This window comes from Oncorhynchus clarkii, chromosome 11 (assembly GCF_045791955.1).
Source record: "Oncorhynchus clarkii lewisi isolate Uvic-CL-2024 chromosome 11, UVic_Ocla_1.0, whole genome shotgun sequence".
Taxonomy (NCBI): Eukaryota; Metazoa; Chordata; class Actinopteri; order Salmoniformes; family Salmonidae; genus Oncorhynchus; species Oncorhynchus clarkii.
The window spans coordinates 9,352,586-9,413,761 of NC_092157.1; the positions used below are offsets into that span (position 1 = coordinate 9,352,586).

The 61,176-nt window shown below is 44.0% G+C and overlaps 1 protein-coding gene and 1 pseudogene across 2 annotated transcripts; both read right to left on the bottom strand.

The window, feature by feature from the left end:
- Window positions 1-16,148: 16,148 nt before the first annotated feature.
- Window positions 16,149-25,669, bottom strand: LOC139420524 (biogenesis of lysosome-related organelles complex 1 subunit 5-like; annotated as a pseudogene).
- A 10,725-nt stretch (window positions 25,670-36,394) lies between these two features.
- LOC139420176 (eukaryotic translation elongation factor 1 epsilon-1-like) lies at window positions 36,395-43,552 on the bottom strand. 2 transcript variants are annotated; one of them, XM_071169958.1, is made up of 4 exons: window positions 43,457-43,552; window positions 42,350-42,547; window positions 39,391-39,486; window positions 36,395-38,442 (listed from the first exon to the last, which is right to left on the bottom strand). In XM_071169958.1, exons 1-4 carry the CDS (start codon window positions 43,541-43,543, stop codon window positions 38,299-38,301), a joined length of 525 nt encoding a protein of 174 aa, XP_071026059.1. In that variant the 5' UTR covers window positions 43,544-43,552; the 3' UTR covers window positions 36,395-38,298. The 2 variants fall into 2 exon arrangements, with proteins under 2 accessions (XP_071026059.1, XP_071026060.1); XM_071169959.1 differs by having other exon boundaries at window positions 42,350-42,593; window positions 43,457-43,490.
- Window positions 43,553-61,176: the final 17,624 nt, after the last annotated feature.

Consider the following 61,176-nt stretch of genomic DNA (forward strand, 5'->3'; position numbering starts at 1 on the left):
AAGACATGAAGGTCAGTCAATACAGAATATTTCGAGAACTTTGAAAGTTTCTTCAAGTGCAGTTACAAAAACCATCAAGCGCTTTGATGAAACTGTCTCTCATGGGGACCGCCACAGGAATGGAAGACCCAGAGTTACCTCTGCTGCAGAGAATACATTCATTAGAGTTAACTGCACCTCAGATTGCAGCCCAAATAAATGCTTCACAGAGTTCAAGTAACAGACACATCTCAACATCAACTGTTCAGAGGAGACTGTGTGAATCAGGCCTTCATGGTCAAATTGCTGCAAAGAAACCACTACTAAAGGACACCAATAAGAAGAAGAGACTTGCTTGGGCCAAGAAACAAGAGCAATGGACATTAGACCGGTGGAAATCTGTTCTTTGGTCAGATGAGTCCAAATTTGAGATTTTTGGTTACAACCTCTGTGTCTTAGTGAGACGCAGAGTAGGTGAATGGATGATCTCCGCATGTGTGATGGTGTGGGGGTGCTTTGCTGGCGACACTGTCTGTGATTTATTTAGAATTGAAGGCACACTTAACCAGCATGGCTGGTTTGGGGCGACAGCGTAGCCTAGTAGTTAGAGTGTTGGACTAGTAACCAAAAGGTTGCAAGATTAAATCCTTGAGGTGACAAGGTACAAATCTGTTGTTCTGGCCCTGAACAAGGCAGTTAACCCACTGTTCCTAGGCCGTCATTGAAAATAAGAATTTGTTCTTAACTGACTTGCCTAGTTAAATAAAGGTAAAATAAAAAATGGCTACCACAACTTTCTGCAGCGACACGCCATCCCATCTGGTTTATGCTTAGTGGGACTATCATATGTTTTTAAACAGGACAATGACCCAAAACACACCTCTCGGTTGTATAAGGGCTACTTGACCACAGAGAGTGATGGAGTGCTGCATCAGATGACCTGGTCTCCACAATCCCCCGATCTCAACCCAATTAAGATGGTTTGGGATGAGTTGGACCACAGAGTGAAGAAAAAGCAGCCAACAAGTGCTCAGCATATCTGGGAACTCCTTCAAGACTGTTGGAAAAGCATTCCTCATGAAACTGGTTGAGAGAATGCCAAGAGTGTGCAAAGCTGTCATCAAGGCAAAGGGTGGCTACTTTGAAGAATCTAAAATATATTTTTTATTTGTTTAACACTTTTTTTGGTTACTACATGATTCCATATGTGTTACTTCATAGTTTTGATGTCTTCACTATTATTCTACAAAGAAAGTAGAGAGTGTCAAGACCCGGTTACGAACTCGGGTCTCCGGTGTGAGAAATAGTTACTTAGCAAACTGAGCCACTAATGGTCGGCAGAACCCAGAAGATGAGGCAGACACAGCAGTACTTGAGACGGTGTTTTAATAAAGTAAAAAGGAAATTTCTTCAGGCAAAAATATAAATCCACAACGTCAAAAGTAATTCCAAGAGAAAAAGGTAATCCTCCAAGTCAAAAGGTAAATCCACAAGGTGGTAGGAAAAACAGCAGGAAAAATCCTAATTTTAATCAAATCAAAAATAAATAAACGAGAACAAAAACAGAGTACCACAAGAGAGTACAACTGGAGCAACAAATGTTAACAGCATCGCTGGGGCTGGGTGCTAACATTCAAACACAGAACAAAGAACTGAGGAAAAGGGTGAAGGAGTCCTTGAAGGCGGAGGTGAGAAGATGGATGAACTCTAAGATGCGACCTACGCCCGGGTGACAGGTGAGGTGAGAGGAGTGCCCCCACAGAAGGACCTGGGTCCTCGCTGCCTTGGGAACAAACAACCGATTGGCAGGACCTCCTTTCGGACCCGGTTCGATAGCTTGAGCTCGTCTCACGGTATCCTCAACTTGCCACGAGATCGGGGCCACGATCTTAGCGGCAGGAAGGACAGGGATGTCAGTATCTTCTCGAATGGCAGGAGCGTAGACTCGGGATAAGGCGTCCGGTTTGAGATTCTTCGACCCGGGCCGATAGGTGAGGATAAACTGGAATCGATTGAAGAAAAGAGACCATCGAGCTTGTCTGGAGTTCAACCGCTTCGCCTGATGGATATACTCCAGATTTTTGTGGTCCGTAAGCACTTGAAACGGTTGAGAAGCCCCCTCGAGCCAGTGTCTCCATTCCTTCAACGCCATCTTAACCGCTAGGAGTTCACGAGTAAATGTAATTGCTACAAAACACTTCAGTATCAAAAGTATAAGTAAAAGTATAAATCATTTCAAATTCCTTATATTAAGCAAACCCAAAACAATTTATGGATTGCCTTGGACACGCTCCAACACTCAGACATAATTTACAAACAAAGCATGTGTTTAGTAAGTCCGCCAGATCAGAGGTAGTAGGTACCAGTTATGTTTTCTTGATACGTCTGTGAATTAGACCATTTTCCTGTCCTGCTAAGCATAAAACATTTGCAGTTTTGTCACACTAGACACTCTAATGCACTTGTCCTCTTGCTCAGTTGTGCACCGGGGCCTCCCACTCCTCTTTCTATTCTGGTTAGAGCCAGTTTGTGCTGTTCTGTGAAGGGAGTAGTAGACAGCGTTGTATGAGATCTTCAGTTTCTTGGAAATTTCTCGCATGGATAGCCTTCATTTCTCAGACAAGAATAGACTGAGGAAAGAAAGTTTTGAGCCTGTAATTGAATCCCCCAAATGCTGATGCTCCAGATACTCAACTAGTCTAAAGAAGGCCATTTTTATTTCTTCTTTAATCAGAACAACAGTTTTCAGCTGTGCTAACATAATTGCCAAGGGGTTTTCTAAGGATCAATTAGCCTTTTAAAATGATAAACTTGGATTAGCTAACACAACGTGCCATTGGAACACAGGAGTGATGGTTGCTGATAATGGGCATCGGTACGCCTATGTAGATATTCCATAAAAAAATCTGTCGTTTCCAACTACAATAATCATTTACAACATTAACAACGTCTACACTGTATTTCTGATCAATTTTATGTTATTGTAATAAACATAAATGTGCTTTTCTTTCAAAAACAAGGACATTTCTAAGTGACCCCAAACTTTTGAAATGTAGTGTGTATATGAATGTAGACATACTTGTGTCAAATATATTATTTTTTATATCTACTGCAAGATGATTTTTGTTTGGTATATTTTTGCTGTTGGTTACATTTCATTCATTCATTTAAGCTTGTCTGTCTGTGTCTACCTCAGCTAACCAGCTGATGAGGTCCCAACGGGGTCTTACAGCTCTCCCTATTTGGTTCAATAACATTTACAGTCTTTTAACGGGCTAAAGACCTACATATGTCATGTATCTATGCAACATTTTAATGTTCTGGATAGGCCTAGGTATACATGCATTCAATTATTTCAATGAAATTCTTTTCATTTGTGTATTTAAGGGGCATATTTGTCAGGTGAGAGTCTGGTGCATCGTCGTCATGCTCGCTATTTCAAGCATCAGTCCAGACGGCTGATGTATTTCACAGTATTGTTGCTGAGGCTACTGTGCTGTACTGTCTATGCCATGCTATATTTACCGATACTGTTGTGGGAGGCAACTGAAAATAATTCAGAGGAGAATTATTTATATGTGAGAACAGCAAATGAAATGAGAGGCCTTCCTTCTCCTGAGCCATTTCAATACATCTAACAATGGAATACCATTTTGAGGAAACGGACCACATTTGTTGCTCCTGTCACATTGATCATTTATAAAAAAGACTTGGGATACGTCTTCTCCTTCTCCGTATCGATGTTATATGGATATGATTCAAATCGAATTAGAGATGCATGTTGGTTTGTTAATCTGGGTCACTTGTAAGAGTAGATGGTTACAGATGATTGTGTAAAGTGGAGGACTTTCAGACAAAGGGCTGTCCATAAGATTGGTTGTTTTGCATAGTCTTCCATTGTGAGAACTCTTTGAAGTTGACTCTGTTTGTGGGAACTATAGTTTTTTTTTCTCATGATATACAGTAGAATCGTTTTTAAATAACCCTGCCAACAATATCCAAGTAGTCCCATTAAAATTGTACAAACCTAATAGCCTAATTTAGAGGACACACATTTAACCTCCAGCAGGTCTTTAAAAAAACTAATTAGTCACTTCAAATTGCCTTTCCGGGTCGACTGCAACTCGAAAAAAAACTAGAATCGTAATGCTGTGGAAAAGGGACTTTACCATTACAACTTGCTTTTCACAAAATAAAACATCTGTGACCTTTACGGATTACACTTCTGACTGAGGCGTTAGCTCATACTCGGGTAGGATGATTAATAGTCTGTTGGTCTCCCAAACTGATGGTCAGATATGAGTAAAACGTGTCTTCCTCTTCATCACCACTGGAAATGATGCCTGAGAATGAGGACATATAAATGTATTAATTAATCCAATTTATTACAGAGGCTATGTGATCCCTCCCTTGGGGACTGTAGTGCTGTGCAATGGTTACAGCGCTGTAAATCTGAGCTCCGTTCCTTAGGTATTTCGTGCGCTGCCTCCCAGGACTGACAAGTCTTTGGCTGGACAAACTATTTCCACCCTGTCACAGAAAGACTTCATTGACTCACAGTGCAATGCAGGCACCTGGGATGATTTTTTAACCTGGGCAACAGATGCACATACTCTAGCCAATAGTGCTCCAGTGCTGTTTGTGCTTTAGCCATGTCATATGATATGACAATGATAGAAAAGTGTACTTCTGTTACCGGACCAGTCTATAGATATTCTATTTTGTCATATTTTATATTTGATTTACCGTTAAGGAGCTGCCGTGTTTTACGGTTTGCCATAGACATTACAATTGATCTCTGTGCCGTATCATCATAGCTAATATCTTTTTGGTTGTTAGATTCCGATCCATTCCTAGTCAAAAACATGGGTCTTGTTTTCTTGGATGACGGTAACAAGAAAGGTACTTAAGCATTTAGACGGATCACAGCTCCAAAACACATTTGTGAACCACGGGTCTACAGTGTAAAACAAAATATCTACCACCAGAGTCCACTTTCAGCCATGCTACTGTTGGACGAGGTGTTTACATAGTGTTCTGGGTTTGGTTAAACTGGGGGTCACTGGCTGGGAGGTGACCTGTTTCAAGGGATGGACTCTGCTTTACCATTCCCAGAGTGACCATTAACATTCCTTCAGTGGACTGAGCCCATTTATGGGGCAGCAATACAACAGACTGCCCCCACAGAGATAAATTATGACACTTTCGTCTCAAGGCTGACTAGAGTTGAACTTCAATCGCCACCCTTAAAACCCAAGCATGCCTCCCATTCAGAACGGATTCATAAAATGCTTGAGTAGTGACCCAATTTGTTGAGGCGTAGAGTGCAACATCTAACAAAGTGATAGGGCTGAGTGACACCCCCCTCCCCCACACACATGACATATTTGTTTGAATTCTACAACTCATCTTGTCCATTGTCCACTTCTTGGCAGGTGGTTTCAGTATGCTTTGAAATGTTACACGCAGAAGTGTTTATTTAAGCAATAAAGCCCAAGGGGGTGTGGTATATGGCCAATATACCACGACCAAGGGCTGTTCTTATGGACTACAAGACGTGGAGTACCTGGATACAGCCCTTAGCCGTGGTATATTGGCCATATACCACAACCCTTTGAGGTGCCTTATTGCTATATAGCTGTATAATATACACCACAACGACCCAGAGCTGACACTCTTGCCACTCTATCACATTCCAAGCACATAGTTCTAGTGCCTACTGGTTACCCATTGATGACAGTGGGCAGCTTGCCAGGCCAGCTATACAGTACAGGCTGTCAAAGGAAAGGCAAATTCATGGTCTGTTTATTTTCCTAATTTCCTTCAGTTAGTGCTTGAAAGTCCAGTAGTCGACAGGTGGTTTGGTGAAAGACTGGAAGAGACTGATTGGGAGACTGAAAGAGAGACTGATTGGGAGACTGAAAAAGAGACTGATTGGGAGACTGAAATAGAGAAAGAGAGTGAGGACCAAATTAATGGCACAGTCAGATTTATGTCTAACAAAGTTGAAGAATGTAAGTCGAAGACCTACTCAGCTGTCTCTCTTTACGGAGTATGAAACACTTTTTCTAGTTATAAAATGTTATTGAGTTGAGAAGAAGCTGCTATGTTGTGATACACCATGTTCCCACCATCCACAGTTGTTAAACCTTTGCTTAGAAAGGATATCTTGATCAAAACAACCTGGTTAACCTGACCACAATACATCTCTTACTTCACAGCTGTGGATTGCATTGGAGAGTTTCACTTTCAAGTCTCGGTCTATAATGAGAACGTTTCAGATTCAAAATGCACAATGAGAAAAGCAGGCCATATTAAATCAGTAAGTGGGTTTTTGGAACATGTGAGAAATATATATATATTTTTGCATATTATTTACTTTCCGGGGCTTTCCTGGGCTAAGCTTTACAAAACACTGAAATAAGGTCCTTAAAACCCAAGCATGCCTCCCGGTCAGAACGGATTCATAAAATGCTTGAGTAGTGACCCAATTTGTTGAGGCGTAGAGTGCCACATCTAACAAAATTATAGGGCTGAGTGACACCCACCTCCCCACATCCACCATCACCACCATAACCACCACCACCACCACCAGCACCACCATCATCACCAGCACCACCATAACCATCACCATCATAACCATCACCATAACCATCACCACCACCACTACCATCACCACTACCACCATCACCACCACCCCCATAACCACCAACATAACCACCACCACCATAACCATAACCACCACCATCACCACCATAACCACTACCATAACCACCACCATCACAACCACCATAACCACCACCATAACCACCACCATCACCACCATAACCACTACCATAACCACCACCATCACCACCATAACCACTACCATCACCACTACCACCACCACTACCATCACCACTACCACCATCACCACCACCCCCATAACCACCAACATAACCACCACCACCATAACCATAACCACCACCATCACCACCATAACCACCACCATAACCACCACCATCACCACCATAACCACTACCATAACCACCACCACCATAACCATAACCACCACCATCACCACCATAACCACTACCATAACCACCACCACCACCACCATCACCACCACCATAACCACCACCATCACCACCATAACCACTACTATTACCACCACCACCACCACCACCATCACAACCACCATAACCACCACCATAACCACCACCATCACCATCGCCACCACCCCCAACAAGTCTCAAGTTGTGACATCTTTGTTTGAATTCTACATCTCATCTTGTCCGTTGTGCTCACATATCACTTCTTGGCAGGTGGTTTCAGTATGCTTTGAAATGTTACACACAGAAGTGTTAATTTAAGCAATTAGGCCCGAGGGGGTATGATATATGGCCAATATACCACGGCTAAGGGCTGTTCTTACGCACAATGCAATGCGGAGTGCCTGGATACAGCCCATTGTCAAAAATGTGGTATACCGTCTGATATACCACGGCTGTCAGCCAATCAGCATTCAGGACTAGAACCACCCAGTTTGTAATATACATTTTTGATCAGAAGAGAACTGTATGATATACACCCCAACGACCCAGAGCTGACGCTCTTGCCACCCTATCACATTCCAACCCCTCCTTACCAATGAAACTTATGCCTTTATAGCTAACAGCAGGTGAAAAATAATATACAATATTATTTTCTTTAACCTCCACACATGATAAATAACGTCGAGAGTCGAATCTCCCATCGGTGCTCTGTCGCTACCCAGGAAACCACATTTCACAATATATCCCAACAGCTTAATCTCAACATGTCATACTGGTAGTAAATGTGACTAAATTGCAGCTGACACATTTACGTATGCCTCTTCTACCGAAGGGCACATAGTTCCAGCGCCAGTTACCCATTGTTGACAGTAGGCAGCTTGCCAGGCCAGCTATACAGTACAGGATGTCATAGAAAAAGCAGATTAATGGTCTGTTTATTTTCCTAATTTCCTTCAGTTAGTGCTCGAGAGTGCAGTAGTCGACAGGTGGTTTGGTGAAAGACTGGAAGAGACTGATTGGGAGACTGAAAGAGAGACTGATTGGGAGACTGATTGGGAGACTGATTGGGAGACTGATTGGGAGACTGAAAAAGAGACTGACTGGGAGACTGAAATAGAGACTGATTGGGAGACTGAAAGAGAGACTGACTGTGAGACTGAAAGGGAGACTGATTGGGAGACTGAAAAAGAGACTGATTAGGAGACTGAAATAGAGAAAGAGAGTGAGGACCAAATTAATGGCACAGTCAGATTTCTGTCTAACAAAGTTGAAGAATATAAGTCAAAGACCTGCTCATCTGTCTTTACGGAGTATGAAACACTTTTTCTAGTTATAAAATGTTATTGAGTTGAGAAGAAGCTGCTATGTTGTGATACACCATGTTCCCACCATCCACAGTTGTTAAACCTTTGCTTAGAAAGGATATCTTGATCAAAACAACCTGGTTAACTCGACCACAATAGATCTCTTACTTCACAGCTGTGGATTGCATTGGAGAGTTTCAATGAGAACAGCAGGCCATATTAAATCAGTAACTGGGTTTTGGGAACATGTGAGCATTTTTTTAGCATATTATTTACTTTCCTGGGCTAAGCTTTACAAAACACTGAAATAAGGTCAGGATTATCTTCAGAAGGGTACAGTTGTTTCCAGGTTATGTTACAATAACATCAACAGCAGGCCTACTACACTGAAGGAATTGATTAGTTCAGGTACAACACTTTATGTGCCAGCAGCGTCACAGTTGTTTTAAATATTGAAACTCGCAGCGCAGCTTCTTGATGATTACTTGAACATAAAGCATAGCACTTAGGAAGTCTTACAACGGTACATACGTTTCCTGGGAAAATATGAAGGACATAAATGATCACACGGCGTTCAGGGACACAGGAAGCAAATCAATTGAGAGGAACGGATGTCATTCGCAGGCTAGCTTCTACACCGTTCCGTGGGGGAAAGGCCTCCCATGCCGCCGTGCCTTTCATCTAGGATGGACACACGTGGCTGATGTCGATCGCCATGGCGATGGCTATTGTATCACATTGTTTTCATGTTCTACCTCTGCTTAACAAAAAAAAAAAACAGGTCTCCTGAGGTAGATGTTGGAACTATAACCTGGGAGTAGGGTCGGGCTACTGCATCAGTGACTCCTGGTGTGAACATGGCAGTTCGCAGGTTGTGTACAGGAAAGGTGAGGCCCTTGTTGTGCAGGTGATTTTTGGGGACCTGGCCGTCACCCCACTCTCCGAGGGTGAGTAGGGGGGGAGTAGGATACGCAAAAAAACACATTTCTATTTCACACCACACACTTGTACATGTGTAAAACAGGACGAATACCCAATACTTCCTATTTGTCTTTGACTTGATAGGAACCTGCGGTTAGGGGAGCAGATCACACAATAATCTACATGCAGACAACTCAGGACAGGCACTGTTGCTATTTAGTGTTCAATTCAATGCTAGTTTTTTGTGGTGAAAACATGCTCAAGACTTAACGACCTGGCGTAGTGATTCGTCACAATATTTTTCAGCTATAACCGTGGTAACAGGGTCTGGATACCTCTGTTGGCTGAGCAGGGAAAGGAACAGAAAAGGGTATCCTGGCAGATTCTTTCTGCTTTCGCTTTCTGAAATTGTCAAGTGTCACCACGTCTGTAAGAAATATGAACACGGCTCCTTGCTGAACAAGTCGTACGTGGCGCAATCTGAGCACTGGAGATAGGACCCTCTGCCGGGGCTCCGGCCAGCGGTCCCCTCCAAACGTTAAGCTCCATCTTCCTGCTGGAAAAGCCATCAAGAGCATCGGGACCAGGGGAGAGCACACACAGACCTGTAGAAAGGTTGGTGGCCAGATCTCAGGCTCCCCTGTGGCTGGATGCTGAGATTGAGAGAGCAGAGGGGCCAAGCTGCAAAGTCTATCACCACACCGCTGTCCATAGGTGCGGCAGGAGGGAGTCGGCCATCATGGCAACCCAGTCAGATCCCCACTAACAAGGCAGACAGCGAAGGCTTCGGCTATGGGCCTGTTAGGGGAGGGAGGAGGGGGGGGAATATTCTGTTTGGTGAGATTAACATTCAACGTTCTTGTGGCCATTGAGACAGAAAAGTCAGGACAGAGCTTTAACCAGATACCCCATAGTAACAGGGTACAATGTGTCTCTTTAACCAGATACCCCATAGTAACAGGGTACAATGTGTCTCTTTAACCAGATACCCCATAGTAACAGGGCACAATGTGTCTCTTTAACCAGATACCCCATAGTAACAGGGCACAATGTGTCCCTTAAACCAGATACCCCATAGTAACAGGGTACAATGTGTCTCTTAAACCAGATACCCCATAGTAACAGGGCACAATGTGTCTCTTTAACCAGATACCCCATAGTAACAGGGCACAATGTGTCTCTTAAACCAGATACCCCATAGTAACAGGGCACAATGTGTCTCTTAAACCAGATACCCCATAGTAACAGGGCACAATGTGTCTCTTAAGGTCCACTTCTAGACAGAGGCCAAAATAACAGTAAGATACATGGAGCATGCTGGTCCTCCACCTTATTTAAAAGAGATCACTTTTATTTGAATGCATGTGGTCTGGTAATCAAAACATCACCGTCAGTGTACATATCACATAGCTGACACAAGGACTTGTACAGACATGGTCCTGTCACAGGTAATCTTTCAACAAGCCGTATTTTCTCTAAAAATCACGATGACCACTGACGTTCACCTGCCAGTCTGAGAAACGACCAAATCATTCTGTTTAGGCATATTACAAGACACTTAAGCGAGCCCTACGTCAAGGTTTGTTTTTATTTTCCTTCACTCGCTCATGGAAGACCAGCCTGACGTTGCCAACTAGAGGTGGCCAAGTCTCAAAACAGATGTTTACTGTTTTCTTTAGGATGATTTGTTCTCTGCTCATTATGGATCTCAGTCCAAGGATAACCACACTCCCCTCACCAGAGCGCTGTGTATCAGAATGGGAGCGTGGGGGCAGCAAAGGCTTTCCTCTTAGGCTAAGCCCAGGTGTGTGTATGTGCATTTATGTGTGAGTCTGTTGTGTGAGTTTGTCTCTGTGTTTGCGTTATTAGAATGTGTGTACAGTGTGTGTGTATGGCCTGTACCTGTGTAGCATGAGTTCAGGCAGCCCTGGATGGCCCTCCACTCACGGGGTCCCCACAGAAGCCATTAAACAGCGCGGCTGGTGGAATAATGTGTGTGACTTGGCCGGCCGGCGAGGCAGGAGCAGGTGCTCTGCTCAGGGCCTCTACACACTGGCTACTTTGATCTGTGGTCCAGGGTCCTCCCTCCCTCCCTCCCTTTGCTCCTGCTAGAGGACTCAGCCCTGCTGCAGGCTCCAGCCCCACACAACTGCTACTGACAGGGTTGCTAGCCCTCAACAATACAACAGGGTATATCGTATTGAGTGTAAGTTTAGATTTATAGACAGGACTTATGGAAAACAAAGTGCTGCCAGGGTTGAAATTTGACAGGTTAAAATGACATATGGTGATATAATGCTTTTTTGTTGTTGTGTTTTTAAATGTTATGCCATACAAAGTACAAAGTAGTAGGCTAACACCTTGGTATAATGGATGACAAATACAAAAACTCCTTCTACATGCCCTGAAGGTTCTTTTACCCCTGCTTTAATTGTGTCATGACCACTGGGGACTATTCCTGAAGTGACTGAAGATGACTCCACTCCAAACAACAACAGACGTTACGTATCAGTTCAGACAATGTTCGTACATGATGATCCCAGCCTGTCAGAGACAGAGACCAGAGTGTTCTGTTGAGTCCCACGGCTGCAGGTCCAGGTTCTTAACCGAATGACACGATAGCAGTGCGTCGCGCACTTAACATGGGCGGCCAGGACATGAGTAATGCTGCTTTTAGCTCCAGGCCTCTGTTCCTTCAAGGTAAAGTCATTAGGGGCTGAGAGCCAGCCCGAGATGAAGCGGCCCACTTGGACTCAGAGAGGGAGAGGATGAAAACCTAAGGCTGTCACAGGGCCCCGAAAGAGAGTTGCCTTTATTGGATAAGCCCACTCCTAGGCATTCCTCTGCCAAGACACTGGGCCCGGCCTGGGCCTCCCTGGAGCAGAGAGGATGGGAGACCGGGACCGGCCTGGGCCTCCCAGGAGCAGCGAGGATGGGAGACTGGGCCCGGCCTGGGCCTCCCAGGAGCAGCGAGAATGGGAGACTGGGCCCGGCCTAGGCCTCCCAGGAGCAGCGAGGATGGGAGACTGGGCCCGGCCTGGGCCTCCCAGGAGCAGCGAGGATGGGAGACTGGGCCCGGCCTGGGCCTCCCAGGAGCAGCGAGGATGGGAGACTGGGCCCGGCCTGGGCCTCCCAGGAGCAGCGAGGATGGGAGACCGGGACTGGCCTGGGCCTCCCAGGAGCAGCGAGAATGGGAGACCAGGCCCGGCCTGCATTTGTAAGCTTGCGTAAATACACATAAACAGCGTACACATACACACACTCATTGTGCTGTCAGTCTCCTACTCAACATGATACAAGGTGGCTAAGCAACAGCGGGAATACTCAATTTCCTGAGTGGGTAACACATCCTCTTATAAAATGCAATTGATTGATTTATTGGGTTTCAGGGCTTGTTTCTGGTTGGATATGAGATGTGCTTTAGAGATCTCATTCCGGAACCTTCTGTTTAGAGGAGAGGGCTACTCACAATGATGGAGCATCTGGACAGAGTGGTTCCAAAATAACGGTAGAAAAAAACCCACTCTAGCCGGGATCCCATGCACAATGACCTGATCTTGATCAGAATAGTATAATATAATTCACAGCTAAAATGAAAGGCCTGATGTCAAAAGGAAAATACATACATAAAAAACATTTAGAAGATTAAAAAGAAAAGGCCGACTGGGAACCCGTTCCCAGTATAATGCATAGTGTGTGCCTGGGAACCCGTTCCCAGTATAATGCATAGTGTGTGCCTGGGAACCCGTTCCCAGTATAATGCATAGTGTGTGCCTGGGAACCCGTTCCCAGTATAATGCATAGTGTGTGCCTGGGAACCCGTTCCCAGTATAATGCATAGTGTGTGCCTGGGAACCCGTTCCCAGTATAATGCATAGTGTGTGCCTGGGAACCCGTTCCCAGTATCATGCATAGTGTGTGCCTGGGAACCCGTTCCCAGTATAATGCATAGTGTGTGCCTGGGAACCCGTTCCCAGTATAATGCATAGTGTGTGCCTGGGAACCCGTTCCCAGTATAATGTATAGTGTGTGCCTGGGAACCCGTTCCCAGTATAATGCATAGTGTGTGCCTGGGAACCCGTTCCCAGTATAATGCATAGTGTGTGCCTGGGAACCCGTTCCCAGTATAATGCATAGTGTGTGCCTGGGAACCCGTTCCCAGTATAATGCATAGTGTGTGCCTGGGAACCCGTTCCCAGTATAATGCATAGTGTGTGCCTGGGAACCCGTTCCCAGTATAATGCATAGTGTGTGCCTGGGAACACGTGAGCATCCTCCTACGTTTGGAGAGGTTCATGTTGAGGAGATGAGAGCAGTACAGCACTCTTATCGATGATCCGTGTGATCCAATTTGACCTCAGAGAGGAACTAAAAGAAACTGACAGAGGGAAGATCACCATGGTGTTTGCCTGGCTTTTACCGTCCCTGCTACTTCACTCACCAGGAGAAGGCTCCTGAATCATCTTTTATATTACGTCCAGCTATTACATCTCTGTTCGTTGAATTATTTCCTTAAATCATCAATATGCCGACAACGAGCGATAAACAACTGATGAAATGGTTGGGAAAGGATTTCCCCATGATCGTTTAACGATAGATTTCATTAAATCACTTACTTTATTTCACAACATCAAAATGGGAAACGTTTTCAAGGGAGGATGTAAATTCATCCTACTGTACAACACCGAGTACTAAGTTTAGAGGTAAGTCAGGTAAAGTAATCAAGTTTATCCCTACATGCCCTAATTAATGTATTGGTGTACTAGGTTTTTTGTTCACTCAGAGAAGGCGATGTGGGATAACTGCCGAGCGATAAGAACAATGAACCAATTGCTGACACAAAAAAATACAAGTTTGGTAAAAATGAGTTATATGTGTCACGTCTGTTCCTGCTTCTCCCCTCCGGCGTACGACGTCGCCAGAGTACGAACCACCGATCCTGGGATTCATCATTAAGCACACCTGGCACTCATTATGATTCACACCTGGACTCCATTACCTTCATCATTTCCTTCACTTTATATGTCACTCTCCCAGGTTCAGTTGCCCAACGTGCGTTTTGCATCGTACAGGGATGATTTTAGAATTTTGAAAGGTACATATCTTGAAAACTTGATTGCTGACAAGCAAACAATTTTGGGACTATGTCAACAATGGACTAATGAAACAAATACCAAACGATTATTTTGAGGTGGAATTTTCCATTAAGCAGGTGGTAGATACTGTGGCCTTTTCTGTCCTTTGTTAAAAATGGTCCTTCGGTTTCAGGCCACACTTGCCTACGGGTATCATGGTCTAACAATGTTTGATGCATACTTGATTGAGAGACATTCTTGAAACTCAGAATTAGGTTAATACTTCACATTCTTCTGTATTGTGACAGGTCACTGTTATTGTGGTCATTAAAAGCTCATCCATTACCTGTTATCGAACAATAAGCAGTAGTTTAAAAACACCTGTCTGATAACAACCATAGATCTCCACTGTCCCCTGAAGACACATCCTGTTATCAACTAACTTACTGGGAGACACAGAGGAATCATTGTGGTTTTTTAATTTTTTTATTTATTTTTTTTACCTTTATTTAACTAGGCAAGTCAGTTAAGAACAAATTCTTATTTTCAATGACGGCCTAGTGGGTTAACTGCCTGTTCAGGGGCAGAACGACAGATTTGTACCTTGTCAGCTCGGGGGTTTGAACTAGCAACCTTCCGGTTACTAGTCCAACGCTCTAACCACTAGGCTACCCTGCCGCCCCGAAAGGTTCTTCCCCTTTCCGTCGTCATTCCCAACGACACAGAGAAGAGAAGTAGAAGAGAAATATCTGGGAGATTTCCGGCCATGGGAATGACCTGATAGCCTGCCATGGGAATGACCTGATAGCTTGCCATGGGAATGACCCGATAGCCTGCCATGGGAATGACCCGATAGCCTGCCATGGGAATGACCCGATAGCCTGCCATGGGAATGACCCGATAGCCTGCCATGGGAATGACCTGATAGCCTGCCATGGGAATGACCCGATAGCCAGCCATGGGAATGACCCGATAGCCTGCCATGGGAATGACCCGATAGCCTGCCAGACTAAAATATCTAGAACCTACATTGGTTAGACGTTGGGGGTGACAAAAACCTTTTAAATAGTCATTATTTATAAATAGTACATGTTATATGAAAATAAAAAAACGTCTGTAGAGGTATGTAGTTGGCAAAGGATCCAGACATTCCACAACTTGTAGACAAACAACAAGCGGCATGTTCCCAGTAGAGGCCGGCCAGTGATGACAAGCCATTCCCTGCAACCTCGCTGACCATTGTTCTGTCTGTTATTGACTGACCGGAGGAAAGTGTTTGTTTTTGCTGGCCCTTATCTGGGTTTATTGGACTTGGCAGGACTAGTAGCGCGAGGCTGTGCCCGAGCCGACCAAAAACACTACATGGTAAAATGGGTGCCCTATTAGGTATTTTCTAGGTGAAGTGTGAGTGAGAGAATTCCATTTGAGTCCCTGTCTAACTGTTTTCATATGCCACCTCGTTGTCATTTTTTAAACTAGCAGTGTCTGAGGATAACCATACTTCCCCTCAGAAAAATATACATTTCTTAATACGGATGACACTCAACTACCTTTTTTCCATTTCCCCCTTCTGACACGCTACTCTGCGTGTCTGACACACTACTCTGTCAGTCTCAGCTGATATGTTAGTCCACCACCTCAAGCTCAACCTCGACAAGAAGGAGCTGCTCTTCCTCCCTTAGGAATGCCTGCCCGCTCCAAGACGTCTCCATCACGGTTGACAACTCCATGGTATTGGAGTTGTCAAAGTTCTACTATATCTGTAGAGTACGACCCTATCTTACACAGGAAGCAGCTCAGGTCCTAATCCAGGAATTTATCATCTCTCTTCTGGACTACTGCCACTCGCTGTTGGCTGGGCTCCCCGCTTGTGCCATCAAACCCCTGCAATTTATCCAGAATACTGCAGCCCGCCTGGTGTTCAACCTTCCCATGTCACCCCACTCCTCGGCACACTCCATTGGCTTCCAGTCGAAGATCACATCCTCTTCAAGGCCACGGTACTTGTCTACAGAGAAGCAAGAGGAAGTGCCCCTCTATCTTCAGGTTATGTTTAAACCCTACACCCCAACCCAAGCACTTCATTCTGCCACCTCTGGTCTCTTGACCTTCCCACCCCTATGGGAGGGCAGCCCCCCACCCCACCACCCCCCACCCGTCTTCTAGCTCTGACTGTGCTGATAACTACTTTATTGATGGAAAATGTACTTACTATGACTATGACTATGACTAGGAGGGACAACCACATATTTTAAGATGAATGCACTAACTGTAAGTCACACTGGATAAGAGAGTCTGCTAAACGACCCAAATGTACGCCCTCAGAGCTTATTCTCGCCACTTAGTAATTCTCAGGGTGATCGTTTGCCACTGCCAAAGAATTCATATTACCATGTGCATCAGCATCCTGACAGGACCCATCCACCGGCTCTCTGTGGTGTTGTAATACTAGGTTATTAACTTGGAAGCACACCCAATTGTTCATTGCCGTTTTCATTTGGACCCCACAGTAATTGAGTGAGAGGCCTATTATATGATACAATGGAGGAGAGCGGACATACAAAAGCTACATCTCAGGAGCTGTTGTAATGAATGCACTCAACGTACAGAAGCTACATCTCAGGAGCTGTTGTAATGAATGCACTCAACGTACAGAAGCTACATCTCAGGAGCTGTTGTAATGAATGCACTCAACGTACAGAAGCTACATCTCAGGAGCTGTTGTAATGAATGTCCTCCACGTACAGAAGCTACATCTCAGGAGCTGTTGTAATGAATGCACTCAACGTACAGAAGCTACATCTCAGGAGCTGTTGTAATGAATGCACTCAACGTACAGAAGCTACATCTCAGGAGCTGTTGTAATGAATGCCCTTCACGTACAGAAGCTACATCTCAGGAGCTGTTGTAATGAATGCACTCAACGTACAGAAGCTACATCTCAGGAGCTGTTGTAATGAATGCCCTTCACGTACAGAAGCTACATCTCAGGAGCTGTTGTAATGAATGCACTCAACGTACAGAAGCTACATCTCAGGAGCTGTTGTAATGAATGCACTCAACGTACAGAAGCTACATCTCAGGAGCTGTTGTAATGAATGTCCTCCACGTACAGAAGCTACATCTCAGGAGCTGTTGTAATGAATGCACTCAACGTACAGAAGCTACATCCAAGGAGTTGTTGTAATGAATGTCCTCCACGTACAGAAGCTACATCTAAGGAGTTGTTGTAATGAATGTCCTCAACATACAGAAGCTACATCTCAGGAGCTGTTGTAATGAATGTCCTCCACGTACAAAAGCTACATCTAAGGAGCTGTTGTAATGAATGTCCTCCACGTACAGAAGCTACATCTCAGGAGATGAATGTCCACCGCCTCACATTGTTCCATCGCTGACTTTTAAAATAGTTTTCCTTTTCAGCCCCCTCGCAAGGAAGAGTGAAATCTCATTGACGAAGTTGAAGAGTGCAATGGGGGGGGGGGGGGGGGGGTACTGCCAAGGGCCCCTGTCAGGCTTTCAGAAGCAGCAGTTCAGTGAGGGTTTATTGGTTCTGAAATGTGTGAGAACGCTGGGAGATGGGACAAGTGGAGCGGGCTGCAGACTGGAACAGCTACAGCGCTCCATTATTTGTTCTCCACTTCAGACGGAGTGGAGGCGATGAAAGAAGAGACCATCTCAATGCACCTAGGTTGTATTAGGTATACTCAATAAGAAAGCACAGGCTGTGATATCAGAGGTTAGGGAATCTCTTTCCACTCCACTCTTGTGCTACCTCCAAACCCATCCTGAAACCCATCCTGAAACACACAACATGGATGTGGCCCCTCTTTTGTTTCAGAGAAATGGAGGCAGGCTGTGATCAGACATTTTCTAATCTGTGTTTACATAGTCACACCCCCCCCCCCCCAGCTCGTTGGCCGCCAGCTCGTCGACTGGGATCAACACTCTCTTTCCATAACAGGAAGAACACAATGACTTGGTAAACATCGGAGATGAATAACAAGCCCTGGTTTTTGAGGCACGCGGCGGTGGGCCGGAGGGACGATAACGCCGGGGTCATTCGGTGTCCAACCTGCTCCACACTCTACTTCCTGGAGTGGTGAGTGTATCTGGTAAAAGACGGGATGCCCACGCTCCAGAGGTACTTTGAGTAAGAACCGCCGCAGGCCAGGCTTCCCTTGAGTGGAGATCTGCTATGTACAGTACAGTGTGACATCCTCCGGACTTACGTTAGGGGTGCACCAGATTCTCACCACACCAGAGGACTTAATAGGGGGAAAAGGCTTACAGTACTTTCTCATGAATAGCTAACGCTGACTTTATTGTTGACCTTTCGGGAATATACCCAGGCAGTTTTTCTCACTAAACCGACAAATAAACCGGGCCAGAGAAAAGATTGGCGGAGCTGAGCTGCGTTTCCGGATTGTCACTCCTCGTTAAGTGGTGATGCCCTGTCTGGCTCTAGCTGGCTGGGCTGCCAGGGCTCCCCTGGCTACATCACTATACCTCCACAACATCTGCTGGCACGGTCGGGCCCTCTCTGATCTCTTTTGATGACACACCGGCCCTGCTCTGATGTCAAGTCACTCACAGAGGGTGACCCAGGGTAAGGGGACAGCAGCCGCCATCGCGGGCAGAAGGGAAAGGGGTCACCACGAACAAAAATGAAAAAGACTGCGCCTCAACCTCCACTGAAATTGGATACTGGGCCTCGGTTCGAGCCCGGCTGTCAGACATGTCAAAGGCATTGCTGAACTACGTTGTATACATTCGAGTCGAGAGAGAAAAAAAAAACCACACTTGAGTCATGCAGAGTTTAGCAACGCTTTATTTGACTTATACTGATTGATGAGGTCTGCATCCCCCCCACGCAACAATGAAGTCTTATTTAAGGCGTCCGTGCCCACATTCTGTGTTCATGAGAGCCATTTAAAATATTTGTTCTGCCACTTTCTGCCAAGATTAATCCTGTTCCCAGCAGGTCAGGAATGTGTCAGCGTGCCCATCCATCTATCAGTCTAAACAGCATGCCATTGCCCAGTGCAAATACTGTCTTTAACCAAAACACTTCATACAGCGCTACACGTATACCTCTCCATTTAACAAGGTACATAAAGAGGCCCAGGAAAACACCACTAAATAATGTCCATTTCTGACAGCTTGAGTTTGCTTCACTAAAACCATTTCTGATGTACTTATTTTGAGAGGTTGCTAGCTGTACTTGATGTCAAAGGTTCACTGTACCTTAATCTGAAGAGTTGGTGAGGCACGCCTAGTTAGGGAAACTGCTCAGTGAGTAAAGTTGGAGATGTCGACCTGTGCCGTTGACAACCCCAGCTTTGAATAGCACTTCTGACATTCACTCGCCTGAAGCTTCAAGTATCTAAATCAGTGGCAAAATCCAGTTTATTATCTTATTCAGTTGGAGGCAAACATTAGGTTTAGGCGATATACCGTTGAATTTCAAAATACCAACGTTATGACTTTCAATACTGTCCAAAAAAATTTTTGGGGGGGGGTGCTAGAAATCTAAGATGTGTCAAATTATATCCAACTCAGGGCTTCAGCTATGCATTTGGTTTGCTAACTAAGGCCGTCATTGTAAATAAGAGTTTGTTCTCAACTGACTTGCCTAGTTAAATAAAGATTAAAAAATATATATATTTATATATATATAATAAAAATAATAATAACCTGGCTAGCTAAGTGGCCAGATGTCAAGATCAAGTTTCTTGGTTACAGCAGAGACATTCAATCCCCTCCTGGACCAAGATCCCTGTTGCCAAAATTGTTTGACGGTTTGAAAATCTGCCCTACCATAGAAAACACACATCTATCAACACCTCCTAGCATAATTCCATTAAAAAAAGAAGTTTAGCAGCCAAGGAACAATCATGTAATTTATGGTTTAAAAATGACATTTTTCCAGAACTTGACATACATATTCCATGTGCTCAGGCCAGAAAATTGTGATTTTGAAGGGCTGTGAAAATGCCACGTTGTTAATCACACTTTGTCATTTGTGATCTGGAAACTGTTGACTTTTGTCCTCAGAAGTCCTCTGTTAGTGCCAACGACTAAGTACCGCATCAATCAAATTCAACAACTTAATTTCAAGCAGACAGACAGACACATCGAGGATCGAAAGTGAGAGAATTTGGCCAGATCCTTCTTCATGTCGCAGTACATGATGCTGAGGCGTCCGATGTCCTTGGTATGCTCTTCGTCCACCTCCTCCTCCCAGTCCTCCTTCTGTCTGTCTATGGTCACCTGCAACTGGGTGCTCTAAGGTGCATAACATGCAAGGATCTGGGTCAGGCCCGAAGACAAAAAAAATATCTGAACTAAACAAAAATGAAATTGGAAATGAAATTTGGAAATGAGATTTGGGTGGTACTCAGTTTCAAACAGCTATCTCCTGTTTAGTGCCAAATGATCCGCCCCTGGGCCCGGTTTCCCAAAAGCATCTTAAAACCAAGTTCATCGTTAGAACCTTTGTAGGAGCATTGGTAAATCCCCGAGTTGTTTCCCAAAACCATTAGAACTAAAGTTGCACTTGAAAACAATCTTTATTTACTAACTGCCTCAGACCACTCTTAGTGGAGAGCTAAGTGCATCGTTAGGTGCTTTTTCGCCCTTCCACATAACTTTATACATAGAAGATCTCTGCTAAACACACTCAAGATGTTTATCTGTCTCTCTGTAAACACCTATAAATTCAGAACAAAGTTGACTACAAAGTTACCAAAGTCTTCGTATGTTACAGACGAGCAAAGGATAAAACAAAATGCCTAAAATGAAAACCCAGATGACTGTAATAAAAGGCAAATACAGTAGAGACTACACATTTCAATCATATTGAAATCTATTTCTTGTTCAATCAATTGAGTTCTATTTGGCTAATTGTAGGCTACTGTTGGTCATTTTTGCCTAAATATATTTCATGATATGTAACATGTGAGCAATGAGGTGTAGGCTGGGCATAAGCATTAGGTTAATAAGCCACCTTAATATTTGCAGCCATAGCCTATAGGTGATCCTTCGTCAGTATTGTGGAATAATTCTAATGTTAAGGTAAGATTTGAATGGACCAAGCTGATCCGTGAGCAGCGTTGCCTTTCTTTCGATCCTATCAGTAATGACACCTGCTCCAATGACAGACTTAGTGAAAGTTCTCCCTGCTTAGTGTTTTGGGAAACATAAGCGACTTCTTCGGTTGTTGTACGATTCATTGTTCATACACTCGTAAGCCTAAGTTCCATCGATAATGAGAAACTGGGCCCTGGTCTGTTGTCACAATCCATGCCTGTGAATGGTTAAATCACTATTGGTAAATCAAGGGCTTTGAAGAGAGCCTGTGTCTTTACTTGGTCTGCTTATAGCTCCCTCTCCTGGATCCTCTGTGACGTGGGATTCCCATCCTCCACTGTAGAAAAACACAAGCAACAATGTTCCATTCAACTACTTTCCAGCTTTATCAGTTAAGGCACATTGAAATAATACAACAAGTCAAGTCATTTGGAAAACATTACGATAGCATTCAATCAGTCCATATTACAACTGCAATGGTTAGCAATTGAAAAATACACTGGCTAGGTCAGGAAGGGGCTTACATCGTGTGAGGGCCTCACAGAGGTGCTTATGCATGTGCTCTGAACATTTGGGCAACGACTGCTCATTGGTCTCCACCACCATTTTGTTCAGGTTGTCCAGGAAACGGCTCTCTCTGAATCCAAGTTTTTCCTGAAAATAAAATAAAAAAAACGTGCATGTTAGCAAAGATCAAATTACCAGCCTCCTCTGTGTCAGATATACTGAAAAGAAACAACTTTATTTTCTATTGTAGGAGGAGTAGGGCTAGCTGTGGTCAATTCCATTTAAACTCAAGGAATTGTGTCCCCACCTTAGACAAAATAATTTAAATGTTCCACATATGTGTCATTGACAGTCAAATTAGAATTACAATTCAATTTAGCTCCTGAATTGAGAAAAAAATGGACAACACACAAGGACACGGTGAGGCTTCCTAACAGATCTGGGACTAGGTTAGAGGCGTCCTAACAGATCTCGTACCAGGTTAGAGACTGCCTAACAGATCTGGGACCAGGTTAGAGGCTTCCTAACAGATCTGGGACCAGGTTAGAGGCTTCCTAACAGATCTGGGACCAGGTTAGAGGCTGCCTAACAGATCTGGGACCAGGTTAGAGACTACTAGTCTTGGTACCAGTCCGTTTGGCTATCATTCCAATCCTTGCCACTCCTGTCATGCTAAACATACAAATAAAATATTTGGCATTTGACACAGAGTAAATGGTGGCTCAGTTGGTAGAACATGGTGCTTGCAACGCCTGGGTTGCAAAAACATGTATGCACTCACTACTGTAAGTTGCTCTGGATAAGAGCGTCTGCTAAAATTACTCAAATGTTGTACATACATGGAGTGAAATGTTAGCTAGCTAAAAAGACTGGCACCCAAGCTAAGAGAATGGCAGTATGCGTACATTCTGCAACATATGACTCTCTCTCTCGAGTTATGTAGGTTAGCCAGCTAAGTTAAATGCGATTTATGGTAACTGCAACATAATAATGAACTCACCTGTGGCTAGCTTGTCCATAGTCACGCGTTAAAACACACATCCCGACAACACTTGAAATAACGTTACTTTGTTTAGAATTGAGTAAGCCTGCTGGCTTTAGCAACCTCTTTTCGCTATTGCCTAGCTTTAGAAGATATAAATGCTTAGTAGCTATTTACATGCAAGTTATCAAACGTAAATGTGACTATATTTTTGGTTATTCTAACAAAAACCTATACTGTAATTGTAGTCAGTTGATTTGATGTCAGCTGATGTAAATATTCACATTACTTCCGGGTACGAGGACTTGGATCAAACCAAACCTCCCAAAACGGGGAGCACACTTAAAGGCCTACCAATGCAAATTATAAGGTACCAGTAGGTACAGTTCCATAGCATCAATCATCACTTTTGTGAATGTATACTATGGGTGTAGCCTACACATTTATCAATACATTTCCATCTTCCATGGTTTAGTATTTAATCTCTCTCAATTCAATTCAAAGGGCTTTACTGGCATGGGAAACATATGGTAGCATTGCCAAAGCAAGTGAAATAGATAATAAACAAAAGTGAAATAAACAATCAAATTAACAGTAGACATTACACTCACAGAAGTTTCAAATGTCATATTATGGCTATGTACAGTGTTATAATGATGTGCAAATTCCTCTCTCTCTCTCTCTCTCTGTGTGTCTGTGTGCATGATAAGGCATTTAAACAGATGTATTGTTATTGACGAAATGCCATTTATTTCAGGGTGTAAATCTCAATGCAATGATAATGATGGAGGACAGGAGGTCTTGCATGAGTTAGGACTGCAGATGTCAGTCTTGTTCTATGGTGTGGCTTTATCAGTTAGTTCCCCACAGCCACATAAAGTCTAACAATGAGGATGAGGCTGATGAGTCACCTATGCATAGCCTATAATACAATAAATTGAAGTGTCTCATAACAGAGTGATAGTCCATTTACATCTATAGAATTCCCGCACTCCATTCAGGCTGATGACAGTGGTAATTAGAAGGATTTGGCCATCCATTTTGAGGGATTTCATCGTGTGATACCTTATTGTGTGTATCTGCCATGGATTTAGAATTGAAACATTATGCTGTGTGTACAATGTCGGCCATAGCAGGAAATAGTAGATATCTGAATATGACTTTAAAAGTGAGATTATACACTACACGCCCCATCTCCTTGTTTTTGTGCAATAGTACATTCAATCAGTAAATGAAGTATTATAATATTATGGGCCACTGTATCCCACCAAGACTACCAGGGTTTTATTTTTATTTAACCATTATTTGACCAGGTAAGTTGACAGAACACGTTCTCATTTACAGCAACGACCTGGGGAATAGTTACAGGGGAGAGGAAGGGGGATGAATGAGCCAAAGACAAGTACAAAGTACAGTACGTGTACAGACGCACCAATAGCCTAGATGATTTAGTGGGCTCATTCTTCAAAGTCATGCAGACATAATATACGGAGAAGAAGTTTGAGATGTTATGCTAATTCTGCCGAGGAGAGGAAGACTTGTTTTACTGAAGAAAAAGTCTGTTCACATAATTTGCCACTAGGTGGAAACAAGGTCCAGTTTTTATAATTGCCAGTCTGGTTAATGAGACACTGCTTAGTAAATTAATTTAGTATCTAAATCTAAATGTAAATATATCACCTCCTCTCAGTGTAGGCATATTTAGAGACGAGGACTCCTGGCAAGACCACGTTAAGAACGGGGTTGTTAGGGGGGCTAGTGTTGCATGTTCAGACTTCCAACATTTGTTCTGAAAGAAGTGGCCGCATTTACTCACAATTGTCACTTCCACATGAAAGAGAGTCTTCAGACATGCTCTAATTCCAGGCCTAGCTAAATAGTTGTTAGCCTATCCGCACCATTGATTTTGATCTGAGGCTACTAGATATTGCAGTCATGAGCAGTTCTTGTGGCAATTGATTAACTGCCATCACAGAGTGCTCCAGGGCCCCATTGGAAAAAGAGTGCGTTTAGTAAACTTTGACGTTAGTGAAAATAAGTTGGGGTGCTTTTAAATTGATTGCCTACAAACAAGGTCAGATGAACATGAAATAATGACAAGACAACACATACACACTACACAGTATGACAATGACATAATCAATATTCCCTTGATGTGCAGCTGTGCAGGCAAATAATATTGACAGATGAAATATTTTGTTAAAGACTAAAAATACCTATGCATAATAGGCTGCAATGTAATGTATTATAGATACATTGTATTACACTCGCAGAATTTGAGAGTTCAAGAGTATAACATTATTATTGTGATGGTAAAAATGTAATAACACATCAACAGCCATGAAATATATATATATATATATATATATATACATATATAAACTGCCAATGCCAATTTGCTCAATAAAGCATACACCCACATTATTAATTTACAGTTGTTGAATTATATATACCTTATTTTTCACTGGTACATTTGTAATTAAATATATTTTTTAAATTAATTATATTTTCATTGACTTTATGTAAAAGGATGAATAGGATGTGATTTTTTTTCTTAATAGTTGAGAGTGAATTAATTACACCTAAAGAAATGTGGCCTACGTATTGAGAATGAGGACCGCAAGCTGAACTGAAGCCACAAAAAACTGCACGAACGGAATGCCCCGTCATTGCACGATTCTCCTGTATATCCATTGCAGCAAAGAAGTAGACGTTAAAGTAGTTGGAGAACGAAGCCAACATCGGCATAACAACGATGACACCGTCTTTGCCCATTATTATCTGTCAGGGTTGTGTTCCCAGGTTCCAGTTAGGTTCACATGCGATAGTCCCTTGCATGAGCCATGTCATGTGTTTAGACTCATTTGTCTCACAGGTCTATTAAGTGAATACGGCAACAGTGGGTGTCTCTTCGTTGCACACCCGTTCTGAAATAGAATAGCTTTTCAAGGACAAACAACACAGTGTAGTGTTTTCATTTTTTTTTTTTTTTTAAGAATAAATAAAAAGTTTCCGAAATATTTACAGAACAAATAACATCTACATGATTTCTGAATAAAAGGTGTACATTTTTTTTCAATACTTTAACAATGTGCTTAACATGAAATGTTTTATAAGAAATTCCTACACAATTTCAAATGTGTAGTCATATTTAACTTAACTAAATTAAATGAATGAAATTAACTACAGGTGACAGGTTACAGTTAGATGAACATTTATGGTCATTTATTTCTCTTTATAAATCGGGTTTGAGCTCTGAATGCTGATGGGCTGATTACGTTGGTAAGCTGTTTATAATAGCAATAAGGCACCTCTGGGGTTTGCGGTATATGACCAATATACCACGACTAAGGGCTGTATCCAGGCACTCCGCTTTGTGTCATGCATAAGAACATCCATAAACCGTGGTATATTGGCCATATACCACACACCCTCCTGCCTTATTGCTTAAGTATTTCCCTCCATTGCATATAGCTTTGTTCTCATAGACCTCCACACACAGCATGTGAAACCACAGGCTTGCTCTTCACTTGCTCAGACTGCAGTAACTTGGCTGAGGTCCTGGAGCATTGAGTCCTTAGACAAACGGTGAGTGTTCTGTGGGAGGTCTGTGCGAGTGGTTTACAAAACATACCCATCGGGCCTGTTAGCATGGTGACGGCTTAGAAAACACAGCTTTTTTCTTCTCCCCTTCCACACAGCCCCTAACGACGGTGCTGCTCACATTACCCAATGGGTTTAATTATGTTGCATTACATTGCTCTCTCTCTCTCTCTCTCTTACTCCTCCTCTCTTTCTCTCTCTGGCTCTGGTCATGATCTCTGGGCCCTTGGAGAAGGCCAGAGGGACCATGTTGCTTGGCGTTCACAGCATGCTGAGCGCCACTGACTGTGGCTCTAAACAGGTGGGGGGCGGAGGGGGTGGATGGGGAGGATTACTCACTGCCTAGGCCCCTAGGCGGGGCCCCCCCTTCCGTACACCCACCTGCCCCCCTCTTCCCCTCTCTTCCTCAGCCAGTCAGCCAGCTCACTGCAGCTCCCTGGGCACTGAACAGGTCAGTCGTCCTGGTGCCACTCTATCCTGGAGGCTGTTCCTGAGCTGCCCACCACAACTCTGCCAGGGAGAGAGAGAGAGAGAGAGAGAGAGAAGGAGAGAGAGAGAGGCCCCAGGAAATAACTGGAGCCCCGGTAATAGTGGCACCTCACGAGGCACGGCGGAGTATGACGCTGCCCTGCTGTCACATCCTCCCAGGGCCGAGGAAGCACGGGGGCCGAGGAAGCAAGGGGCCGAGCGGTGGAAGGAAGCAGCAAGAAGCAGCAGCAAACACGTAGCTCAGCCTGAAAATCAACATATGTAGTCATCATGTGCTTTTTGGGAAGAAAAAAAAAAATATCCGCCAAGCAACCTTGTCAGCCGCATCTTGCGATATGTAAACTGCCTTTCCTTGGAGTGGAATGATTGTGTCGTTTACGATTAGCGTTCTCAGCGGGCCCCGGTTTGGTGCTGTCCCCGAGATTAACAGGCCGCTGTGCTGTCACTTCTCCCATAGGGACGTCCGCTGTAACGATAATCCAACCAAAGGATTGCCTCATCCGAATGGCGCGGTGTCCAAGTCAACTGCCGGCAACAGGCACGGAGAGGCCCAAACCTGTTGAGGCAGACCCTCCCGCACCACGATGGCAATCAAAGTGACAGCCACGGGAGAGAAAGTGGGGACATTTTCTTTGTGTGAGCGAAATAAGTCCCCCCCTCTTCCATCTGAAACCCCGCACCCCCTCTTCTCCTTCTTTACCATGTCGTCGGAGGAGCGAGGGCTGCGCGCGCTCTTGAAGGATGGGAAGTTTTTTGTGGGGCCGTGATTTTCGACGTTGGACAGAGGGGGCGCCCGGGGGGCGGTTGTATTTGGAGAGGTGCCTCGTCAGATTAGATGCATGCTGGCTGGGTTTGATGGCCAACCTGGACAGACAAGCCCTGCCAGGCACAGACTGCTCAGGCACATGATGTCAGGAGGACACAAAATTATCAACCGCGAGACCAAGGAGACAGATGACACCCAGCAGGAAGGGAGAGCCAAATCTGTAAGCATCCACAATCCAGCTGGCTAGCCCTAGGGTACCTGTCTCTCTGAAGTGGAATCTGCATCATCCCATGAGCTGTCAAATTAGCTCACAGGATTGGAAATGCTGAAAAGATTTGGTCCCTCCTAGTGAGGAGGGGTTAATATAAAATGTTATTAATTAATCGTTGCTTCCTGTCCTGAGAAGAAACAAAAACAGAAGTATGTAGAGAACAACAGAAGTATGTAAGTATGTAGAGAACAACAGAAGTATGTAAAGAACAACAGAAGTATGTAAGTATGTAGGGAACAACAGAAGTATGTAGAGAACAACATAAGTATGTAGAGAACAACATAAGTATGTAGAGAACAACAGAAGTATGTAAAGAACAACAGAAGTATGTAAAGAACAACAGAAGTATGTAAGTATGTAGGGAACAACAGAAGTATGTAGAGAACAACATAAGTATGTAAGTATGTAGAGAACAACAGAAGTATGTAAGTATGTAGAGAACAACAGAAGTATGTAAGTTTGTAGGGAACAACAGAAGTCTTCCTCCAATTTTCTTTTCAAAGTTGAATCTACATAAAGTTCTTCATACATGAGTTGTCATGCAGTCTCACACACACACACACACACACACCCTCACGCACAGGGCGATCATTCACACACACACACACACACACACACACACACACACACACACACACACACACACACACACACACACACACACACACACACACACACACACACACACACACACACACACACACACACACACACACACACACACACACAGATTGACATATACAATGCCAGGGGCAAGTTTACGATTACTGCCAGTGTTAAGCAGTCTCTTAGGAGAGACTCACTGTGTTTGTGGAAAAATACATTTCCAACACAAGCCTTTCCCCTCCCTTGTCCTCATTCTAAGGGAAAGTCAGAAAATGTTAAACATTATTTTATTGTTAAACATTATTTAATTTACATCTAAACAAAATTGTATTTATTATTCAGAAATAATATGAGACAAAGGATTTATGGTGACATTTTATTTTAATCAAATGTAGGTCTTGAAAGGAGTTAAAATAGATGAATTATAACCGTTTGCTTCTGCTGTACACAGTAGTTGCCTTTGAATGGGGGAAAATCCACATGAGATGTTACAAATTCAAGTACAGATTATTAATTGAAACATCATTTTATTTGTATTTTCAAAGATCTCAACTTTAAGAGTAAATAATATTAGAATAACAGTAATGTAAAAAAAATACAGTACACATTAGCCAGCAAAACATCTGTATCAAAGACATACACATTGCCAGCCCAATGGCCGCAACGGGTCGTCTCAGAGGGGGACAAGTGACTGCCGTCCCTATGTGTGACGTGACCCCCCTTGGATAGGCGCGTCCTGCCCGGGAGAGACGGGGGAGGGGGGCGTGAGATGGGACCTGACAGGAGTTTAGGGCTGGTGTCCGCCATGGTGGGGGACGGCGGCCTCCTTGAGGGAGATGCTGTCGTCCGTGCGTCCCAGAGTTGTTGCTCTCTTTCACTTTCGTGCCTCTTCCCTCTCTCTCCATCTGCCTCTTGAGGTCTGTGAGGTAGGAAGGAAGGACGGGAGCCCTCAGGTCAGGAGAAGCTCTGTGGTTGTCCAGGTCTTTGTTGCCTGCTACTCCATGTTGTCTTGTAGCTTACATTCAGAAACCCTTCAGCAATGACAGTGGGAGGCAAAGAGCAGCGATAGCGCCCCCTGCCTGATGCCTGTGCAGTTGTGTGTACCCCGGTAGGAGTGTATCCTTACGCCTGTGTGTGTGTGTGCAAACAACGTGTGTGTGGGTATCAATTTGAATTCGTGTGAGTGGGTGTGTGTGTATAAGGATGGACGCAGGCCAGGTTTCTCCCCGAGGGAGGAGTGGGAGCAGTAGCTCCAGTTATTAATCCTGCTGGCTGCGGGAGAGGTGTCACTGAGCGGACCAGGGGGCTACGAGCCACGAGGCATTCTGCTAACGTCTCTCCCTCTCTCATCTCCTCTCTCTCTCTCTCCTCTCTGTGTCCCTTGAGGTGATCGCCAACTGTCTTTGACTAAACTTCCGCCATCCTCACAGCTGACATATTTTATGAAAGGGAGTGAAAGGGAGATATTATGAGCGTATTATGAGCGTAATGAAGGGTTCTAGGGCAAAGACTATCATACTGTGTCACCATAAAAAGAACCAACTACCCCCAAAAAAATTGAAACGAATCCACAATTTTTAACTAGGGAGAATGCATTTGGATTCCCACATAGACCCAGGGAGTTTTTATGAGTCACGAGTCTTTGGAATTATCCACATTAATACTGCCAAGAATATCAATCCATAATATACAGCATTAACTGTGCACCATGAAATTGATCGTGGCTTTTCTGACTAGAGATTTCAATGAATAGAAGTTCTCATCAGATTGGTTTTGATTCACCCTCTACCATTACTCAGGAATTATGTCAGCATTGTTGAAACGTCCTTAAAAATACTCTTCTCCAGATGATACCGAATCCATTGAAATCTAGGTGCCTCGTACACCTGCCTTGCTGAAGATCCATATCATTGACAATGCAGTGCCGTAACTCCCCGTGAAATTACATTATGGCAAATAACACACCCCATTAGGCACAGGAATCATTCACTAGTGTGTATAGCCTGGCCATCACATAGCCTGGCCATCACATAGCCTGGCCATCAGATTGCCTGGCCATCACATTGCCTGGCCATCACATAGCCTGGCCATCACATTGCCTGGCCATCACATAGCCTGGCCATCACATAGCCTGGCCATCACATTGCCTGGCCATCACATAGCCTGGCCATCACATTTCCTGGCCATCACATAGCCTGTCCATCACATGCTTGCAAAAAAGCACCCGCTACATATCTTAGGAATGAATGGCTGCAGAGCGCAGCATGACAGTTGTGAAAGTCACAAGGGTAGTCTGCAAGGGCTGTAAAGAAGGCCGTCCCTGGGACGACCGGGGATGGTGGTGGGCGGCGGTAGAGTGGGTCCCAGAGGAGCACACTGGGCCTATTCTTATACCATCATCTCCATGGCCGTGCAACTGCAACCATCATCCATCCAGCCCATCAACAGCATCTTTGATAGCTTACCAATCCGCCGCTGCCCTCTGGGCTTCTGGCGCCCAGTTCAAAGCGTGTGGGGAAAACACGAGATAAGAAGGGGGCCTCGTTGAGCCCCCTCAACCCCCGCTTTTGTCCTGTCTCGCTCACAAATGTCGATTTCACGCAGGCTTCTACCATATATGTTTTCAAAGGAGCCCGGGATCAGCTGTGTGATTGACTGAGGAGCTACCCTCCCCCCCAGAAACACACATCCGTAGCAGTAGCTCATTGCCAGGATGCTGGATGTCTGTATTACATCATGTCATGTTTCCAAGAGGGACACATCTTCAGGACGTCGTACCTCTTGGTGTCCCCCCGTCCTGTATGTCCCCTGGGGTTGTTGTCGGGAGGTGGCAACGTGAACCAATCCCTAGTCGAGGCTCAAGGACAGTATCCTTAGATCCTAGGACTTCAAGGCCGTCTTTAGTGAGGAATGCACCATAGGCTCTCTGAATAGATGTGCCCCACTCACTCTGTAATTTGGCAGTTGCAATCATTTGTCTTTCCTTCATCCACGGCTGCTTGACACAAAGCACTCGAGACGAGTTAATACACTGAGGGGCGGCCCTACAGACACAGATTAAGCCTGTTTCTGGTCTAAGCATGCAACAGCCCCTAACACTAACTATAACCATTAACTGACCTCCTGAACCAGCCTGGTAACTACGGGACCAACTAAAAATCCACCAAAGATCACAATAACAACATTTTTTTAAAGAGAGGATGGAAAAATTGGGCCTAACCCTTCACATCGGGAACTTGAATCGCTAGACTAAGACTGCAAGAATCAAAGAGCCATCCCATGACATGAGTTTGATGTTCAGCAGAGCAGGCTCACTGAGGGGAAAGACTGAGACGTGGGGCGGGGGGGGTGGGGTGAGCAGTGCGGTTGGGTGAGTGAGTGGGTGTCCCCTCTACCAGATTGCAGCTTCATGCCCCCAGTCCAGAATCAAGCCAGTGAGCGGTGAAGCACACACACACACACACACACACACACACACACACACACACACACACACACACACACACACACACACACACACACACACACACACACACACACACACACACACACACACACACACAGCCTCTTCCCAGCCAGCCAGGAGTAAAAGGTGCACTTCTGCTTCATCATCATGTCCTGTCAAGGTTCATCCGTTAACGCCACCCCGGCTGGCTCCCCTTGTGCCCGGGCTCTGCCATTTTGCCATGCTCAGTGAGGTGGACACTGGGAACTGTCTATTGGTTTGGCTTCAATGATACAGTCAGTCCAGAGGTCAAATATGCGAAAGTACTGTCATTGTATCGTGTGGCTTTCGGTAAAAAGTGGAAATGCAAACTTGGGTTTAAAATGGAAGATAAACACATACTATTACTGTAAACTCACCTCCTCTTTCATACATACATACATACATACATGTATTTAGAATAGAGGTTAGTTAGGTAACACATACAGTTAATCATATCAAACCTTGTGTTGTTCTCCTGTACCAGGAGTGTGTTGACAAGAGAAGGAGGGGAAACAGCGCTGGGAGAAGAAGCTAATTTAACTCCAGGTTTAAATAAACCAGTCACCCCAAATTAAAACAGGCATTGTAATTAGGCGGAAAATTACATATTCAGAGCCGGGTGACGGATATGCAGATGAGTTGAGCAGAAATGTTAATGAGGATGTTGTTTTTTATTCCCAGGGTGGTCATTATAGGGTATTGCTGAGGGCACTGACCTCCTCGTTCTCTCTCTTCATCTGGAGACTTACAACCATCCCTCTTGCATCCCCATTCTCTCAGCTTATTGCCCTCTCTTCCCTGAGCACTGCCTTTATAAAAGTATAGCCTTTGTCATGGGGCTTCAGATGCAATTACTTTTGGTATCACTTCTCGAAGGGGGCAGTGAGTCCCCCCCTGAAGACATCCTATCAGATACCATCAAGGCAGTCTAAAGTTAAGTGGCATAGACCTGTGGGGAAGAGAGGCAAGGGTGCATGGAGTAGGAGACAAAATGCAGACCTAATATGCGACACATTCTTCAGAATTAGAATATGAGGACAACGAGTGGCCTCTCTGTCAACCAGTGACTATGCCCGAAAGGCCAGGGTGTATGTAGCCCATGACATGTCCTGGAGGAGTTCATTCCTGGCTAAATGTATGGAGAACCAGTCCCGTGTTGGTTCTATTTAAAATATGTCCCTAATAATGTGTATGTTATTGCACCTGTACCCCACTGACTCCTAACAGCAGGGGTGTTAAAGAAAAATACCAATCCTTTTGCAGCTTGAGAACAAAGCGCAGGACAAATCCACACAAGAAAACTGAGAGGTTGAACTTATTCAGACAGGGAGAATCGCAATCCTTGAGTCTTGCACGGGTATCTATTCCTCCCATCCCCCAACATCACCACGCCCCTCTCACCCCTTGCCCCCAAGCCAAATCCACAACGCCCTGAATGAACACACACACGCACGCACGCACGCACGCACGCACGCACGCACGCACGCACGCACACAACATCAGAGAGAGGCAGCCAGGAATTGTGTGTGCAGCTGAGGCAGGTTGGGAGAGAGAGAGGGCGAGCGAGCAAAGGCTAATTCTGGAGCTGTCTGTGATCCGTGCTGAGTTAAGGTGTGATCCCATTGCCCCGGGATACACACTTGCACTTTAGCACCTAGGCCGAATCAGCCGCACCTCTCTGACTGATGAAGTGAGTGAGTGCATCTCGTAAACTCCTCACCACACACCTGGGCTCATTCTGTGCTCCGCGGCATGGCTGCACCCCAGAGAGAAGAACGAAGGACAAAAACTTCAAACAAGACTCCTTTCCCCCCACCCATTCAGTGTTCACCTCCCTGAAGCTTACTGTTAGTATAGAAGCTGCATTAAGACTCTATGTTTCTAATACAGAAGCTGCATTGAGAATCTATGTTTCTAATACAGAAGCTGCATTGAGAATCTATGTTTCTAATACAGAAGCTGCATTGAGAATCTATGTTTCTAATACAGAAGCTGCATTGAGAATCTATGTTTCTAATACAGAAGCTGCATTAAGAATCTATGTTTTTAATACAGAAGCTGCATTAAGAATCTGTTTCTAATACAGAAGCTGCATTGAGAATCTATGTTTCTAATACAGAAGCTGCATTGAGAATCTATGTTTTTAATACAGAAGCTGCATTAAGAATCTATGTTTTTAATACAGAAGCTGCATTAAGACTCTATGTTTCTAATACAGAAGCTGCATTGAGAATCTATGTTTCTAATACAGAAGCTGCATTGAGAATCTATGTTTTTAATACAGAAGCTGTCTGGAGATATGGATAATACACCGTCAACAGACCAATTCAACATCTATTCCACGTTGGTTCAACCGAATTGAATCGATTCACCCTTGGAATGTAACCCTTGCTCACTCAACAATCTCATAAGATTCTCTGTACCTTTAAAGAGGAGAGGAAACTAGAGCAAAATGTCTTTCCCAACTTGCCTTCAAGCAATGGAAGTCTGAATCAATGAGAGTACTAAAGTGTGTATAGAGAACATTGCCCCCCCCCCCCACCCAGCCTGATCCTCGCCTCTGCACTCGTGTAATAGCAATTGACAATCAGATGCCATCTTTATGGGTGCATGGTAGAATTGTCACTATCTGTAAGGGGATGATAAGGCAAGGCCTGTCAAAAGCGCTTATGACATACTAACCCACCCCCACACAGTGCTGATTGTTTCATTGAATTAATCAGGGAACGCTGTTTTGCCAGATACATGTCCCGTCGGATGCGCCGCTCTCTCGATCTCGTTAACGAGACTTAACAAAGGTTTTTTTTTTTGTGCAGACATGGCACTCTAACTAACACCGTGGGGCGTTATGTGACGTGAATACTCCACACGTTTGCCGCACATTAGGGAGATGGTACTAAGGAACCAGCTACTGGAAACCGCCTGAATCTGTGGGAAAGCGCTTCCCCTCTTTTTTTTTATTTTTTACAAGTTCTGCATGGCACCATTTACTTCCTGACCTGTGGAACGTGGCATTCCTACCTACAGTTTAAAAGTTGACTCCCAACAGAGGTGTGGTCCTTCAGATAGACTTTACCCCACCTGGCCCTGAACTCTGTACCCATGCCCTTCCCACAATGAAACCTCCCGTGGCAGTGAAGACGAGAGAGTGATAGCTGACGTCTGGTCCGGACCACACACTGAGAGATAGACTCCTGGTGAGAGCTGAAATCACCAGTGAACCCTAGCTGATCCACTGCGCCAATTGACCCCTGAACTATCACGGACCAGAGGGTGGGGGAAATTAAGGCTGCCTCCGTTGCCAGGAGGGAAATATCTAAATGTGAGCTCATTGTGGCAGTCCACCCCTGTAGAGAGGTGCACCTCAGTCTTCAGATGACCAGGAGAGGGTCTTACTAATTGGGCTGTCTGGGATACCCGCTGTGGCTTCATGTCCAGGGTTGTTTGGACTTTGGTTTGATCATCGGCTGCAAAGCTGGAAGACCTTATGCCACTGCCATTTCTACAGTACAGCATTAGTCAGCACACACACAACTTCAGAAAGACTAATTTCAAGTGAATACACTCATAAAACTGAAGTCTTTAAGTTCAGTCTCCTCAATCTTGGCGACAGGTCAAAGATAAAAGTTGACATGCTGTGCTATAAGCCTCTCTTCAGCAGCAGTGACGATATCTCAATGGGACTGAAATAAACAACAGGACAGTGGTTCTATTATGGTGTAGTAGTGCAATGTTCTTCCTAATCTAGTCACAAGGCCTGCTCAACTGACTGCGGGATGTGTTTACTTTCACAAGTTTACACTTTCCAGAACACACAGCACTTTGTTGTTCGATGATGAACCACCAAAATTTAAAAATAAAAACTGAATGTGTCGAATGACCAACAAAATGTGAAAAACAAATTGATTAAAAGAACCAAATGAGACAACTGTCCTCTTTGCTTCCCTTTGGTTTTTTTATTGGCACAGGACAACTTTCAGTAGACTTTAATAACATAAACCATAGCATTAAAGCAGTATATATATTATAAGGAAGGCTTATAGGGAAGATGATCATATAAAACCTGGAGAAAGGTAAACAGGGTTTACGTGACAAAACACAGGCTGGGTGAAAGTGAAACAACTCAAACCAGTTGGCAGTTTAATACACCGGATTAAGTTACCACAATTAAGAAAGCCAACGACTCTTTTGTTGTGCAAACGCTGTGATTGTATCCAATATATACACACTATATATATATATACACACACACACACATACACACACACACACAAGTATGTAGACATCCTTTAAAATGAGTGGATTTGGCTATTTCGGCCACACCCGTTGCTGACAGGTGTATAAAATCGAGCACAGTCATGCAATCTCCATAGACAAACATTTGGCATTAGAATGGCCTTCCTGAAGAGCTCAAGAGACTTTCAACGTGGCACCGTCAAAGGATGCCACCTTTCCAACATAACCTGCTTGTGCTGCCCCGGTGAACTGTAAGCGTTGTTATTGTGAAGTGGAAGCGTCTCAGAGCAACAACGGCTCAACCACAAAGTGGCAGGCCACACAAGCTCACAAAACGAGATCGGCGAGTGAAGAAGCACATACAAATCACCTGTCCTCGGATACAACACTCACCACCGAGTTCCAAACGGACTCTGGAAGCAACGTCAGCACTAGAACTGTTTTTCGGGAGCTTAATGAAATGGGTTTCCATGCACAATGCCAAGTGTCGGCTGGAGTGGTGTAAAGCTCGCCGCCATTGGACTCTGGAGCAGTGGAAAAGCGTTCTCTGAAGTGATGAATCACACTTCACCATCTGGGAGACCGATGGACGAATCTGGGTTTGGCGGATGCCAGGAGAACGCTACTTGCCCCAATGCATAGTGCCAACTGTAAAGTTTGGTGGAGGAGGAATAATGGTCTGGGGCTGTTTTTCATGGTTCGGGCCCCTTAGTTCCAGTGAAGAGGAATCTTAACGCTACAGCATACAATTACATTCTAGCTTTGTGGCAACAGTTTGGGTAAGGCCCTTTTGTGTTTCAGCACCCCGTGCACAAAGCGAGGTCCATAAAGAACTGGTTTGTCAAGATCGATGTGGAAGAACTTGACTGGCCTGCACAGAACCCTGACCTCAACTCCATCGAACACCTCTGGGATGAATTGGAACAACTGTGAGCCCAGCCTAAATCGCCCAACATCAGTGCCCGACCTCACTAATGCTCTTGTGGGAGTCCCCGCAGCAAAATGTCAACATCTAGTGGAAAGCCTATGGAGGCTATTATAGCAGCAAAGGGGGAACCAACTCCATATCAATGCCTATGATTTTGGAATGAGATGTTCGACAAGCGGGTGTCCACATACTTTTGATCATGTAGTGTATATTAGCTGTGATTTTCAGAGCTAATGGCTAAATCCAGTCTGCTTGTGTGAGTGGTTTGACTGTGTATTGTCGCTCGGATGTTGTCACAAAAGGATTTCCCGCCCCCTGGTAAGAGGGTGAAATGACAATGCGTGGCTGTCACCCAGGGCTCTGACGTTGGACAGAGGAGCACTGGAGCCTCTATGGCAGCTGGTAGTCTGCCCTCTGCCCCCTCAGCGTCAACACACGGACTGATTCGAGTGACTGAGCTAGAGGCTGCTGCCCACACTGCTGGTGGAACAGCAGAGGCAGCAGCTTGAGAAACAAGACTAAATTCATGAGGGCGGAAAGTTGATAGTGGACTGGACAACTGTGGAGGATGATGATTACATAGTTGAACACACAGTTGGGCGGACTGGACATATTTTGTTTTGTTTGAAGAAAATGTTAATACATTGAAAACGCAATAGCAGGGATTTCTTTAAAACGGACATAGCAAACGAATAAGTCATTTGTAATTTTTAATAATACTTTATCACATTCAAGGCTCAGGTTACGAGAAAAAGAGGCATCCCTGCACATTGATCCTGACGACTATCGACTCCCAACAACCAACTCACACAAAAACAAACCATCCGTCTTCTTTGTGATCATTTTCTCCATTTCATGTGTTATTCGCCTGGGGTTTCAGAGGGAAAAAAATAACCACATGTCTCCAAGGCAACGGAGGGAGGGGGTCCACAGTGGTGTTAGGTATGTTGAGACGTCAGCACACGCCTGTGTACTCCTCACGCCGGCCCTCGAACATCCTGACAGCCAGCCTAAGACCTCAGTGGTGGCCGCTGGTGTACACTCTGTTCCTCAGGACCACCACTGGGGGTAGGTGGTGCCGGACACCGGTGTAGTGCTGGACGTGGTCAAACCACCGTGTCACATTCATGTGCTTCTCCTTCTCCTGGATGGCCAGGTCCACCTGGGAGAGAGAGAGAGAGGGGGGGAGACATTCCTTGTTTCCACTGATGCTCCATACTACGCTGTACAAATCTGCCATTGTTTCATTTAAATGGGTGGTCCTTCATATGAACTAGTGTTTGTTACAAATTTAAACAATGATAGCAGAGATGCAGATCTGCACACTGTCCACAAAGAGGACCAATACACTTCTTGGAAAGTGTTCGTGTCGCCATCCCTCCTAACAGTATTTCCATTTGCCATTGCTAAAAGGTTGAGAATGACGCTACTGTGACACTACAGCAATGTTTTGAACCACCAATTATTTTGCAAATGCATCTTGCTGGCTAGCTAGCCAATACCCAAACTAATGCAGCAGCTCTGCTTGTTAATAACTCACATCTCTTTCCCACAAAAACAAGTAATTTTTTAGCTGAACACAATAATAACACCGTACTAAAGTGAACATAATAGACCATCCCATTTCAGGTTCATTGTGAGGCTGTCCAAACCTGGTCTAAGCTAGCTATACCGTCCCTGAAACAGAGTCTAGAATCATACCAGTTGGATTCAGTAGCTACGATAGCCCTCCCATGACTGTACATCTAACAAATACAATGAGGACCTAGGCTGCTGAGTGACCTCTGTCCTGAGGTTAACCGCCATGATAAAAACTAAACTGACTCCCTTGTGTCTGGTGGCAAGGATCCATCTCCGCCACATCCGCTGACATTTCTCAACATGTGATCCCGTCTCTCTGCGTCAGCCTCCGGGGCCGACAAACTTCTTCCTTGGCCTGAACTAAAGACATCACTTTGCACCTCTTTTTTATTTATTTGGGGCTTGTGTCAAGTTCTCTCTCCCATGCCCTTTAACCGTATGACTCTTAATTGTGAGCTCCGTTTGACAAAACGCCTTTTAAGTTCAACTCTGAAGTCGGCTCTGTTTGGTTATTGGACGCTAGACTTACGATGATGTGATGGATTCCGTAGTACATGAGTGTGTCGGCGAGGGTGAACTGATTTCCTGCCAAGTAAACCTTGTCTTCTAGATAGCTGTTGAGGTCCTGCATGAGAAAATAAATAAAATAAAAATTTCATCATTAAGTTCATCAGAATTGCTTGATTTTTTAAAAACAGAATTTCACAGATCCACAATAGAGACAAACACCTATAAACATCTTGAACACTGCAGGTCACATAATCACTACAATGTAACTCATGACATTAACTTAGTATTTCTTTATCATAATCACCTAATTAGACATTATATTCAATAAAAGTTAACCAACAAAGTTCATCAACCACATAACATGTATTTGAACAGTAAAAGCCGGAGTGAGAAACTCCCGACACGTCTCAATAACAATTACTCTCCCAGCGTGATAGGTGTGATAATGACATATCCACAGTAAAAGACAAAATATTCAAATACACTTCTTCAATAGTCAAAGAGAGTTGAAATACAAGACGAGAGCTGTGGCTGGTGGAGCCAACTCAGGCCTGAGATTTATTGAACCTATATATCTGGGACGTAAGGGTGGAGAGCTCGGTATCTGTACGTGAACAATGCACAACCCGAAAGGGGAATATCAGCCTGCAGTGGCACGCCATCCCCACAACTCTGGCCACTCCGGCTAGTGCAGATGCCTTACAAGTGGCTCACTCCTTTCCTGACTTACACGGGCGCCTGCAAATCTAATGAACCTTCCCCAAATCCAGGCTTTGGATGGGCTGAGTAAGGAGGCTGTGTATGTGTGTGTGGTTATGCAGGTCCCAAGGGATGGGACCATCTTTAGCACTTACACTGCACATACAGCGTCTTGAGGGCTAATGGAGTTATTGTGCAGTGTGTGCTGCCAAGCAAGGCATGAAGACAGACTCCTCCGTCACAATCAGATCCCTGCCTTCCCTACAGCTGGAGGCGCAGGCGGACAAGAGACTACCCCCCACCCCCATCTCCACCATCACCCCCACATGGACATCAGAACCTGGGCTCTGCTCCTCCACCCTAACCACATTCTGCCCGAGAGTTCTGATATCGCTGCAGTCACTGGGGCCACTAGACCTCCCTGGGGCCACCAGACCTCCCTGCTGCTGAAAGGCTGTGGGTTATAGCACCATGACCATATCTACCATAGTGATGGGGAAAACAGTCCCAATGGTAGAAACAAACAGCATCATGTTTTCACCTAAAGTAGCATTCCTTTGTTTTGTTTTTTTGCAAGCGATCCACACTGTCAGTCTGGCCAACTTTACATAAAGTATTTTTTTTATAGGACGATAGGAGTTTAGTACCGTAGTATCACCATACCGGCACCATAGTGTCGCCATACCGGCACCGTAGTATCACCATACGGGCACCGTAGTATGACCATACCAGCACCATAGTGTCGCCATACCGGCACAGTAGTATCACCATACCGGCACCATAGTGTTGCCATACCGTACCGTAGTATCACCATACCGTACCGTAGTATCACCATACCGGCACCATAGTGTCGCCATACCGGCACCAGTGTCGCCATACCGGCACCGTAGTATCACCATACGGGCACCGTAGTATGACCATACCAGCACCATAGTGTCGCCATACCGGCACAGTAGTATCACCATACCGTACCGTAGTATCACCATACCGGCACCATAGTGTTGCCATACCGTACCGTAGTATCACCATACCGTACCGTAGTATCACCATACCGGCACAGTAGTATCACAATACCGTACTGTAGTATCACCACGCCGACACCATAGTGTCGCCATACCGTACCGTAGTATCACCATACCGTACCGTAGTATCACCATACCGGCACCATAGTGTCGCCATACCGGCACCAGTGTCGCCATACCGGCACCGTAGTATCACCATACGGGCACCGTAGTATCACCATACCAGCACCATAGTGTCGCCATACCGGCACAGTAGTATCACCATACCGGCACCGTAGTATCACAATACCGTACCGTAGTATCACCACGCCGACACCATAGTATCACCACGCCGACACCATAGTGTCGCCATACCGTACCGTAGTATCACCATACCGGCACAGTAGTATCACCATACCGTACCGTAGTATCACCATACCGGCACCATAGTGTCGCCATACCGTACCGTAGTATCACCATACCGTACCGTAGTATCACCACGCCGACACCATAGTGTCGCCATACCGTACCGTAGTATCACCATACCGGCACCATAGTGTCGCCATACCGGCACCGTAGTATCACCATACCGGCACCATAGTGTCGCCATACCGGCACCATCACCATAGTGTCGCCATACCGGCACCGTAGCATCACCATACCGGCACCGTAGTATCACCATACCGGCACCGTAGTATCACCATACCGGCACCGTAGTATCACCATACCGTACCGTAGTATCAGAGTAACTATTGAAATCAGATCTAACATTCTGCATAATCAGATAAACTAAAAGGTGTGACACACACAGGAGGATTTAAAAGTGGCGAAAGGCGCCTGTCCGGCCAATCGATGGCTTCGTATCTCTTTCACGCTGTTGACAGCCACAGCGGCCCCCATTAAATACTTTTATTGTTGTCCACTGCTTTGCCTGTCTCGGCCATGTCACTGAAGGGCCATACATCAGTCTTGATTCATGTCGCCTCGCATTAATGAGCCACACACACTGTCAGTCTGGCCCCTGCTGGCAGAACATTGGACAGTTTTGCTCAGGGGCTTCTCCAAGGCCCTGTTAGACCCTCTCCGTACACAGCTCACCAAGCCTCTCTATCCCACAAGGGTAGAAGGGACTTCTCATGAAAAACAGTGGGTAGCGGTACACATTTTCATTTGACAAAGAGACTACAATAAAACTGACTAACTTGCAAGAGGAAGATATTTAAAATGTTTTGACTTTCTAATACTGAAGAATCTTCACTATTGTTTCTGGGCCTCTACCTTCAGTATGGTCTTGATATCGTCTTTGTGGCATCCATCCACTTTGGTGAGCCTGTACTCCAGCCACTGCTGCACTAAAGCCTTGTGTTCTGCTGACCCACCCAGTAACTCGGGCCGTTTGGCCTCTTGGACTAGGTGAGTGGCGATGGTCACCAAGCCGACCAGAGATGGGCCATTATTACTGTGGAGCACGGGTACCTGGGTGGGAGAGAAAGAGAATGTGTGTGCATTGCACATTTTTTTTCTACCTTTATTTAACTAGGCAAGTCAGTTAAGAACAAATTCGTATTTACAATGACGGCCTACCAAAAGGCCTAATGCGGGGACGGGGGGATTAAAAATTAAATATAGGACAAAACACACATCACAACAAGCGAGACACCACGACACTACATAAAGAGAGACCTAATACAATAACATAACATGGTAGCAAAACATGGTAGCAGAACAAAACATGGTACAAACATTATTGGGCACACTAAGAGCCTGATAGGAATTATAGACACAAGAAATAAAACGACAACCCTGTAACTACTTGTCAACATCCTGTTAGAGACACTATTTAAGCGCAAGTTGCATACTAGCTCAAGTCATTAGCACAGCTGGCTAGCTTTCTAAACAACAACACACGCACTATCACTACCCCATGTGGTACAGTATGTCTGTTTGTTTCTAGCATTGCAATGAAGGCTGTTGAGGCAGAACTAGTACTGAACACTCAGTGAAATTAGCTATAATACGTTTAGTAGTAGCAGCAAGATATGTTGGCAACCCAAAAAGCAATCCACATGGCATGTAACGTTAGCTATCTGGCCAGACAGCAGATGCATTCAATGTTAGCTTAACGTAAACTGGCTAATGACAACACATTTGATCTGAAACGATGATTATTACACATTTATTACACATCATTGTTCCTAGGTGACCTGCATTCGCTAAAAGTAGAAGATAAAATAGTTGCTAAAGATACGGACATTATCTTCTTATCTTTTCTAAGGACAGTAGAGTAGCATGTGCTCGCTACTCTTTTTAACCTACTGTTCATGTGGTAAGGTCTATAATACCTGGCACATAACTGTGACCGAAACCATTGGATGGCAAATTCACCTTCTTGTCCCCCTGAGTACTGTATTTGTTAGGATTTTTCAATCCTAAAGATTTTTCCAGCGATGACAGCTCTCTCAACGCCATCATTGCGAAGGGGATGGCAACACGATTGGTCGAGATTAGTCATTGCCGCCCACTAGACCACTAGTTGCCGCCCACTAGACAAATGGACAACAAATTCAGCCAATGGTGACATGAAAAGTGTTTTTTTATTTCATTTCATTACATTGTCTTTTAGGCCCTGCTAGCTTTTTAGGTGACATTGCATCAGATCAAGAACTTTAATGACCCGATGAAACAATTATACAATAAAATAGTATAGGTCTAATTTCTCCCTGAATATTTTGTTACAGAATATTTTAAAACATATTTAAAACATGCTTACATTTGTTTTTTACTGTAGGCTACACATACATTATCAAATTGAGAATGTTTAATTGTTTAATTCAAATATCTAAAATGATATATTTCTTGATTAATAAAAAATAATTTTTCAGGAGAATAAAAAAGAGAGAACCCACTGAGGAACATTAAAGAGAAGCTTCGATTGTTGGAAGGATAGCTTGTGTTTACAAATCATAGGGTATTTGGTTAATAATATAAGGTATACTGTTAACTGAGGAGTTTTAATTAATTAAAAGTATATTTTGTAATGGATGTTTATGTTATCCTACAGAAAATACTCGTCTCATTTTAATTCACTAAGCCTGATCATTTTGATCATTTTAATTCACTAAGCCTGATCATTTTGATCATTTTAAATTCACTAAGCCTGATCATTTTGATCATTTTAATTCACTAAGCCTGATCATTTTGATCATTTTAATTCACTAAGCCTGATCATTTTGATAATTTTAATTCACTAAGCCGGATCATTTTGATCATTTTAATTCACTAAGCCTGATCATTTTGATCATTTTAAATTCACTAAGCCTGATCATTTTGATCATTTTAATTCACTAAGCCTGATCATTTTGATCATTTTAATTCACTAAGCCTGATCATTTTGATAATTTTAATTCACTAAGCCTGATCATATTGATAATTTTAATTCACTAAGCCTGATCATTTTGATCATTTTAATTCACTAAGCCTGATCATTTTGATCATTTTAATTCACTAAGCCTGATCATTTTGATCATTTTAAATTCACTAAGCCTGATCATTTTGATCATTTTAATTCACTAAGCCTGATCATTTTGATCATTTTAATTCACTAAGCCTGATCATTTTGATCATTTTAATTCACTAAGCCTGATCATTTTGATCATTTTAATTCACTAAGCCTGATCATTTTGATCATTTTAATTCACTAAGCCTGATCATTTTGATCATTTTAATTCACTAAGCCTGATCATTTTGATCATTTTAATTCACTAAGCCTGATCATTTTGATCATTTTAATTCACTAAGCCTGATCATTTTGATCATTTTAATTCACTAAGCCTGATCATTTTGATCATTTTAATTCACTAAGCCTGATCATTTTGATCATTTTAATTCACTAAGCCTGATCATTTTGATAATTTTAATTCACTAAGCCTGATCATTTTGATCATTTTAATTCACTAAGCCTGATCATTTTGATCATTTTAATTCACTAAGCCTGATCATTTTGATCATTTTAATTCACTAAGCCTGATCATTTTAATCATTTTAATTCACTAAGCCTGATCATTTTGATCATTTTAATTCACTAAGCCTGATCATTTTGATCATTTTAATTCACTAAGCCTGATCATTTTGATCATTTTAATTCACTAAGCCTGATCATTTTGATCATTTTAATTCACTAAGCCTGATTCATGCCAACCCAAGCCAGCACGGCATAGATATTTTCTTTACATGGCACTTTACAGCATGTCTTGGCTCCACCTTATAATCAAATTGTAATCAATCAAATGTATTTTAGAAAGACCCTTTTTACATCAGCAGTTGTCACAAAGTGCTTTACAGACACCAAGCCTAAAAGCCTAAAAGAGCAAGCCATGCAGAGGCAGAAGTACAGGCAGACGGGGCAGAGGGTGGGGACTTCTGATGTAATAGAACCAATGTGTCAACAATTTTCTTATTATGTCATGATAATATTATAGGCTAACGGGGTGCCTCGATTTATTACGGGAGTGCTCTGCACTTTCGGCCACTCCCCTAAATCAAAAGTTTCCTACAGCTGAATCTATAATTCAAACCCTTCCTACAGCTGAATCTGTAATTGAAACCCATCCTACAGCTGAATCTATCATTCAAACCCTTCCTGCAGTGGGTTCTACTATTCAAACCCTTCCTGCAGTGGGTTCTACTATTCAAACCTTTCCTACAGCTGAATCTATCATTCAAACCCTTCCTACAGCTGAATCTATCATTCAAACCCTTCCTACAGCTGGATCTATCATTCAAACCCTTCCTACAGCTGGATCTATCATTCAAACCCTTCCTACAGCTGGATCTATCATTCAAACCCTTCCTACAGCTGAATCTATCATTCAAACCCTTCCTACAGCTGAATCTATCATTCAAACCCTTCCTACAGCTGGATCTATCATTCAAACCCTTCCTACAGCTGGATCTATCATTCCAAACCTTCCTACAGCTGAATCTATCATTCGTACCCTCCCTACAGCGGAATCTATTATTCAAACCTTTCCTACAGCTGGATCTATCATTCAAACCCTTCCTACAGCTGAATCTATTATTCAAACCTTTCCTACAACTGAATCGATCATTCAAACCCTTCCTAATTCAAACCCTTCCAACAGCTGAATCTATCATTCAAACCCTTCCTACAGATGAATCGATCATTCAAACCCTTCCTACTGCTGGATCTATCATTCAAACCCTTCCTAATTCAAACCCTTCCTACAGATGAATCTATCATTCAAACCCTTCCTACTGCTGGATCTATCATTCAAACCCTTCCTAATTCAAACCCTTCCTACAGCTGAATCGATCATTCAAACCCTTCCTAATTCAAACCCTTCCTACAGCTGAATCTATCATTCAAACCCTTCCTACAGCTGAATCGATCATTCAAACCTTTCCTACAGCTGGATCTATCATTCAAACCCTTCCTAATTCAAACCCTTCCTACAGCTGGATCTATCATTCAAACCCTTCCTAATTCAAACCCTTCCTACAGCTGGATCTATCATTCAAACCCTTCCTAATTCAAACCCTTCCTACAGCTGGATCTATCATTCAAACCCTTCCTAATTCAAACCCTTCCTACAGCTGAATCGATCATTCAAGCCCTTCCTAATTCAAACCCTTCCTACAGATGAATCTATCATTCAAACCCTTCCTAATTCAAACCCTTCCTACGGATGAATCTATCAAAACATGGGAAATATTCAGGGGCCAACATTTTATAATAACATGCTTGTTTCCTCAATGCGTTGTATGAGATTTGTGTAATATTAAATCAAAATGACAGTGAAGGTCTAGTTTCCCTAAGTCCTGCAGCAAGTTTGCCCCCATGTCTCCTGGCATGTTTGTCTCACAGTGTCTCCTTGCTCTGCCGTTGTGTGTCATGTCTGTTTCGATTTGTTCGGTCTCCTTATGACTCGTCCATAATGACATGTAGGATGTCAATCCAACTCTGCTTATTAACTCTATGAGGGCCAGGTGTGTGTATGACATTATAGGAAGTGACTGTTGCGCTGAGGTGTCGCATGCTACTACTTCCCGTCAGTCACGTCCCTGGTTGTCACACGTTTCTGAATATCCAGGTTGAGGTAACGTGGAGGGCAGTTACTCTGAACAGGAAAAGAGAATAAGCTACAGCCTGTGGTAGAACTCTACCACATCCCCACGCGACACGTTACGCATCACAATAACATGAAATAGAATTGATCAGATAGTACACTGATGAACCCCTTTAAGCCTTCCCCAGGTCGTTTCTGTAAATGAGAATGTGTTCTGATTCAATTTATCAGGTTACAGCGAAAAATAAAGGTTGAATAAAAATAATATTCCAATATAAATAAACCCAATATGCAGTGACACGTAAAACGGCAGGGCTATAATATTGAATCTCATTCTTCATCTAGTTGTAGTGGATTCATTCGAGGGCCTCTTGTGATTGGTTCTAGTGCAAATAGGGCCATGGATGGACCGTTCTTGTTGACCTTTATTACATTGTACACATCCTCACCGTAACCTGTCCCCATCACTACATGTGCACTTCATCTGCTATTGCAAAGGTTCTTTTTAGAACTAATTTGGAGCAAAAAGCTTTCCCAGGATGCAAATTATTTATACATGATTAGATGCCACAGAACAAGGTATGATATAAAAAAAGAAAATATGTTTGCGCATTTGTTTGTGCATTGCAGAATGTCTTACACTTTTAACCCAGTAAGGATTTCCTAAATGCATGCCTGCAGCGTTAAAGTGCGCCTCCTTCACCCAAATGCCTTGGAGCTGCCACATCCTGTATGTAAACAGATGTGTTGAGGACAACGATCTCCAGTTGCCGGGAATGATCCATAGCCCATGGGAGTATTTCTCATGCCGATTGTGATACATAATCCCGGGTCACATTAGTAAGAGAATACACTGTGGGGTCACCCATACAGCCGTGGGGCTTCCAGAGGCTTCTGCATACCTCAATCGTGATATCTCTTCGCCCATTACACTGATTTGTCTGGCTTGGATGTAGGGCCTATGCAGAGCTGTCTCCCCCGCTACCTCTCATGACCTGTAAGGTTATTGTCTGGATATTTAAATCTACAGATGCACAAGATGGAGGGGATAGTTTGTGAGCAGAGACATGCATGTTGTCAGCACGGATTGTTGAAATTGCGTATTGGTGCTACCTCCGATTGCCGGGCTGGAACGAACATGGGCCCAGACACGGGGCGGCTGTGTGACAATTTGAGAAAAGCCTGAGATGGATGGAGATAGACATCGATTGAAATCCTACCCCAGCGTCCTCTCTGTCTCACATCTCCCCAACACCAGAGACAAGACAGCTTTCAGCTTTCACAAAGGATTGGTGGATGAACAAACCTGGTACGTAACATTTTTGTGTATCAGTGTTGGCCTTGATGTAATAGAAGCAAAAGATTGTGAGGAGGCTCCAGAAAAGATGAAATGTTTACAGGAACAACTCAGTAAATCTTATAGCCCTCTGAAAGGGCCATAAGCTTAGACTGTGACACATTTCAAACCTTTAATAACCTCTAAGAAAAGTGACAATCTTTAAGTGTACACATGTGCCCTGCTGGCTCTAGCAGTGGAAGTACTGAAGAGAGTCACAACACCAGTGCTCCAGGCCTGCCTTGGGGTCTCTAAGGAACTGACAAACCAGCCTTCTGCGCGTAGCAAGAACGCGACCCCTCCCTCGCATATCCAAGACACACACACACACACATTACACATTCGCATATCTGTGTTGAGGGTGGGGGTAGGTGAGAGGACGACATGGTGGAACGAGGATATTTTCGTGGCATTTGTAGTCTTTCCGTTAACACTTGTGACAGGAGATCAGCATTGGTACAACCAGGGAGGAGTTTGAGCAAGTTGAAAGACAGTTTGTCCGTCTCCTTGCTGCCATGCCAACCAGACGCTGGGGGACACAGTACCAGCTCATAGTACCATCCCAGAGAGCATCCAAAAACAGTCAGTTAGGAGTATTAATTACTATTCTGAATTATCTAACCCTCAGCCATGTCCCCTCGGAAAAATGAACCTCAGTGGAGGATTTTGATCATTATAGCTTCTGAAAACTCAGATTGCCTTTATTGAAGTTGCCCATTGGCCACGCAGGTTCTCTCTCCGTGATTCAGACAGATTATTGGTGGAAACTATTGCGGTTGTGCTCTAGCTATGCCCCTGAGGATGATAACAGAGACTCCCATGTAGAGTTGTGGAGAACGTGCAATACACATGGACTTCAAAAACACACAGACACACACTTATGCACACCTATGTGGGTATGTAAGTTACACACACACACACACACACACACACACACACACACACACACACACACACACACACACACACACACACACACACACACACACACACACACACACACACACACACACACACACACACACACACACACACACACAGCATCTGACCTGTGTTGTGTACAGCTTAGCGAGGCTCTCTGCTGTTTATGCCGGGCTCAATATTTATTTTAGCCAGCAGGGAGCACTGTGGTTCTTTAAAAAAAAACTGAGAGGCCCTCCATGATCAAACACAGAACATGGCCGTTATGAGGCCAAAGCTTAATCAAGTCCATCAGAGAAAATAGCTGTTGTGTGACTGTTGATGGTGCAGCAACACACATCGGAACATTCTAATCATAATGGCCGACACAATTATCAGACACAAACCAGTTGTATTTGATAAAAAAGTATTGTTCAGAAAAGCCATTTCACATTGTCTCACGTTCCTGGTTAGGAATTTCTGGACAGACAGTTTTGTATTGATCTTCTACAAGTGTGACTGATCTCAATATCTCTGTCTTCCTCATGGTGGGGCTGGATTCTCATTGTGTTTACAGTACCATACACACTACTATGTTTTAGTATGTTACTGTACATTGTGTTTACAGTAACATTTACATTACTATGTTTTAGTAGAATGATGTACACTGTGTTTACAGTACCAAACACATTACTGTGCTATAGTAGAATACTGTACATTGTGTTTACAGTACCATACACATTACTAAACTCAGCAAAAAAAGAAACGTCCCTTTTTCAGGACCCTGTCTTTCAAAGATAATTAGTAAAAATCCAAATCACTTCACAGATCTTCATTGTAAAGGGTTTAAACACTGTTTCCCAGCGCTACAGGGAGACAGGACAGACAGCTGATCGTCCTTGCAGTGGCAGACCACGTGTAACAACACCTGCACAGGATCGGTACATCCGAACACCACACCTGCGGGACAGGCACAGGATGGCAACAACAACTGCCCGAGTTACACAATCCCTCCAACAGTGCTCAGACTGTCCGCAATAGGCTGAGAGAGGCTGGACTGAGGGCTTGTAGGCCTGTTGTAAGGCAGGTCCTTACCAGACATCACCGGCAACAATGTCGCCTATTGGAACAAACCCACCATCGCTGGACCAGACAGAACTCGTCGAAGGAATGAGTGTTACACCAAGGCCTGTACTTTGGAGCTGGATCAATTTGGAGGTGGAGGGTCCGTCATGGTCTGGGGCGGTGTGTCATCGGACTGAGCTTGTTGTCATTGCAGGCAATCTCAATGCTGTGCGTTACAGGGAAGAAATCCTATTCCATGTTGTTCCCTTCCTGCAGGCTCATCCTGACATGACCCTCCAGCATGACAATGCCACCAGCCATACTGCTCATTTTGTGCGTGATTTTCTGCAAGGCAGGAATGTCAGTGTTCTGCAGTGGCCAGCGAAGAGCCCGGATCTCAATCCCATTAAGCATGTCTGGGACCTGTTGGATCGGAGGGTGAGGACTAGGACCATTCCCCCCAGAAATGTCCGGGAACTTGCAGGTGCCTTGGTGGAAGAGTGGGGTAACATCTCACAGAAAGAACTGGCAAATCTGGTGCAGTCCATGAGGAGGAGATGCACTGCAGTACTTAATGCAGCTGGTGGCCACACCAGATACTGACTGCTACTTTTGATTTTGACCCCCCCCCATTGTTCAGGGACACATTATTCCATTTTTGTTAGTCACATGTCTGTGGAACTTGTTCATTTTATGTCTCAGATGTTGAATCTTGTTATGTTCATACAAATATTTACCCATGTTAAGTTTGCTCAAAATAAACGCAGTTGACAGTGAGAGGACGTTTCTTTTTTTGCTGAGTTTATGTTTTAGTAGAATACTGTACATTGTCTTTACAGTACCATTCACATTACTATGTTTTAGTAGAATACTGTACATTGTCTTTACAGTACCATTCACATTACTATGTTTTAATGGAATACTGTACATTGTCTTTACAGTACCATTCACATTACTATGTTTTAGTAGAATACTGTACATTGTCTTTACAGTACCATTCACATTACTATGTTTTAGTAGAATACTGTACATTGTCTTTACAGTAACATTCACATTACTATGTTTTAGTAGAATACTGTACATTGTCTTTACAGTACCATTCACATTACTATGTTTTAGTAGAATACTGTACATTGTCTTTACAGTACCATTCACATTACTATGTTTTAGTAGAATACTGTACATTGTCTTTACAGTACCATTCACATTACTATGTTTTAGTAGAATACTGTACATTGTCTTTACAGTACCATTCACATTACTATGTTTTAGTAGAATACTGTACATTGTCTTTACAGTACCATTCACATTACTATGTTTTAGTAGAATACTGTACATTGTCTTTACAGTACCATTCACATTACTATGTTTTAGTAGAATACTGTACATTGTCTTTACAGTACCATTCACATTACTATGTTTTAGTAGAATACTGTACATTGTCTTTACAGTAACATTCACATTACTATGTTTTAGTATAATACTGTACATTGTCTTTACAGTACCATTCACATTACTATGTTTTAGTAGAATACTGTACATTGTCTTTACAGTAACATTCACATTACTATGTTTTAGTAGAATACTATACATTGTCTTTACAGTAACATTCACATTACTATGTTTTAGTAGAATACTATACATTGTCTTTACAGTAACATTCACATTACTATGTTTTAGTAGAATACTATACATTGTCTTTACAGTAACATTCACATTACTATGTTTTAGTAGAATACTGTACACTACAGGACCAAAAGTATGTGGACACCGGCTCATTGTACATGTCATTCCAAAATCATGGGCATTAAGACAGAGCTGTTCCCCCCTTTGCTGCTAGAACAGCCTTGTATCTTCTGGGAAGGCTTTCCACTAGATGTTGGAACATTGCTGCAGGGACTTGCTTCCATTCAGCCACAAGAGCATTGGTGAGGTCGGGCACTGATGTTGGGTGATTAGGCCTGGCTCGCAGTCGGCGTTCCAATTCATCCCAAAGGTGTTCGATGGGGTTGAGGTCAGGTCTCTGTGCAGGCCAGTCAAGTTCTTCCACACCGATCACGACAAATCATTTCTGTATGGAACTCATTTTGTGCACGGGGCATTGTCATGCTGAAACAGGAAAGGGCCTTCCCCAAACTGTTGCCACGAAGTTGAAAGCACAGAATCGTCTAGAATGTCATTGTATGCTGTAGCGTTAAGATTTCACTTCACTGAAACTAAGGGACCTAGCTTGAACCATGAAAAATAACCCCAGACCATTATTCCTCCTGCACCCAACTTTACAGTTGGCACTATGTATTGGGGCAGGTAGTTTTCTCCTGGCATCCGCCAAACCCAGATTAGTCCGTCGGACTGCCAGATGGTGAAGTGTTATTCATCACTCCAGAGAACATGTTTCCACTACTCCAGAGTCCAATGGCGGCGAGCTTTACACCACTCCACGTGACGCTTGGCATTGCACATGGTGATCTTAGGCTTGTGTGCGGCTGGTCAGCCATGGAAACCCATTTCATTAAGCTCCCAACGAACAGATCTAGTGCTGACGTTGCTTCCAGTGTCCGTTTGGAACTCAGTGGTGAGTGTTGTAATTGAGGGCAGACGATTTTTACGTGCTTAAACACTTGGCGGTCTCGTTCTGTGAGCTTGAGTGGCCTACCAATTCGCGACTGAGCCGTTGTTGCTCCTAGACTTTTCCACTTAACAGTAACAGCACATACAGTTGTCTGGGGCAGCTCTAGCAGGGCAGAAATTTGACAAACTGATGGAAAGGTGGCATTCAATGACAGTGCCACATTGAAAGTCACTTACTTCTTCAGTTAGGTCATTCTACTGCCAATGTTTGTCTACGGAGATTGCATGGCTGTGTGCTGTCAGCAACAGGTGTGGCTAAAATAGCCAAATCCACTAATTTGAAGGGGTGTCCACATACTGCTGTATATATAGTGTACATAGTCATCTACGGTACTGTAAAAACAACGTTTTATTAGAATGCTTTTGATCACAGTGTCCCTCTCTCTGTTACATATAGGAGTTGGAGGTGAGGCCAGAACCAGCGGACCAGATCATTCTATCCTCTACATCTATCTTCATGTCTTTAGGCCATTACTTTGATCCACTACACCCTGGAGGACCCAAGGGAAAGCACAGGGCACATGGCTTGTCTCTCCTATGGTTGTGTCCAGTATATCCCTACTGAGAGATCTGTATAGCACACTCCAATAGAGAGAGAGAGAGAGAGAGAGAGAGAGAGAGAGAGAGAGAGAGAGAGAGAGAGAGAGAGAGAGAGAGTGAGAGAGAGTGTGTTATTCGGCCTTCTCCTACTCTCAGGCAATGGTCTGACTCTGGCTGACATCTCCAGCCCCCCATCCAGCCACCATTATCTATATGAGGCCATCTTTATTGGCAATTTCAGCCCAGGGACAGATGGGGTTGCAGCCATGGTAACATCCACCAGGCCTCACCTGAGACACACACTGAACGATAGAGGAATAATGCATCCACTGTTATTCAGTAGTGGTTAGAGTGGAGCTATGTGGGGTGCATAGTGGACAGGACCAGCCCTAACCTTTTCCTGCAATTCTACCCATTTTGCCAATACTTATGCCACGTCAATGAAATATGAGTGAGAGTGACTAACAAAATCAATGGTGGTCCCATGGAGGTCAGGGCCATGTGTGCCTGGTCGGTATTCAGCCATGATTACTCCAAGTTTAAATACCTGGCTAGAATGACGACCAATCAAAAAATTGTTAGCTGACATGGCTAATTGAGTGACTGTCAGTGACATCACAAGAGAAAAACTGCTGATGCACAACCACATTTTAAAGTGTATTCTACTATTCTACCTCGCAACAGTAAGACCCTGAATGTGTTCTTTAAAAAAAATATATATATTTATTTTTTGAGGGGGTCAGGGGCCCCCTAGTGGCTAGTGGGTTATGACTGGAACCGGTCCTTGTAGTGGAGCTATAAGCCCAGCTGCTCACCTCTAGTACTTTGGGACAGAGATATGTATTTTGTGTCATTTCAGTAAGGATTCAGATGCAGTACTGTACTGACGCTCACATTGGATATATGTGTTTAGAATCTGTGAGAGCCAGAAATCTTGCTTGTTTGTAGGTGACCAAATACTTATTTTCCACCATAATTTGCAAATAAATTCATAAAAAATCCTACAATGTGATTTTCTGGATTTCTCTTTCTCATTTTGTCTGTCATAGTTGAAGTGTACCTATGATGAAAATTACAGGCCTCTCTCATCTTTTTAAGTGGGAGAACTTGCACAATTGGTGGCTGACTAAATACTTTTTTTTGCCCCACTGTATGTGTTTAGAATCCTCTGTTAAGCTACAATAGTTCACTATAATTTTTTAATGGCTTAACAAAATGTGCCCAAGTCTACTATTTACCGCCTGTGATTACATACCCAAATGTAGCTTGTATAAATAAACACAGACACAGCAGGGTTCTCTGGGCAAGGTGGTATTGCACATTTGTATGACATTTACATCTGACTGTGTATCATTCACTTCCAATACTACATGGAACCAAAATATAAACGCAACATGTGAAGGGTTAGTTCCATGTTTCATAAGCTGAAATAACAGATCCCAGACATTTTCCCTACGCAAAAACAAATGTGATAATCCATCCACCTGACAAGTGAGGCATATCAAGAAGCTGATTAAACAGCACCATCATTACACAGGTGTACTTTGTGCTGGGGACAATAAAAGTCTACTCTAAAATGTGCAGTTTTGTCACACAACACAGATGCCACAGATGTTTTTGAGGGAATGTTAATTTCTTTACCATAACCCGCCTCCAACTTTGTTTTAGAGAATTTGGCAGTACGTCCAACCGGCCTCACAACCACAGCCCAGGTGTAACCACGCCTGTCCAGGACCTCCACATCCGGCTTCTTCACCAACGGGATCATCTGAAACCAGCCACCCGGACAGCTGATGAAACTGAGAAGTATTTCTGTCTGTAATAATGCCCTTCTGTGGGGAAAAGTGGGTGGGTGGGCCAAAGTGGGTGGGTGGGCCAATCTCCCATGGCTGGTCCCTGCCTAGTCGTGTGAAATCCATAGATTAGGGCCTAATTCATTCATTTCAATGGACTGATTTCCTTATATTAACTGTAACTCAGTAAAATCGTAGAAATTGTTGTGTTTCCATTTTTGTTCAGTCTACTTTTGTGTTGTATCCAATCAATCAGGGGTTATGATTATACATATTTAAATATATTGTTACAGCAATACGATACCTTTATATTATAATAATATAATTGCAACAATGATTAATACACAATAGAATCAAACACATTTTTATCAAAAAAACATTGAATCATATACTATGACACTCAAATGAAAGAAATATAATTTTTCTGTAATATATTTTTCTGCATACTGTGTGGCATATTTCCCATTTTTCAAGGTCTTGAAACATACTGTACAAGGCAAATCATTGAGAATTGGCATGACAACACACGAGCTCAGAGTAGAAAATATATCCTCAGGCCATTCCGATACTCCAGGAATAAAAGACCGCTAATATGAAAAAAACCCAGCAATGAACAATCGGTTTCATATACTGTAAGTTCCAGTGCAGACAGGCCACCACCATAAGCCCAATCCTGGTCTGTACAGTAGTCTTCAAATTGATTTGTACAGATCACACATGTAGCTAGCTATTGATCAGGAACAGTTTTGATCCTATTTCAATTTGCAAAAAAAAAGAATCTGAGCATATAAACTTAACTCCTTGTATTCCCTTCGGTCTGAAATGAAAACATTGAAATACTGCAGGAGTACATTGGACGTGATGGATATAGACAGTGTATAGTAAAACGCCTATTCCTGCATTATGACTAGAGACTGGTTGTAAAAAGCCTTTACCAGAAATTAGAATTTGATCTAAACTAAAAGCAAATGTCTGAGGATCGGTGTTGGACCATCTGACAGAAAACAGAAAAGATAGGGGGACAGTTTTGATGAAAAAGATTTACATAAAAGGTTCAAATCCAGGTCATTTGACATGACTAACCAAAACACAGGGCCCTAATCATGACCATTGGACCCAGGTGTCTAGCCTTAGTGAGTCAATATACAGTGATACGGTTGTGTGTGTGTATGTGTGTTAAAACTCTGTGCCTGTCAAAGCTCCTCAATGTTTGTAATGTGGCCGGCTTCACTCATCCTCTCTCAGTCTCCTCATATAGGGCCTAATTAACTTCATAAAGTGCAGCAATTTTGACATATAGGAAGGAGCCTAATTGGCTCCGCGGCGGAAAAAGCGAAACACCCACGGTAGAGATAACATGAACTGACAGGGATCTCCAAAAAAGTGAGTTTATCAGGAGAATGGACATTAGAAACAGACCCTAGGAGATAGGCGCTCTACTCTGCTCCCGTAACTGACTGGAACGGTTGTTTTTAATGGTCAGCGTGATGTGGGTGGGTCTTGTTTATCAGAGGGTGTGATCTACATTTTGGACCAGTGATCGAGGTGACGGCTAGCTGGTGGCCAGGCTGTCTGTCTCTGGTGTCTTCCTTTTAACCAAGTTATCATGAAACTATCTGATGTATTGTGAGTGGGTCTGTGTGGAGATATGGCTATACCAATCTACCTGCAGGGACTCCCGGGCGCCATCAGCACTCGCCGCTCTCGGGCACGTCCTCCGTCAAACCAAATACATGGGAAGTCAAGTCCCTCGTTTTTTCCCTTTACCGACCCATAACTCATTTATCTTGAGATAACTTTGTCAGATTGTCAAGCAAACTCTCCGATGGGAGCCGAGCCCAAAGCCTATTAAAAAGGAATAAACGCCGGCTGCGCTGGTCAACACTAACGGATACTCCCTCCGAGCTTTCCCATGACTGCATTATCGGGGCTCCTGTTTCTGCAGCCGCAGCCAGCCCTCCCCGGTAATCACGTTTCCTCTCCCTTTCCCCTCCAAACATACTTGTTTCATTGATTATATAAAAGGGATTGACTTTCCGTGACCAGATGTAACACTTGTAAAATGCATGTGTAATTGTATTGGGTTCTGTCTCCCTCTTTCCATCGCTCCATCCCTCCTCTCCTTCTCTCATCCCTCCTCCTCTCATCCCCTCCTCCCTCCTCTCATCCCTCCTCTTCCTCTCCTCCCTCCTCCCTCCCCTCCTCCCTCCTCTTCCTCTCATCCCTCATCTTCCTCTCCTCCCTCCTCCCTCCTCTCATCCCTCCTCTTCCTCTCCTCCCTCCTCTCATCCCCTCCTCCCTCCTCTCATCCCCTCCTCCCTCCTCTCCTCCCTCCTCTTCCTCTCATCCCTCCTCTCATTCCTCCTCTTCCTCTCCTCCCTCCTCCCTCCTCTCATCCCTCCTCTCATCCCCTCCTCAATCCTCTCATCCCTCCTCTTCCTCTCCTCCCTCCTCCCTCCTCTCATCCCTCCTCATCTCATCCCCTCCTCCCTCCCCTCCTCCCTCCTCTTCCTCTCATCCCTCCTCTTCCTCTCATCCCTCCTCTTCCTCTCCTCCCTCCTCCCTCCTCTCATCCCCTCCTCCCTCCTCTTCCTCTCCTCATCCTCCCTCCTCTCATCCCCTCCTCCCTCCCCTCCTCCCTGCTCTTCCCCTCCTCCCTCCTCCCTCCTCTCATCCCTCCTCCTCTCATCCCCTCCTCCCTCACCTCCTCCCTCCTCTTCCTCTCATCCCTCCTCTTCCTCTCATCCCTCCTCTTCCTCTCCTCCCTCCTCCCTCCTCTCATCCCTCCTCTCATCCCCTCCTCCCTCCTCTTCCTCTCATCCCTCCTCCCTCCTCTCATCCCCTCCTCCCTCCTCCATCCTCTCCTCCTCCCTCCTCTTCCTCTCCTCCCTCCTCTCATCCCCCCTCCTCCTCTCTCCTCTCATCCCCCTCCTCCCTCCCTCCTCTCATCCCTCATCCCTCCTCTTCCTCTCCTCCTCCCCTCTCATCCCTCCTCATCTCATCCCCTCCTCCCTCCCCTCCTCCCTCCCTCCCTCATCCCTCCTCTTCCTCCTCCCTCCTCCCTCCTCCATCCCCTCCTCCCTCCTCTTCCCTCTCCCTCCTCTCATCCCCTCCTCCCTCCCCTCCTCCCTGCTCTTCCCCTCCTCCCTCCTCCCTCCTCTCATCCCTCCATCTTCCCTCTCCTCCCTCCTCTTCCTCCTCCCTCCTCTCATCCCTCCTCTTCCTCTCCTCTCCTCCTCTCCCTCCTCTCATCCCCTCCTCCCTCCTCCCTCCCTCCTCTCTCCCTCCTCTCCATCCTCTCCTCTCCTCCTCCCTCCTCTCATCCCTCCTCTCATCCCCTCCTCCCTCCTCTTCCTCTCCTCCCTCCTCTTCCTCTCCTCCCTCCTCCCTCCTCTCATCCCCTCCTCCCTCCCCTCCTCCCTCCTCTTCCTCTCCTCCCTCCACTCTGTCTGCACCAGGATGGGGGTAGAAACAGATGAATATTTGAATCAGAGAGAGGAACGGCAGTGGTTGCTGTGGTGGTGGCAACGACGTTGACCTAGCAGCAGCAGTAGAGACTAGGCTGTGTGTGCACTAGTTGCGATACTTTATGACATGATGCTGGCGCCGAGCCGTGCTGCTGTGCTATTCCAGTCCTGAGACCTCGGGTTCATGAATAATTTGCCACTGTTAATCTTGAGTGGTCTTGATTTATTCTGGGCCGCCTTTGAAGTGTAATGTGCTGAGGGCCTTATGGGGAGGACAAGAAACAGCAGAGACTAACAACAGTAGTAAATGAGGGAGAGGAAGGGAATTCATTCTGAGAAGACAAGTAGCTCCTGCTGTATTTTCAGATTATTTGTCAAGTGACAGACCTCCAAGTTTATTGACACAAAAATCGTAATTTGTTAACTAATGATAAGACGATGATAGCTGTTAATGTGACTTGACAAATTTAAAACCATGATGGTAGATTAGAAGCACAAATGTCTTAACTTTATTTTCACAGTCACACAGTGGACAGAATGTGAGATCCATGTTCAATCAAGTTAGACATGCTGATTTACTGAGTTCTACTTGATGCACGTCAATTCGGACAATTCAGTACATTGTCACAATTACAAAACTGTTGAACATTAAGTCATCGATCCAGGTCTCCTTGTTTACTGAGGCCACGTCTACCCCTCATGAAGGAGAGTGGCAGGCAGGTAATCAAAGAGAAAGCCCCGAAGACCTGTCTCAATCTTCAAGATGGCCGCCCTTCCATGTCATCTTCCACCTACCCTTCTCTGTGACACCCCAATTTAGCAGGGTAATGACGCGTCACTAACGATACCCTTTTCATTTGGCTCTATCAAGGTCAATGTCATTGTCAGTGACCAAACAACCATGTACATATAAACATACCTCTAATCGTGTTCTCTATCCTTGGCTGATACTGTAAGAGGTAAATGGGGATAAACAGCCATTTTGAAAAAGGTGGAAAGGTAGCCTGGTTTGACTACACCATCACTTCCTATCAGCGTTGCTGTTGTGCTGTTGGGAGATAGAGTCTAGTCTCAGGTGCTCAGAAGTTGTTTTAGGGCTTGTGGGTCAGTTGTTTGGGCTGGGGGCTGAACATTCACATTATTCTGAGGAGGAATTGGTCGTCACTCTGAATAGGATCAGGTAATGTTTACCTGGGGGACAAGTAGGTCTTGTGTGCTTGTTTGGATCCCAGACTATGTTTCAAATGGCACCCCATATATTCCCTATACAGAGCACTAATTTTAACTAGAGCACAGGTTATTTTTAACTAGAGCACAGGCTCTTTTTGACTAAAGCACAGGTTATTTTTGACTAGAGCACAGGTTATTTTTAACTAAAGCAAAATGGGTTATTTTTAACTAGAGCACAGGTTATTTTTGACTAGAGCACAGGTTATTTTTAACTAGAGCACAGGTTATTTTTGACTAGAGCACAGGTTATTTTTAACTAGAGCACAGGTTATTTTTGACTACAGAACGGGTTATTTTTAACTAAAGCACAGGTTATTTTTGACTAGAGCACAGGTTATTTTTAACTAGAGCACAGGTTATTTTTGACTAGAGCACAGGTTATTTTTAACTAGAGCACAGGTTATTTTTAACTAGAGCACAGGTTATTTTTGACTAGAGCACAGGTTATTTTTAACTAAAGCACAGGTTATTTTTTAACTAAAGCACAGGTTATTTTTTAACTAAAGCACAGGTTATTTTTGACTAGAGCACAGGTTATTTTTAACTAAAGCACAGGTTATTTTTGACTAGAGCACAGGTTCTTTTTGACTAGAGCACAGGTTATTTTTTAACTAAAGCACAGGTTATTTTTGACTAGAGCACAGGTTATTTTTAACTAAAGCACAGGTTATTTTTAACTAGAGCACAGGTTCTTTTTGACTACAGAACGGGTTATTTTTAACTAAAGCACAGGTTATTTTTAACTAAAGCACAGGTTATTTTTAACTAGAGCACAGGTTCTTTTTGACTAAAGCACAGGTTATTTTTGGGGGTGGGATTTTTTTACACCATATCAATTTATTGACACTTTTGGAACAATTCATATGGAAATGGGAATGGAGGATGGTAATGGAAAAGGAGTTTGAGTATGTCTGATCCATACATTTTTCTTATGGGAAGTGTTGTTGGTGGAGTGTCTATGTGCCGAAGTGCTGGTTTAGGTGAAGTACGTGAGGATCGTGTTCCTCCCTTTCTGTTGTGAGCAGGTCAGCATCTGGTCCTCTCGTTCATCTGTTCA

Bases quoted from the DNA above. Each gene is read 5' to 3' on its own strand.
- LOC139420176 (XM_071169958.1), bottom strand. From the start codon at position 43,543: ATGATGGCGTTGAGAGAGCTGTCATCGCTGGAAAAATCTTTAGGATTG. The intron at 42,548-43,456 runs GTGAATTTGCCA...TCTCCCACCCAG, and splicing joins GTACTCAGGGGGACAAGAAG to GTACCCGTGCTCCACAGTAA. The intron at 39,487-42,349 runs GTAGAGGCCCAG...TTTCTCATGCAG, and splicing joins ATATCAAGACCATACTGAAG to GACCTCAACAGCTATCTAGA.